Here is a 72089-nt window from a genome sequence, read left to right on the forward strand (position 1 = left end):
TGGCATCTCTGTGTTACGTGTGGATAATCAAGAACCCCTGCTTTATTCCACACTGTAGTACAGACACTGATGGCATCTCTGTGTTATGTGTGGATAACCAAGACCCCCTGCTGTATTCAACACTGTAGTACAGACACTGATGGCATCCCTGTGTTATGTGTGGATAACCAAGAACCCCTGCTGTATTCCACACTGTAGTACAGACACTGATGGCATCTCTGTGATACATGTGGATAACCAAGAACCCCTGCTGTATTCCACACTAGTACAGACACTGATGGCATCTCTGTGTTAGATGTGGATAACCAAGAACTCCTGCTGTATTCCACATTATAGTACAGAAACTGATGGCATCTCAGTGTTACATGTAGATAACCAAGAACCCCCACTGTATTCCACATTGTAGCACAGACACTCATAGCTGGCGTTAGGCACCCGCCAAACCCGCAGCCACGGGGAGCAACCAATTATCTCCCCACATACAAGGGCCCCCATATGAAGCAGCCGGGGGTTTCAAAATCGCGTCCACTCCTTGCTTGTCTCCTCATTCATTTGGCAGCGCTGTCGCGCGATTCTGCCTTTTTTTTTTTCCCTGAAAGAAATTGCTTCCTTGATGACTGCAGCCACTCAAGTCTCTTGCTTTACTTGTTAGCTGCTCTCAATCAGGTCCACTTCAGTGAAGCAAGGGACCTGATTAGCTGTAGCAATCAAGAAGCAAGTTCTAGCTTCCTGATAGGGTTTGCCTTAATATCTGGTCTGTTGGGTCAGTTCTTTTGATTGTCGATGTTAGGCACATATCTGAACTGTCCAGAATTTTGCTTCATATTTTTGGTTTGTTCTTCATAAAATTTGTGGTTTTCTTATACAGTAATGAGTATTGAAGTCACTAAAAAATATTAGACACATACATTTAAGATTTAGACTTTTTTATATCCTTCAGAAAAATGTTTGCTAAAGCAAAGTCTGAAAGCAAGTTTGTAAGTTTATATAAGCAATATTTAAAAAGTGACCCTATTTTTAAGCATTTGTACCCCTATTATTTTTGGCTTTGTCCAGATTTTTCATGCTAAGATATTGAGAGGTATGCTGTGAGGATGGATGGAGGATGCAGGTTTTGCTGGAATGACATTGGGACCAGCAAAGCAGCTCTATTTTAACTGCCCTTGTAAGGGCGATTTCTAAAAGATCTGAAAAACTGTCCTTTTGAGGGCAATTTAAAAGGGCTGAACAGGTCTGGTCTGTGTGTATTAGAAGCAAGCAGAGGATTAGTAGCAGCCTTCTATCAACTGCAGAAAAGGTAAGTTGCTGGGTTTATTTTTAACTTTATTTTTTGCTGGGGTGGGGGGGGGGCGAGGAAACTTGGGGAGAGGATTGTATAACTTTTTTTCTGCAGAGTTGTTACACTAAGATGATTTATGTGCATGTATGGGGGAGTGAGGGGCTGTGGTTCTAACAGTTTTATTTTATCTTTGTCCAGAATTCTTCTACTAAGAGGCTGAGGAAGGAAGGCATGTTTGTAATTAATGTCCAGATGTGATGTAGTTTTTTTATCTAGTCTTGCATAAGAATATTCAATATTGCATTTTTGTTTTGTGTACAATTGTGCTGAAATATTGGTAGTGGGGGGATAGTGGCTGTGAGAATGCTGCAGAATATACAGATGTTTTAATGTATAACAATGAAATCCGTGTTCTGCTAGTATGTTTTGTGTATACCGGCAATATTTACAACTATGCCTGATGCTACACCTTTGTTCTATGATAATTTTTTGCTCTGTCCAGAATTATTGTGCTGAGAGGCTGGGAGGGGAGTTAGTGGCTGTGAGAATGTTGCAGAATGTACAGCTGCTGTTTTAATGTATACTAATGCAAGCCCTGTTATACTAGCATTGTGTACACCAGCAGCGTTTAGAACTATCCCTGATGGTACGCCTTTGTTCTATGATCATTTTTTGCTTTGTCTAGAGATATTGTGCTGACAGGTTGGTAGGGGGGGGGGTTACAGTCTGTGAGAATGTTGTGCAATATTCAGATGTCTGCCTGGTATTTATCTATTTTCATTAAAACATGTGGGGTACGCAATGCATTTTACTTCATAATCTGTTATTCCAGCATCTATATTTGCTGTCAAGCACATTGTTTTTTATGTTATGCCTTTGTGTTTTTATTTTACTTTCACGTCACCCAGATTTATTGTGCTGAGATACTGGGGGGTAGGGGCTGTGACAATTCTGCAGAAGGTACTGATGTCTTAATGCGTGCCAGTGCACCCCCCTGTTCTGCTATCGAAGTTGATCATAGCAAAGTTTCAAACTATCCCTGATCTTATGACTTTGTTCTGCATTTTCTTTTTTTTTCTTTTTTCTTTTTTTGGGCTTTGTCTGGAATTGTTAAGCTGTGAGGTTAGACGAGAGGGGTAGGGGCTGTGTGAATGTTGCACAATGTTTAGATGTTTGACCTGTATTTTTGGTCTGTTAGTCATCAAAAATGTGAATTCACACAATGCATGCTACTGGAAAAATCTGTTATTCTACCATCCTACCATCTTTATTAGTTCAAAAGCGCAATGTTTTAAACCTCCTAATGTTACATCCTTGTCTTGTTTTGTTTTTGTTTGTTTGTTTGTACCTCCTCTAGAATTGTGCTAAGACTTTTGGGGAACTATGAGAGTTCTCCAGAATGTACTGATTATTGTAATGAATGCTAATGCAATCCCTGTTATTCTAATATTTTTCTAAGTTTATCATAGCAATGTTTATAACTATCCTTGATATTACACCTTTGTTTTGCAGTTATTTTCAGCTTTGGAATTATGCTGAGAGGTTAGGAGGTTGGTAGGGGTTGTGAGAATGTTGCACAATGTCCAGATGTTTGTTAGTTTTGGTCTGTTCTTCAAAAATGTGGGGTCACACAAGGCATGCTACTGCAAAATCTCATTCTAGCATCATTATTAGTTCATAAGCCCAGTATTTTAAATTCTTAATATTCAGGCTTACTGTAGTGCTGTCCATCATGTGTGGGTGTCTATGTCCTGTCTGCGAGTCTGTGTAACTGTCTGCCTTGTGTCTCTGTCCTGTGTGAGGGAGTCTGTGTGGGTGTCTTTGTGTACTTCTGTGGGACTGGCTACCTTGATGCTGTACAGAGGCTTGCCATAATGTAACAACACTACTACTAAATACCAGTCAGTGTGTGTGTGTGTGTGTGTGTGTGTGTGTGTGTGTGTGTGTAATGCCCCAGTTGCTACATGGTGGTGGGTAGAGAATAAAGTTTGAACCCTGTACCTTGGGCCCATGTGACAAGAGCCTGAATTCCCTACCCACCACCATTTGTAAAACATTTGTAGATTTTTGCCTCATATTTGTTCTGTTCTGTTCCTCATAAAATCTGTGGTTTCTGTATTTTTGTTACTTAACACAGCCAGTAGTGCAGTGGTGCAGTAGTGCAGTGGTAACATTGTTGCCTGACAGCTACAGGTTGTCTGGTTTCATTCTTGGCTGGGGTGCCTTCTGTGTGGGGTCTGCATGTCCTCCCTGTGTTTGTGTGGGTTTGCTCTGGTGTCCTCAATGGATATTTGTCCCTATTTTTTGGACTGTATTCCCCCATTATTGGCTTGCTCCAGGTTTTTTATGTCAAGGTTAAGAGCTATGGTGATAACTGAACTCGCTGAATATGTTTGGGGGCTGTATTCCCCCATTATTGGCTTTGTTCAGGTGTTTTGTGCTAAGATGTTGACAGCTATTGTGAGAACTGAATTCACTAAATGATAGCCATTTAAGTTTCAGTCTTCCTTTCTTTCATAAAAATCAGTGATTTGGCATAGTGGTATGTTGTTTTGACTGTTTTGCACAGGGTCCTGGGTTCAATACTTGGCAGTAAAATGTATGGTGGTAACACAGCATTTTATTCTAGCAACTTTCCAACATTATACAAACAATGTTTAAAATGTGTCTTTGTTTTTTTGGGGGCATTTGCCTCCCCCAAATAAATTTTGGCTTTTTCCAGATTCCTTGTGCTGCAAAGTTCAGAGATACAGCTGAGTGTCGAGCAGATTTTACAAGGAGCTGAGAGCTGCAGGGGAACAAAAGTTTACTGCTGCTTATGCTGAATCTGCTTACATTGTTAATAACACAACAGGTAGTGTACTTGCTTTTGATGCAGAAGGCTGTGGCTTCTACTCCCACAGTAGGTAGATGCATTGCTGATACTGTACTCTGTTGTAAAGGGGATGGATGCTGCAGTCCTCTTTAGAGAAGATACCTATTAACTATGAACCTGTTATCAGTTTGTCATACATTCCCTATTGCAATATTACTAGCTTATCATTTTTTTAATGCAACATAAGAAATTTATTCCTCAAGGGCAACAGGCACTATATTTGTAGATGAAACAATGACATATAAAGTTGTTTGCTAGCAGTAACCTCTTCATTAGTTAACAGATTTCTTTAATGTGGAATTATTTAGATGACTTTTACTTCTTCAGAGATCGAGCTTGTTTACTGATACTGGTGGACTGTAGAAGTCTGAGTAGACTTTTATGATGGAAATGTTCTGAATTGGGCAGTTTTTGTCATTATTGGTGCATGCATTATGTTTTATTGTTTACTGGAAAAATGTTCAAAACAAATTTAAAATGCCCTCTAACAACTGTACTGTATTGTACAAGGAATATAATTTAATATAGTCAGGAAGGTGTATCAAAGAGCATGTGTATGTTTCGTATTTAAGGGGCCTATGATTTGAAAACAGCCCAAAATTAATCTTTATCTGCCACTGGCAAAATGTATTTTCTTTGAATGTGGGTTTCAATGCTGTTTCAATGAATGTGAGTTTCAAGGGCAGAGACGTTTTAATGCTAAGTCTATTTTCATTGTGAGACTGCATTGCTTTGTTTATCAGATATCTATTAGGGTTTATGCTGTAAAATGTAAAATAAAACTTTCAAATGAAATCCATATCATTGCAGAAGTAAAGCAGTATGCACATTACAGTGTTTATGGCAAATGGGGCGAAATAACCAAGGAATGGGACATTGGAATGGCTGCAGGGGGGACGCTCCATTCAACCATGATTTTGTGAGGGGGGGGGCAGCAAACTCAGACAGTCCGGCTGAACTATACCTCTCAACTGTCCAGAATTTTGCAGAATGAATAGATTTTTGCTTCTTATTTTTGGTTTGTTCCTCATAAAATTTGTGGTTTTCTGACAAATCATTTAGGAATGAAGTTACTAAATAATGACAGACATTGAGTTTCAGACATCATAACCTTCAGAAAAATGCATGCTAAAGCAAGACCTGTTATTCTATCAACTGTCTTAAGTTTATACAAGAGCAATTTTTAGTACTATTTGTATGTTCCCCCAATATATTTGGCCTTGTCCTGATTTCCTGCATTAAGAGGTTGAGAGGTAAGTGCGAATAAATCACTTTATAGAATTAGGAACATCCAAACCTCTCAACTGTCGTCAATTTTGGCTTAAAATATTGCTCTCCCCCTAATAATCCCTCTGCAAAATGACAATTTTGGAAGAAAACGTGGAGGGCTTACAATTATAAATAACTGTAATGATCAGAGTTATAGATTACTTTTATTTCAGAAATGCATGTAGATGTTCTTATTTTGTTAGCTGCTCAAGTTAACAGTACTAATTTCAAAAAGGTGTCCCTTCTTTGACAGGTTCCCAGCTGTATTGTGTGGCAATTTAATATTTTTGCATAACATGTTTGGTCTGTTTTTCATAAAATTGTGGTTTTCTGGCAAATTAGTAGCAAATCATTAAAGACTGAAGTTAGAAAATAATGGCAGACATTTGAGTTTCAGATTTCATACCCTTCAAAAATTCATACTAATGCAAGACCTACTACTATTCTATTATCTTTCTAAGTTTATAAGAACAATATTTAAAAATTGTCTTTATTTTTGGGCCAGTGTCCCACTTCTATGTATGGCTTTGTCCAGATTTCTTGCTCTGAGGTTGAGAGGTATGAGTGTCAGAGCCATCACCATCAGCCAGAGACATTTCAAACTGTGACCTACTTGTTGCACCCCACTCCCCATTGTAGTGGCTCTGGATGTGTCCAAGCAAGGCAAGGAGCAGTTATGCAGTATAAATGTGCAGAGTATTCCCCCATCCAAGGTAGACCACAAGTACGACTGTGGCTTTTCATCTGTCCTTGATTTTGCAGAATGTTCTGGTTTTCTGTCATATTTTTATACTGTTGATTTATTATTCAGAAAATGCATGCTGTTGCAGTGCCCTGTTGCTCTGTATTTAAGTAACAATGCTTTAATGACCATCAAGTAAGCTTGTCGGAGATTGTAAGATGCAAGTAAGACTTAATAAGCATACTGTTAAAGAATTACCTACATTGAAAGCCTTTTCATTGTTGCCATGCAGAGAATATTTACATAACTAGATAACATATAAGCCTTGGGTATGGAAATACATATGACAGTATTTGTAATAAAGGACAGGATTACAGTATTTTCAGAAGCTCATTACATTTGTTGGAGACTTGCAGTTATCTTTGCAGGCTTTACCCGTAAACTAAACAGAATGCCTATCTATCATGTGTGGTCCATAACTTGTGCAGTAATCTTTTAAGCAATTTATCTTGAGCTTGTTTCTTGTTCGCTGTTCATTTTTTACTTTGATCATGTGTTCCCCATGAAACAAGTAGATAGTTGTTGTCAGGCAGCCGGTCATTTTTGGATAATAAACATTTTTACAAGTGGGGGTATCACAGAGATTGCTACTTTCAGCATGTTACTTGGTAATTTTATAAAGCTGAATATAAATTATAATTAGAACTGCAGTGCAAGGAGAAGTGGTTTGAGCTGAGTGCTGCTTGTTTTTTTTTATACTTGAGTTTGACTGGCATTCCAGTAATGTATTTAAAAAGCAATTTCTTTTTTCATGCTTCACAACCTTTGTGTTTCCATTAGATACTAAGTAAGTTGTCATGTAGCCAATGCATTGAAATATTTTTTCTTCTACACTTCATTTTGTCTTGATTGGACTCTCGTAATGATGGTTTGACACCCAGGGTAGCGTATTTAATTAAAGTTCCAGTTGTTGTGGTTTTGAGCATAGCCCCACCCCTTTCTGGTTGGCCACACCCCTTCCCATTGGACCCACCCATTCAGCTGTCTCCTGCAGCCACCCTTTAATTTGAAGTCACCAGCCACCACTGACAGACACTGATGGAATCTCTGTGGATTTATAGTTTATGAAATAAGGGCTGAACGAAACTGGAATACTGAACTCATTCATGTAAAAATTGTAAAGTTTCTGGGTAACTGTAATTTTTACAAACAAAAACTGAGTGTATTATATTGTTGTAAGGTTAAGCCTACAACTCCTATGGCCAATATCTGTTTCTGCATATACAGTTTATGGAACCTCTGTCTTCTCCACAAACACAGCAGCACCTTTCTCTGTACCTAGTTAACGATTTAATAAAGCTACGATCCAATCCTTGATGTTCACCCCTAGCAGTAGAGCTGGATCATGGTCAAATGGGGCCCTAGGCAGAGTAATAGATCAGGGCCTCACAGAGCAGCGCCTCCTGCAGCATCTCCCAACCCCCCAAAGCAGCCCGCTCCCCAGCCATTCCAGTGTTCCATTTCTTGGCTATTTCTCCCTAGTTACCATAAAAACTGTTTAAACTTGTCAGTGTGCATACTGCTTTCTTATTTACTTCTACAATGATTATAGATATTGAAATAAAATAGCACAAACACTGATAGCCATTTGCTAAACAAATAATACAGTCTCAGAATGAAAACAGTATTAGCATGAGCAACAAACTTCTGTACCCTTGAAACTCACATTCATTGAAACATTAAAACTCATATTCAAAGAAAATGCATCTAGCCAGTGGAGGATTAAGTTTACATTTGGGCTATTTTCAAACCATAGACTCCTTGCACACATTTTTAGAGCCATGCATACATGTATGTGTTCTTTGATTCATCTTCCGTATTGTATTAAATTATATTCCTTGTATATACGGTGCCACTTGTTAGAATGTGTTTTAAATTTGTAGTTTTGAGCATTCTTTCAGTAAGCATGGAACAAAATGTGTGAGCCAATAATGACAAAACTACCCATTTCAAAAACTTTTAACCATAAAGGCCACTTAGACATCTGTCATTACAATCTACCAATATCTGTCAATATGCACAATCTCTGCAGAACTAAAATACATCTGAATAATTCCACATTAAAGAGATATGTAACTAATGAAGAGGTTGCTACTGGCAAACAACTTTACAATTCAGTGTTTCCTCTACAAATTCAGTGCCTACTGCCCTTGAAGAATTAAATTGCCAATGTTACATTAAAAAAATTGGTAAGCTGGTAATATTGCAATAGAGAATGACTGGCCAACAATTTCATAGTTACTAGGCATCTCATACAAAGGATGACACATTCAGAAGAACATAACCCCTATCCTCCCTTAAAATTCAGTAAATAATCAGCATTGAAAGGGCACTGCAATACCAGCATTCCATCTACATGGTGTGGGAGTAGAATCCACAGCCTTCTGCACTCAAGGCAATTATGCTACTAACACTGCTTTCAAATTCTACAGCACAAACACTGACTACCATTTGCTAAACAAAACAATTAGTTGCACATTGAAAACAGACTTAGCATGAGCAACAGTAAACTTCTCCTCCCTTGAAACTCACAATTCCATGAAAATGCACTGAAACTCATAATTCCCTGAAAATGTACCGAAACTCAAAGTCACAATTCTGTCAGCAGTCTGATAGTTGGTGTAGATGATTCAAGTTCTTGTCTACACTGAAGCTTACAATTCCTTCAATGGTCTGGTAGTTAGAGTAGAAGATTCAGGGTCTTGTCTCCAGTGAAGCTCACAATTCCTTCTATGGTCTGGTAGTTGGTGTACAGGACTCAGGTTCTTGTGTCCTGTAATCACATTTCAGGGTCAAGCCTGATAAAGTTAATTGACTAACCTGCCTCCTCCCATAACTAGGACATTACATACCATAACAACATACCTCACAACTTCTTAGCATAACAGATCTGGACAAAGCCTAAAATAATGGTGGGACAAAGGCCCAGAAATAGGAACAGATAAGTATTGCTCTTACAGACTAAGAAAGTTTCTAGAATAATAGGATTTGTGTTAGCATGCATTTTCTGGTGGATATAAAGTCTGAAACTCATATATATGTCATTTAGTTACTTCAATCCTCTGTGAATTGCAAGAAAACTACAAATTGTATGAGGAATAGGCCAAAAATATGAGGCAAAAATCTGGACAGTTGAGAGGTATGCATACCTGTCAATCTCTTAGTGCAAGGAATCTGTGCAAAGCCTAAAATAATGGGGATAAAATGGCCCGAAAATAGGGATAGATTTTAAATATTGCTCATTTTAACTTAGTTGCTAGAATAACAAGATTTGTGTTAGCATGCATTTTTTGAAGGATATGAAGTCAAACTCATATATATTTCATTATTTAGTGACTTCAATCCTTCGTGAATTGCCAGAAAACCACAAATCTTTTGATAAATAGACCAAATCTGTGAGGCTAAATCTTGACAGTTGAGAGCTATTATAAAAACTTACATACCCACACACACACCTACCTTCTCTCTCTCACACACACACACATACACACACACACACACACACACACACACACACACACACACACACACACACACACACACACACACACACACACACACACACACACACACACACACACACACACACACACACTGGCATATAACACCTCAGGCAAAACTTCACTACTCTGTGATTTTTATCATACTTTTCTACTAACGTAACTCATGAACCTCATTCACCACACGTTCACTGATTCACCTTTGTGCTTTTGGTCCCTTTCACCTGTTCAGGAAAGAAACCCATGTTTCAGACAACTGTTAAATTACTTGGCTCAAGAGTACAATTGGAGAAGGCTGAAGATAAATTAATGGTGCGTTGTGTGTGTGTGTGTGTGTGTGTGTGTTTGTGTGTGCATGTGTGTGTGTGCATGCGTGTGCGTGTGTGTGTGTGTGTGTGTGTGTGTGTGTGTGTGTGTGTGTGTGGGCGTGAGTGGGTGGGTGGGCACTTCTAAATAATCCAGTTAAACATATACTGCTCTCACAGTCAAAGTAAGCTTACTTGCTTCTCCCCTTGGCTTTCATTGCTTTTTGGTCTAGGGGCTTGTGTTGCCCAGTACAACCCATGAAGTAAAGTTTTGCAGAGTTAAAATGTCATTCTTCCAAAATGTCTGGAATGTGCAGTATCCAGAGTGTAATTTTTAGCTTTACAAGCATTTATTTAAATACAAAAAGAAAAGTTGATTATCTCTCTGAGAAGGTTTCCGGCTAGTATGCCTTTGAGCTTGTCTGTCATTAGACTGATGTCATGTGAGCTGTGAGCTTGTAGAGAGCAAAACAGAGGAAAGAGAGTGAGTGCATAGTGAGGAATACCCAGAAAAGGGAGGCAGTGGGAGGAAGAGTTATGTTTAACCTGACAGTATTTAGCAAAACGTCTGAGTTTATTTCAACATCCCTGCATGTGCTCTAGGGTGAGATAAACTACCTTAAAACAAACTCAGATACCAGATATCATCTTACAAGTACTGAGGTGCTGTCTCACACACACACACACACACACACACACACACACACACACACACACACACACACACACACACACACACACACCACACACACACTTACATTATCTTCTTACAGGAACAGCTATTTTAAATTCTGTGTGCAAGTGTGGAATTACTTTACATTCGTGGTGCTGTGCATGTGTGAGTTGGATATACTACACCACCAGAGTGTCATTTGCTGAATATATAATAAAGAGAATTTCTCATTCACTTTGATATATGTATAATGATTATTTCCTAACTATAACTATTCAGTGTTTCAGAGGTCTGTCCTTTAATAAAGGTTTAATAGAGACTCTTTCATTTAAGCCCTTGCCTCTATCCGATTGCATCCTGATTATCCATTGTGTTTCCTGTCGCTCTGTGTAATTCTTTATATTCCCTAGTCTTTTGCTTTTATTAAACAACTCTATTACCATGAACTTAAATTTATGACTCAAGTCATGGTCTAATGTGTGTCTAGCTAAGGCATTGGTCTCATCTTCCCTATTGATGGCATAGATGTGTTCTCTTACCCTTTCTCTTAAGGTTTGATTAGTCTTGCCTATGTAATAACTAGTACATTTGACACAACTGGCTAAATATATTAAATCTCTGGATTTACAGTCCACATAGTGCCTAAAGGTATATATCCTATCATTATCTTGATGTCTAAAGTTATTCGAACCTAACATATATGAACATTGGTTACAGTTTCTACAAGGAAAAGTTCATTGTCTATCTGATGTTATTTTATTTCCTTTAGTCTCTTTATAGCATAATAGCCTTTTTAGAGATTTGCTATTGCTGTAGCCATATCTCGGTCGTTGGCCCTCAATGGTACATATTTCTTCATTAGTAGTCAAAATGGCCAGTTTTTATTAATAACCTTATTCACATCTATGTTGTTATTAGAATATGGTATATTCAATCTTAATTGTGTGTCTGTCACTTGCCTGTTTGTCTGAATTGATATTGTAGTATGCATATTTTTATTTCCATAGTATGGTCTTCCTTTCCCTCTCCTGTCTACCATTTTTGGATCCTTCAATACCTCTCTTTCATGCATGGAATATCCCCTTGGAACAAATTCATTTCTCAGTTGTAAAGTTTGTTCACATATGACATCATCACCAGGTAAGTGACAGACACACAAATAAGACTGAATATACCATATTCTAATAACAACATAGATGTGAATAAGGTTATTAATAAAAATTGGGCCATTTTGACTACTAATGAAGAAATATGTACCATTGTGGGCCAATGACCAAGATATGGCTACAGCTATAGCAATTCTCTAAAAAAGCTATTATGCTATAAAGAGACTAAAGGAAATAAAATAACATCAGATAGACAATGAACTTTTCCTTGTAGAAACTGTAACCAGTGTTCATATATGTTAGGTTCAAATAACTTTATACATCCAGATAATGATAGGATATATACCTTTAGGCACTATGCGAACTGTAAATCCAGAGATTTAATGTATTTAGCCAGTTGTGTCAAATGTACTAGTTATTACATAGGCAAGGCTAATCGAACCTTAAGAGAAAGGGTAAGAGAACACATCTATGCCATCAATAGGGAAGATGAGACTAATGCCTTAGCTAGACACACATTAGACCATGACTTGAGTCATAAATTTAAGTTCATGGTAATAGAGTTGGTTAATAAAAGCAAAAGACTAGGGAATATAAAGAATTACACAGAGCGACAGGAAACAAAATGGATAATCAGGATGCAATCAGATAGAGGCAAGGGCTTAAATGAAAGAGTCTTTATTAAACCTTTTTTAAAGGACAGACCTCTGAAACACTGAATAGATATAATTAGGAAATAATCATTATACATATATCAAAGTGAATGAGAAATTCTCTTTATTATATATATATATATATATATATATATATATATATATATATATATATATATATATATATATGTTTTTGATTAAATACTGTATTGTAATTAATGTTTTTAACAATACTTTTTAAAAAAAAATTTTTAGCATATCTAATAATATTTATACTTTGATTATATGAAGTTGGTTTTTGAAATATATACAATTTTAAAATTAAATTAAATTAATATATAATTTTTTATATTATATTTTATTGGATACAATATCTCTTACATCATGTTTTTTAATTCACGTATATATACAATAAAATTAAGCTACTGGAATAATAAATAAGCAGATACCACCATCTAGTGGTAAAACATGATATGGTTAAAGAATTGTGAAAAGATTTTTTTGGCGCCTTTTTTGCTATTTAAACTGTTAAGCAATGTTATTGGATATGTCTGAAGAAGGGTTTAGAAGTAACCCGAAAGCACTTACTGTTTTAACCTCTCTGTTGAATAAAAGACTACAAACTGAAGAGCTGTGGTGGTACCTGACATATTTTTTTTAGAATTGTTGCATTTGTGCTTACGTTGTTGGTACCTTTGCTCTCAAACTGCTTTTGGATTTTGTGATTATCTTGTGTTTTGGCAGCGGAAAGGAACATGGCTGAAGACAATGTTCAGGTAACTGATCAAGTTTCCAACTTGACACAAGAAGGAAACAAAGGTAACAAGACTTTTAATGTAACTGAAGCCTTTAAACATTTGCTGAAAGCAGAAACTAATGCATTATTACAATTTCAAAGGACTGAACTTCTTAATGCTAATGATAATGCAAAAAATAGCATGCATACAATAAATGTACTTCAATTAACACATAAGATTGAGAATTTGACAACTAAACTAAAGAATATACAATGGCAGCATAAACACATGGAAGCATGTCTTTGCTTCCATGTAATTCCTAGAGGGTTAAGAATTTTGAAAATGCCCACCTATGGGACTATTTATCCTGAACTTTTGGCCAAATGGCAAAAACTCAACATTGAAACTAGTTTTTCCTATATAAAACTTCTCATTGAACAATACATGCAAAATGAAAATGAAATTAGTCATGAAATCACGATCCTACAAACGGAGCTGACAACACTTATGAATGAAAAGGATTTCATTGTGTTTCATGAAGACATATTGTCACAGGTATCTATGTTGGAACATAGATTGTTACTCGATAAAAAGAAGAAACTTGAACGGGACTTAAGGGATTTTAGTGTTGGCAATGTATTTTTTTGGCTGAGAGAACCCAGGATAAGAAGAGAACCAATAACATCAGCACATTTGGGCAAATCTTCATATACAAATCAATCTAGGAAACTGCAACAGACTAATGTCACCATCCAGCCCTCGGGCGCATTGAGAGATGAGAACAGAACAGGCAAAGATGTTTCAAAAGTAACAAATAGCAGTGAGACTTTGGTCTCACTCACTAACCAATCATCCAGCTCTACTGGCCATCGGGCGAATGGTATAGAAATAACAAAAAAAGCAACAGTAAGCAATGAAGTGAAAGACATGGTTAATAAGGAGCGAAGACAAGCATACACATCTAACAGCTGAATTTCTCTATCCACAGTGGATGTTAGAAGAAAACAACCAGCAGTTAATGCAGGTCAGTTGGAACTGAATTTGTTTTTTTACCAGTTTCCACTGCCAATTCGAGAGCAGAAGAAATGGACTCCAACGAAAACCAACAGGAAACGAAAAATATCAGAGGACATGGCAATGCCACAAAACAAAACACAGAGAGAAGTGAGTCAGAATTAATTATCAATTTATCTAACTATGAATTGAACAGCTCTGAGAAATCCCTTTTAAATAAAGGGTTGTTGTTTATACCTGCCAAAGGAACTGATGCCGTAGACTTTATTTTAGACGTCAAGATATTTGTTAGGAATGTTGCTCTAAAAATGTTATATAAAAATGAACATGGAACTGGACAAAACATTTAAAAAAAAACAAGTGCCTTTACACCTGTTTTACACCCACTTTTAGAGGCATTTGAAGAAGCATGTGAGAAAGATTTTATACAAATGCTGAACAGTGAGAAACATAATAACAAACAGAATTTTTACAATTTAAGTAGAGAAGAATATGTAGCACTTGATAATTTAAGCAAAAATGATCAGATTGTTATTAGACCAGCTGACAAAGGTGGAGCCATTGTTATTTTGGATAAACAATATTATGATAATGAAATACAAGCAATGTTAAATGATGGAACTTATAAGTTGATTGAAAGTACACAACTGAACAAAATCATTAATAATACGTTTAGTAATTTATATGATCTATTAATGTGTGAAGTTAATGATCCTGATCTATATAAGTATTTCAATAGAGTTGCCTATTATTCCCACTTTTAGAGGTCTCCCTAAAATTCATAAGAATGCTCCCAACCCCAAGATGAGGCCTATTATTTCAAGTAGATGGTGGTTATCATAACCACTCTCAATATACGTGGAGAAACAACTTAAGGATATTATATTTAATAGTAACATGATAATTAGAGACACCGAGGAAGTCCTTAAAACACTCTCAGAATGTGCACATAATATTAATGATTTATCTGGAATCTGGCTTGTAACGCTAGATGTCAAATCTTTGTTTACAATGATACCCAATGAAGAAGGTCTTGAATATTTAAGGCAATTATTATGTACAAGGGATGTCACAAGTATAACTAAGATGAGATGTTTATTACTGCTAGAATTGATTTTAGAGAATAATGTTTTATGTATAATGATAAATATTATTTACAGACAAAAGGGGTTGCAATGGGAACACCTTGCACGAATTCCTACGCCAATCTGGTCATGGCCCAGTGGGAGAAGACACATATCATGGACACAGATTATGCTAATAACATCAGATATTACAAAAGATTTGTGGATGATGTCTTCTTCCTCTGGGAGGGTAATGAAGTAGATTTATGTATATTTATTGAATACATCAACCAAACAACTAACTTTCTAAAATCCGAAGGGAAATGGTCCAAATCAGGGATCGGATTTTTAGATGTATTTATAAGTAAAGAGAATGGAAAATTTACAGCTATGTTATATAGAAAGAACTGTAGGAAAAGCAGTCTTCTTCATCGTACATGTATGCACCCCAGACACGTACAACAGAACATAGTTAAAAATCAAGGAATGAGGATATCTAACTTGACTAGTGATGATGTCATATGTGAACAAACTTTACAACAACTGAGAAATTAATTTGTTACAAGTGGATATTCCATGCATGAAACAGAGGTACTGAAGGATCCAAAAATGGTAGACAGGAGAGGGAAAGGAAGACCATACTATGGAAATAAAGATATGCATACTACAATATCAATTCAGACAGACAGGCAAGTGACAGACATACAAATAAGATTGACTATACCATATTCTAATAACAACATAGATGTGAATAAGGTTATTAATAAAAATTGGGCCATTTTGATTACTAATGAAGAAATATGTACCATTGTGGGCTAACGACCAAGATATGGCTACAGCAATAGCAAATCTCTAAAAAAGCTATTATGCTATAAAGAGACTAAAGGAAATAAAATAACATCAGATAGACAATGAACTTTTCCTTGTAGAAACTGTAACCAGTGTTCATATATGTTAGGTTCAAATAACTTTATACATCCAGATAATGATAGGATATATACCTTTAGGCACTATGCGGACTGTAAATCCAGAGATTTAATATATTTAGCCAGTTGTGTCAAATGTACTAGTTATTACATAGGCAAGACTAATCAAACCTTAAGAGAAAGGGTAAGAGAACACATCTATGCCATCAATAGGGAAGAAGAGACTAATGCCTTAGCTAGACACACATTAGACCATGACTTGAGTCATAAATTTAAGTTCATGGTAATAGAGTTGATTAATAAAAGCAAAAGACTAGGGAATATAAAGAATTACACAGAGTGACAGGAAACAAAATGGATAATCAGGATGCAATCGGATAGAGGCAAGGGCTTAAATGAAAGAGTCTTTATTAAACCTTTTTTAAAGGACAGACCTCTGAAAGACTGAATAGATATAGTTAGGAAATAATCATTATACATATATCAAAGTGAATGAGAAATTAGCTTTATTTTATATATATATATATATATATATATATATATATATATATATATATATATATATATATATATATGTGTGTGTGTGTGTGTGTGTGTGTGTGTTTTTGATTATATACTGTATTGTAATTAATAACAATACTTTTAAAAAAAATGTTTTTGCATATCTAATAACAATATTTATACTTTGATTATATGAAATTGTTTTTTGAAATATATACAATTTTAAAATTAAATTAAATTAATATATGATTTTTATATTATATTTTATTGGATACAATATCTCTTACACCATGTTTTTTAATTCACGTATATATACAATAGAATTAAGCTACTGGAATAATAAATAACCAGATACCACCATCTAGTGGTAAAACATGATATGGTTAAAGAATTGTGAAGATTTTTTTGGCGCCTTTTTTGCTATTTAAACTGTTAAGCAATGTTATTGGATATGTCTGAAGAAGGGTTTAGAAGTAACCCGAAAGTGCTAACTGTTTTAACCTCTTTGTTGAATAAAAGACTACAAACTGAAGAGCTGTGGTGGTACCTGACTTATTTTTTAGAAATGTTTGTTGTGCTATAATTCAAGTTATGTGTGGCATTATGCAATCTTATCTTTTTTAATTTTGTCATTATTCAAAGACTAAAACCAGAGAACATGCCAGTTATGGAACATATCCGCACTGAGCTCAGTTTGTACATTATTTGGTAAATGTGATATGATCTTCTGTGTATTTATATAAGTACATTTAATAGTAACCACAACAGTACAATTATAAAATCCAAACTGTATAATTATAAGGACAGTATATTATTCAGAGTGTAAATTTAGCTTACCATTTTTTATCTGTAAAATAAACCAAAACTTTGCAAAATGCTCAGGAAAAAAGGAAGAGGCAAAAAGGGAATTAAAACCAAAATGGGCTAAGGTCTACCATGCATCAGTATCAGGAGGAGCAAACTCAGTGCTAGATGAAGATGAAAGGAGGTGGTAAAGACCATGGAAAAGAATGGATAGGAAGATAGTGGTTGGTAGGAAGCATGGAAAAAATCACATGCAGACTAGTAAAAAGCAAGGGCTAGGTAAGGCTAACAGTGTGGCAGGGTTAAGCAGTGAATATGTGACACAGTCATAGCTGAAGCCAAAAAGTGCATTGGGTGTAGATTTTAAAGAAAAATGATAATAGTGCAGAGAGGAGCAGGCTAGAAATGTATGAGAGGAACAGCAGAGGCAGTCAGGAATTATTGTTTGTAGAAATCTGGTTGGGAGGCTAAGAGGAATGGAGGAGAAAAGGAAGTGCATGGTAGTATTGAAGTGGAAGAAAGAAAAAGGAAGGTGCACAGGTTGTAGGGAGGGAGGAATAGATTACCTGAGAAGGGACAGAACATGCATAGGAAACTTGCAGGTTAAAACAATGTAGGAACAATAGGAAGGGCTATCAGATCCTATCTGAGGAAGAGGTAATAATGGTGATCCAAACAGGGGAAAGAGTCAGCACGGGTAGCTTGGCAGGAAAAACGAAGAGGAGAACGAACTAAGGCCAAGCTGGTGGAGTGTTGGTAGCTGGTGTCTGTAAGACTAGAGGTACAGTGTGTGGCAACAGGATGTGAACAGGTATTTATTGAAGGTATCAGCAGAGTTGATACTAGATAGGACAGGCCCAGCCATGACCAAGATGGCCACAGGAGTCAAGGAGTGTCATTGCGTAATGGTCCATGCGAGCACAAATTTTCTGTTTGGGGGATGATCAGAGACATGGTCATGAGGCTAAAGTAGTAAGCTGAAAGGAGTGGGGAAAGGAAGGAGTTTGATTATTTTTCTGAACTTCTACTACTACTGCTCAAGGACAGTTACTAGAATACATAGACATAATGGAGACAGATCTAATCAGAAGAGATGGAGAGGAGGACTAAGCTACAGAGCAAGTGGATTGGCAATCAGGGTGAACCAGTGAGAACTGGAGGAGAGACACATTATTTAGTAAACCTTAAATACATCATTAAATGATGACAACTGACAGAAGGAAAAATTAAGGACATGGAAGAATAAGAAAATGGTTATGCTAATGGGAGATCTTTATCTCAAATAGTGGAGTGCAGCATGCCAATATCAAGGGATGACCTGGTGGATATTATGGGCCAGCACAGAGTCATAGAGCTGGTATAGGAATCAACTAATATGAAAAAATAAAAAAGAGACAGTGTTGTGCAAAAACGCTAGAATACAAAGGGGTAGAGATGAAGGTGCCACTAAGCATTAGTTACCATGTATTAGTATGGTACACTTCTGTTGATAAGTAAGAGGTACAAAGTAGAGGTAAACTATTGGACTGTAGATTATCTCATTACAGTATGTATGGGAAGTAGCAGTAAAGGCCATGGGTGCCTGGACTTCAGTGAAAAAGGGTAGATGGTTTCTTGGAATCTAAGAAGGCAAATGAGAGGCCATGGAAAGGTGATGGAAAGGAGAAGAAAGTCTGGTGTAGGAGAAGACTGATATGGCTTTGGAATGAAGGGTGCCCAGAATATGAGGAAGACAACTGTATGCTTAATCAAAATGAAATTAAGTGGTGTTGGACTATTTCTGTGAAATTATCAAAGTACCTTGAAGTTGTGTTATGTCAATTTAGGTTATATTTGAGTAAAGATGTACATGGAGTGAATCTCCCTGCATAGACCTCATATTTCCCAGGGCTTTCTTTTTCTGTCTTGCTTTTATTTTTATTTTTTTTCCCAGAAATGAAGTGACTTAATCTTGTCTCAATTAAATGTGAAGAAGCTTTGAAGGTATCTGTAAAGGAAGAGAAAAAAGTACAAAGCCAAGTAAGGAATGGAAGTCAGTAGACATGATAAAGAAGACAAACATATATTTTGCAGATAATACAAATAGAGGAAATGAGTGTAAAAAATAAGTGTGGGAGTAAGAACAGGCAACAGTCATAAATTATTTCTTTATGTCTGTTTTCACAAGGGAAAAGTTACTTTCTTGTATGGGAAAGAAAGAGGACAGAGGATAATGGCCGGCTAAATGAATGAACTAGGAAAATACAGATAACGATTAAATGTCCTTAGAGAAGGTACGGTGTAGGGTCTAGATATCATACCCTCTCCAAGTATCCTTAAACAGTGCCTGGTATAATACCTGGTCTTTTGACAGAACTGTGTACTTCATCACAAACAAAAGTACAAGATAATTATACAATAATAGCACTCTGATTGGATACCACACGAACCTCCCACCGTTTGGCATAGCCCAACCAGAGTGCCTGTTGTAATTTGAGCTTATACCAGTAGAAAAAAAAAGTCTGACCACTGAAGTACCATTAGGCAGCCAAACTTTCCATTGGTATATGCTTAGAGGACAAAGCAAAAGACTAGGAAAAACCAGGTACATTCTGGACTCAGAAACATATCTGATTTTCCTTTTATTTCTGCATTGTCCCTCATAAAATCTCAACATTAAACCCCATACTCATCAGCAGTACATCAGCAAACAAAGAAGAACACAGAGGAACACTATAGCACCCTTATACAAATACATTATTTAAGAAAGGTAAGCAATTTCTTTCTTAAATAATGTAATTGTGTAATAGCAGTAATCTACTTCTGTTTATGGGTATATCAGGATTTACCCATGGTTGGCTTTGTTTAATCACTGTGGCTTCACCCTTGTGATCAAATCACACCAACCATGGGTAAATCCTGATGTACTGATTGCAGAGTAATGTATTATTGCTTAAATAAACAGCAACATGGCTAAAAATGACCAAAAATTAGTTTATTATAGAGGTCTATCACTTTACCAAATTCATGCTTTCAAAGACTGATATAATATATCCAACAAATCAGTATGAATAACTGAAGTTATTACAATGCAAGATAATTAAAAGCAACGTTGAACTATTTAAGCTAGCAATCATACCTGTCAAACTCTTAGTGCAAGAAATCTAGAGAAAGACTAAAATAGTGGGGGGATGAAGGTCCAAAAATAGGGACAGATTTAAAATATTGTTCTTATAAACTTAGAAAGTTGGAGAAATAACAGGTTTTGTGTTATTATGCATTTTCTGAAGGATAAAAAGCCTGAAATTGAAATGTGCATAATTATTTAATGACTTCAGTCCTCAGTGATTTGCAAGAAAACCACAACTTTTATGAGGAACAGACCAAAAATGTGAGGCATAAATTTGGATGTTCAGCGAAAATCTGGAGAGCTGAGAGCTATGCTAATAATAGCTTCTGATTTCTTCCAGTTTAGTTCATTGTTCAGTCATAAGACCTCTGAATCAAAAATTTAAGAATAAACTCAGTGTATTTCATATTTAGAATACTGCCCATTGATCTTTATCCCTTATAACCCTGAATGACATGTTCTAAAACACAAATCTTTAAAGCACAAACATGCTCACCATGTTCTGTAACTACATGTACAGCTACAGGGTTGCAATGTATGTTATATCAACATCATCAATGGGTTCCTATTTTTTCCAAATACATATTAATCCACACAAGCATGTATTAATGTATATCATACCAGAAGTATTTCAAGTATATCCACTGTATGTAAATTTTATACCATTAATAGGTGGTACACTGTTAATAATATATTTACGTATGTTGATATTACAGCAGGGAAACTTCCCTGTGAATAGAGTACTTTTCACCAATCCAGGATAACATTTAAAATAACTATAGAACATTATGTCTCCAATAAATTTACCTGCATTTTACAAAGCCAATAATTTCATGATATCTTTATAAAAATAGCATCATTCTTCAAAATAGTCCCGCATTTTCTAACAAATGCAATAATTATATTAGTAAATGTGGTACACTCTGTAACTAACTAAATTTTCTCTCTGATATTACTGACTGCAGCCTTACTATATATGGATAGCCTATACAAATATTAACCATATCTATCTCAGACCTCAAAACTACAACCATCATTCAGAACTAACCAGTAGTGTATTGCATTACTTTGTAAATAATCAGAGGGATTCAATAAAGCCTACACAAGGGCAGACAGTTTTAGATTCAGTAAGCATGGTGTAGAGCCGTGCACCTCTGCGCAGACAAGGTAAACACCATGGCATGCTAATTGCAACATAAGCAGCTGAGCTGCATGCTAATTAACTCAACTAACATGGTGGAGCTATTCAACAAACTATAAAGCATCCATGTAGACTCTGTTCTAATTTCTCCTGCAAATTCTGCTGCGAATTCCAAAACATTTGGAATACAACCATGGAAAAGAGTCTACATGGATAGAATATTACTGACTGTGTACTGCTTGCATCCGACAAAGTCAGCCCTGAACTAAAACTGTGGCAACTGCTGCATTTACAAGGTAAGTCAGAACCTGAAGTGTATTGCTTAATAATATGAATGTGTGGCATACCCTTGTACTTCATTAGTTGGTACAGTAAGCAAGTAAAAGGTGGGTGATTTGTACAGAAAAAACATTATTATGTGGCAGCAGAGACTTATATGTGCCCATTACTAAGTAGTAGGCTTCAGGCATCGAAGATTCACACAGTCAAGCCTCACAAGAGTACTGATAATGACTGCATGCCCTCAGCTTAATATCATGCATTTGTAATGGAAAATCATTAAAGAGAGAAGTTAGAAAGTAATGATACACATTACAGTTTCTGACTTCACAACCCTCACAAGATTGTCCACTATAAAGGTGGGAAATTTTTATGGTATCAACTGTCTAATATATGTCAAAGGTACAATTAACAGTTCAATACCACAAATGCAGATATACTAAGCACTAACTTAGCCATGCACCCTGAGTATCAAATACAAAGCGTATGTATCCCTAAATACAAAAGATAGAAAACAGAGGTATGGCACAGTTATTGGAGCTGGAGCTTTTCTCCTTGGGTCTCCACTGAAAATGGGCCACAAGCCCAGTTGGACAAACCCGGTTAACAAATGTCAATAAATAAATAAATAAATAAATTATTGTCACTTGCATGGGGTGTTGTTTGTGGAGGTAGGAAGCCTAGGCTGACACAAAAGGTCAGTGAGTGTGTGTGAGCAAAAAAAGAGAAGCAGACAGAGAGTTGTATACGCCAACAAATAGTCAGTGAGACAAAATGAGTAACTGTTGTGTGTGTGTGTGTGTCTGTAGGGATACTCTAGGTGAAATTGTTGTGTGAGTGTCTGCATGAACACAACCAAGCTTTGCGCTGGCACTATGTCTTGGTATGTTGGACAGGTGTGAGCCTTGCATGGCAGAAGTGTCAGTTTATTGTTGTCACCCCCAAACATGAGAACTGTCTCTGCCAGGAGTTGCACTGGCATGCCCATGCTCATGGTCAGATGCAGTGCTGCTACCTGAATGTGACTGCTGTCTACTGGATGAGCTCCCTTCACAGGGATGTCCAGGAGTTCAATCCCATGGCCTGCCATATCTTGGTGTGGACAGCACACTTACTGATGGAGCCGTGGAAGTACTGCCACTATCGGAGCATGATTGGGCATGGCCAGGTTAGCTGACAGCAAATGATATGGCTGACCTATGCCTATGTGGATACTGTTCCACTCCCAGCAGACATTTCATCACAAACCCCACTTGTTCCAATGTGTCATTCATCTGATCCAGTGAATTGGCAACATTGTGGAGGCAGTCATGCATGTCAGACTGTGTCACATCTACAACCCTGAGCATTTGTCTGGAGCACCTATGGGAATGTACCTGTGCCTCCATGATGGCCATAAACATACTTTGAGTGGCACAGGAAAAGACACCTGTATCAGGTGGAGGAAGGGACAGCAGGCCCCCCTCCAAGTACCCCTATCAAACATCCTGTGTGGCAGCTCACCCACACTTATGCTATGGCCAGACTCAACAGGCATTGAAACCACAGTAGCCACACTTCCCTGATCAATGGTCTTGCCCTCCACCTGTCCAATATCTGTGGCCTTACTGGAATGGGTAGGTGTAGGACTATTGGTTGTCTAATGGAATTGCATGGGATGGCTTTATGTCAAACTCTGTGTCAGATTCAACCTCTGCACCCCCCAAATATGCCTCAGTTTGGCCACCATCATCATCAACATCTGCTTATACACTGACATCAGGTGGCAGGGGGCCCAAACTCCCACTGCCATGATCACTTGTAATAAAAATCAACAAACACAGGAATAAATTAATACCCACACTACTATACTGCAATATATGCTAACAATGTAACAGTGCTGCCACTATTGCAGACAGTAAAGCAATGCACACAACAAGGTTGACATCAACAGCACACAGTAAAATATGTCTTTAAATTGTTCAGCAGTACTTACATGAAAATGTTTGACTTACCATCTGCAGAAGAGATTCCCCAAGTTAAGCTGAAGGTAAGAGCAATATCATCACAATTAACAGTAACACACGGGGTAATACTTTTACTCCTTTATATGTCCATTAACTGTACTTTTAACAAGAACATAGCTGACAGATCTAACCTAGGTTAATAACTGTTGCACTCTTCAACCCCCCCCCCAACAAAAAGAGATGTGACACAGAAGTAAATTCTTGATTTCAATTGTTTTACTATATAACAACATTCAACTATTCAGATACCAAAGCCTTCCAGAAAGCTGCTCCTGGGTCCTACTTGCTGTCTCTGAAACTGTTGCTCCAGCATCCAGCACATGCTGTATTGCTCTATCCTGAGAGCTGTCTGAATCCCTGATATTGGCCAGAATCTCTTCATTGGGTGTTAATGGTGGTTCCCTAGCAGGCCCTCCCCCAGTAACTATCTGGTCATGGCCCATTGCTGCTGCTGTCCTCCATGTAGATGTGATCATATCAGTGGTCCTGTGGCACACCTGCTCATACATCTTGCCATGACCAGCCATGGCATTCATGTCAGCTACTATCTGGTACCATATTTGCAGCTTACATGCCATATCTCCCTGTCCCTTTTCCAGCAGAAAAGCACCATGTTGCCTAATGGCATCCACAATCACCTGGTTCTCAGCACTGGTGAAAGAGGGTCTCCAAGGATTGACACTCCTGGGTGGCATAATCCTAGGTGTCCTAAAATACAGCTGAAAGATAATACACATAAGTATCACATAACTGCAAAACAACTGTTTACAGAACAAACAGAAAAGGTAGCCACTCAGTATTACCCACTGGATAAACATAAAATAGCATAGAGATGTGAAATAGGAACAACAGGGAGATTGCAAAACAAGGAAAGTAACAAGAGCAACATGTCCTTGCTTGTGCTGTAACATTAACTCACCTTTGCTCCCCCTCCCAAAAGAACAGGAAAATGACACATTTTGCTAACAAGCCATCTTTAAAATGTTAAAAGTGCTATCAAAGGAACTCTCCCTGAAACATTTGCTCATATTAATCACATATTTCATTTTCATGTATTGGCAATCATGTATACCTCTGAAATGGCTTGGAAAACATGCCCATGCCATCAGTACACTTCTAACTAATGCATACAGAAAAAAGTGTAAAATCCTTTGCTTCATATTTTTCTTAAATACATTCTAGCATGTGCAGTATGTAGCTAACCAAATGCAAGCATACCTTCTGAAGTTTGGTACTCCTCTGTACAGATATATCCTGAAGAACTAGCATTATCTGCAGTCTTCCAAAAATAAACAAGTCTCCTCACCATCAGTTTGCCTAACTACATGACTGCCTTTTTATATGGTGTATATTCAGGGCTGTTACCATGGTGAAGATGCAAATGAGGTGTGAACTCATTAACATTGCTGAATCCCCAAAAAAATGGATCCATGTAGATGTAAACATAGTGCAGGCACTCCCTCAGTGTTTGTTTTTAATGAATTACAACTGTGAATGATTAGTGGTTGGGAGAAGGAAAACACAACATCACTGTAGGCTTCCTTACTTCCATTGGGTATGTCAGGTTAGATCTACAAAGAGTTAGATGTAAGGCTGGAAATGTAAGTCAGCAGCACACAAGTCACAGGTTGAGTTCCTTAACATCCAATCTGCCTTTCATTTGTTGGTAACTGCATATGATATTATTTCCACTTAATATCCTCACATATTTAAGGTTAATGATATAGATTGGCTTACACACAGCATGTCTCAGATTACTGCTCAGATAAATGAAGAATGGCCAAGAAACAAAGAAATATAAAACAGAGCTGTATATTTCCAAGCAATAATCATGACAGGTTGTGTGATGACTAGGTGCACTACATCCAAAACTAATAAATGGACAAAAACACTTGTATGATTTGATATTACTGTAGATGCTGTTGAAGTTGATTGTGCAGATTGAGTTCAGTTCTTTGCTGCAAATCTTTTTGTGTGGCAAAGAGAGATAAGGCACTCATCCTGTGTTCTGAAGGTGCATTGGATCGAGAGTTCAAATCTAGACCTATGTAGACATATCTCATGTGTACTAACATTTTACCTCTCCCTTTTTTTCTCTTTTTTTTTTTGGGGGGGGGAGCCACTGTTTGCACAATGCTCAGCTTAGCATAAACACAGGAACTGTAGATAAATGAATGTCAGGTTTGGCTGTGCTTATCTCATTTGCATGAAGTGTGTCACTGTGCAAACTGAACAGCTGGCCAGACAGCAAACAATAGAAAATGGATGCATTCAATTAATGCTATTGGGTATTGTGCAAACCCATTAAGTGACATTGTGCAGCATGGCATGGCCTTCACATTTGCCAAACGCACATGCACAACTGCCTGTACATCAAATAACTTTGAAATTGCAACTGAAATGATGTAATGCCTCACTGCTTGCCACTGTTGCAATCTGCTTACCATTGTGCAAATATGTTGCTTGGAAGTGCACATTCCCTAGCACTGTGTTGCACGATGGTAAGAGGAGCAGATTTTCAAACAGTGTGTGCACTCCCAGTAAATGCGATGAATGGAATTGTTGGGAAGGCATCATTCTCCATTGCTCTAGATATGCGGCAGACATGGCAGACTTTTATGGGGAAAGTGTCAGGTTTAGGGCATAGAGATGGGGTGTCCAGGAGTCCAAGATTTTTATTGGACTCCTAGTTAAGAACCACAGTGCCCAACTTCTGTAGAAGGACTATTCTGGCTTCCAGTATAAGTTGTAAACTTGGGATAGTTTAGCCCGTGCTGTAACCAGTGTCACCAGTAGCCTGTGCACTGGTCACCAATGCAGGCATCACTACAATGACCTACTGAGGAAGAGGAAGATGGATACCCTCAATCAAGATCAGGGAATTTAGGACTGCAGACATCCCACACTTGTGTAAGTATCAGTTACACAGAGTACTTGTAAGAGTTAAAAGCTGTATATAGACAAGACTGCTATTCATAATGGTATTCTGTTCTTTTCTCTTTTTTTCACAGCTGACCGTGATCGTGAAGTAAATGTCAGAACCCATGGGGCTGTATTGGAGAGTATGAGAGAAGCATGTGGTATGTATGCAGCAGAAGTTAAAGATAGCTTTTTTAGATATTATATAAAGTTGTATCAAGTTGAGCATGCATATTTCAACTGTAAAAGCAAGTATGCATGCATTAGTCTATAGTACAAACCAAGAGTCCAATATTAGACTTTTGTCAGAGGTTGTGGGTTCAAATACCACACTTACCAACTATAAAATACTGTTAATTCTTCAATTATATTTAAATTAAATTCAAACCTCTATGCCAGTGGCACAAATGCCCTCCTGTAAACTGTTATCTGTATAATTGGAGCACACATATGTGTAACATATGCACATGTCAAGGAGCACTTGCTACATCTGTTAGGAGCTTTTAGTCTTAGACATAAAAGTTATCTGTTAGGAGTTGGTAGTCATAAAAGTAAAAGTTAAGATAATAGAGTCAAATAATTGTATCAATGCATTGTATGTCACATATGAAGGTACTAATCTTATCTCTTTTTACTCTCATCCCAACCCTTATCTTTCTTTTCTTTTTTATTTTATTTTATTTTTGTATTCTTTTAATTTTATTCTGTCATCAAAATGTGTCCATGTCATCCATATGTACCACTCATGCTGAATTACCAGGGATGGTGTATAGGGTTGTGCACTGCACTGCACTACACTGCTGGTGCATGCCTACGCTGGCTGGAGAGGCTACTCACCCTCATTTTGTAATGTACCAGGAGGAGGAGAAGGAGACGACAAGCACTCCAGCCAGCAGTCAAGTGAGGTGACAGTTATGACAGTCCAGTGGGGAAGGACTTGATTCTCACTGTCACATATCTTGATGACTATGAGTTTGAGATGTCCCCACTCTCACCCCAATCATAGTGTCCCCAAACATTTTGTGTCCATCACCATTCCTGTATCTTGTATTGTTTGTCTTTTCTGTCTGCAATTGCTTCCTCACCTACCCAACTTACCTCAGTCAGACATTCCTACACCCATTCCCTAACATTCCTCTCTCTACAAAAAAAAAAAAAAAAAAAAGAAATCACTCCATACATAGCTCTCAATTTCACACATATGTTTTCATGACACACTTAATTCGGTCCAGTTGGCTATACAACATGATTGTGTTGTGGTTACCCCTCTCTCTGGAGGTGACAGTCCAAATTCAGTTAACATTTTCCACATATGTTCACTTTACACTGTTAAAGTAATGGATAGCTATGGTTCTGTCCCTTTTCCCTTATGCACATTCCTGCCCTGATTGCCCTTTGTTTTCCCCCTGCTTGCTTCCCATTTCACCACTGTCCTATCTACCAATTTCACCTCTTTAAGGCATTTTTGTGTGAAGGTGCATATGTGTACCGAGTGGGAACGGTGGCAATGTATTTACCTGTATTTAAGAGTATTGCATATACCTGTATTCAAACACAGTACCATCTGACCCCAACAAGGAATGTATAAATGCATTTGCATGTGCTGCCACAGAGTCAGTTAAGCAGCAAGTATATTTCATAGACTCAATATTAACTGTCAGACTTTAGCAATGTGGCTTGTGTTTGTGAACAGCTTACTTACATATAAACAAGTGTATCTTGCATGCTTATACATTTTGCTAACCATCACACAAACCTGCTGGTCACTATACTATAGAAAAGTACATATTATTCAGTACTACTGCTGTTTACTGTCCATTCTCTGTGTATGACATGAAATTACATGTGTAAACATTACAAGCTGAGGGCCTTATCTAACAATATAAAATTCCAAAACAAACGTAAACAAAACCCAAAATTCCAACCAGCACACAGTCAGCTCAAAGGATCCACAGCTTGTCCAGGGATAAAAACAATTTATTGAATAACCAACGAGACAATGAATAAGTCCAAAAACATAGGGTTAACGCTTTCATCTGATAGTACAGACTTCCTCAGAACCCCAAACAGTGGTAGCTACTTTATTTAAAAACCTCTTTTGGTGCCAAAAATACAAAATACACTTAAAGGAACATACCCTCATAGCTCCATTATGGGAAATACTGTTTATAACAGTCATAATAAAGACAGTGTCCTACTTGACCCACAACATCAACAACCTCCTATGATTCAAGAAAATTATAAAATATGAAATATGAATATAAATATGAATATAAATATAAAATAAAAAATGAAATATTATATAATAAAATATTATGTAATATTTTAGGACTTTGTGAACAAAATTACTAAATAAATACTTGAGAATTAATACTTAATAATATACTCCAATAAAAATATACTCCAGTAAAAAATATATATGTATTTGTCTATCTTTCAGGCCAAAATTAAGAAAGGCTTTATGCTAATAAAATCATCAATTCCAGGAAATCATGTAGCATCCATTAATATTTGCCATTTAGCTTCTTTCATAGCAAGCAAGGCTTTCCAATTACCCCCAAAAGGAGAAACAACCACAGTATCAATAATCGAAAATTTAAACCTGTGAGTATCACCATAAGAAAAGATGTGTCTATAGAGTGCATTCTTAGAATCTTTCTTTTTAATCTTATAGAGGTGTTTGCAAACTACTTCCCTGAAGTGCAGGCAATAGTACATGGCCTGTGGCTTACCATGTTTGCTGGTGACTGGTAACTGGAAGCACTAATACAGTATAGAGTCCGCCAGTGAGGGTAACATATTACAAAAGGGGCTGCCGCACACAAATGATTGGTGCCAAACTCACAGACTGAACCTTAAAGCATGCAATGGTTCATTTTCCAATTTAGCTAATTATGATAAGATAGCACCTCTCTAAGCTCAAACACAGTGTTATGAGACTTGGGAACACATTTTGATCGCACTCTACACATTCATCATTATGTATACATAGGTGACACACACATACATATGGACATCACATCCAAGACCAGGGTGGTCACAGCTCTGCTGTTCTCTACCCTTATCTAACCACTAATTGAGTACAATGCTCCCTTCTGTCTGTACCTCACCAGACACCAGCAGCAATTGGAGAAAACACAGGGTTGTGCCTGGAAGACTCTAGGGCATCCAAATATGACATACATAGAAAGACTGAAAGATTTGTCAGTGTACTCAGTATAATGCAGGCTGTTGAGAGGTGACCTATGCCTGCCCTACAGAGCAGTCTCAGACCTTGCCCTATTGGAAATGTTGGACATTTGCAAATCAAATGGGACAAGAATAACTTTACTCAGGATTCTTAACCTAGCCTGTGGCATAACCAGAACATGCTGGAGAGACAAATATATTCCCCAGCGACTCACACTCCTCTGTAATAGGCTCTCACTACATGTGAATCAGTTCTTCTCAATGACCATGTTCAAAAGCAACCTTGACTACTGGTTGAGTGATTGTAAAGTCACCTCTGGGGTGGCCATTTGGTGCTGTTCACAAAATCGCTCTGTTAACAACAACCATCCAACTATGCTCAATAAGGGTACTTGTGTTTTTACATGGCTAGGCTTCTGAACACCGTAGGGCCATTAGGCTAGCAGCCTGTTATGAGTATATGAAGATATGAGCCTATGTAGGTCTCCCATCACTTTTGCCTCCCACATAGCCTGCTGATATCATCTACTATAAGTTCACCTGCAGTCTTGTAAAAGTCAGACTTGTACTATGGTGCTTGCGTAATGTACTGTGTTCTTTAGTCTGTGTACTTAGATAGGTAGGGGTTCTGTTCTCAAGCTAGTCAACTGTGGGTGTATGTGTGAGCTTTTGCTTGGCATTACAGAAAGCATTTTACGCCAACATGTGAGACGCTGTTATATTCACATCAACAGACATTTCTGATGTCATCAGCTATAAAGTGTTGTCTGACACACTCTAACTCTGACTTGTGATGTGGCACTTGAGTAAAATGCTGTGTTCTGTAGTCTATGTACTTTGATAAGGTTCTATTCTCACTGTGGTTGGTGTGTGTTTGTGTGTGTGTGTGTGTGTGTGTGTGTGTGTGTGTGTGTGTGTGTGTGTGTGTGTGTGTGTGTGTGTGTGAGCTGTTACTTGACATTACAGAGACCATTTTACACCAGCATGTGGGACACTGTTATATTCTCCTTAACAGATACTGCTAATGTCATCAGCTATATCAGATTTTTTTGATATGCAGTACTCCCACCAGTGCAGGGTCAGAGACTGGCATGGAGGCCATGCAGAAGTCACCTCATCCTATACAATAAAGATTACAGTAACATGGCTTTTAATCTATCCACATATATCATGGCATGGTTTGTAGGCCCTGTGTTATGTTGCTGAGAAAGCCCAGTGTTCTCTCCAGCTGCTACATGTGTCTGTTGAGGTACATAAAGAAGAGAGCATTATACTCTATTAGTGTTGTGATGAGGTTTGATTATAGTGCTGTCATACAATCCTAAGATCTCAATATGATGAGACTTATTATGTGCACAATATAGGCTTTCAATTCTAGTGTGGACATTTGGTGATCAAAGTTTAGATTGCTATCTACATGTGTTCCTAGTGCTTGCATGACTGGGTTTCTGCATAGCAGAGCTGTTGTCAATGCTGAGATTAACACGGAATTCCACTTTTCAGATGGACAACATTACAAACACATATTTCTGCATTTATTTGTAAATTGTGTGCTTTGTCACCATTCAGCTGTGTGTTACCTCCTCATCTGTTCATCTATGTGTATGTTATCAACATTGGTGAACTCAATGATTGCACACAATATGCAAGAATCAGCAAACTTGGTAAGCCAAAATACTTATACTGTAGCCTGGACTGTTGAAAAATAGAGTTCAAACAGTGAAGAGCCAAGCACAGATCCCTGGGCTTTGCCAATGGTGACAGCTCTACTGGTACAGGTTGATTCACATCTTTCACATGATGTGTTCTGTAAATGAGCCAATTAGTTATCCATTAACTGATGTAAGGGTTAATCCTCAGCTTGAAGGTTTTCTCAATGATACCTGTGTGGGAGATTGTGCACAAACCCTAGGCCAAATTACAATACACAGTATGCACTGTCTTTCCTTCATCCATGCCTATCAAAAGGAATCATTGAGCTATGCATGTTACGGCCCTCTGCTCAGCACTGCTTAAACATTTCATAGAAGCTAAATACAAATGTATAGCTAAACCTCTTAATGGTGCAATAGTGTAATAGTTAGAGTCCCGGCTTTGCATGCAACAGTTCATGGTTCAAATACCAAGACAAGCTCTTTATTTTTACATGGGAAAACATTGTTAAAATTATTTTTTTATGGTAAATTATCTAGTAATTGATATTTGTTAACCAGGGTAGTGTAGCTGGTTCAAAATGGAAGTGTGAGTGCATACAACATGTGAAATCACCCATGTATACACAAGTGTCCCATACAATATAGTCACACCCCACGGTAATGTAATGAAAGCACATAGGGGGACATCATGTAAAGTAAATCATATACACTTAATAATATGTCAGTAATGATTAATTAATTTACAATTCTGATTTTTTTAAAAATGAAAACTGAGCAATGCTTAGCAGTGCTCAGCTCTGCTTAGCCAATTTAAGCATTGCTTAGACTTAAATTCTAAGCAGCAGTCAGCTCAGCTAAGTGGATTTGCCCACTGTTAAACAGTGCTCAGCACTTACTCTTTAAGCACTACTCAACTCAACTTAGCAGATTTCTGCACTGCTTACCTGAGCTTAGCATTTTCAAAATGGTCCAATGATGGCAAAGGGTGGGAATATGGCCTTATTTAAACTGCACAGGTGGAAATACAGTCAGAACGTGTAGTTTTCTCTGTGCAGGAGCCATGTCTGGCATTGGAGAGGGAACATGCTTTTGGGTGTAGCCCTGGGTCATTCTGGAGTCCAGGGTCATGGCTAGACTCATGGGTTCATAGGTTCATAGGTTGACACTAGGCTATCAGCCCTAGGGCCTATACAAGCCTAGCCATAACAATTCCCTGGCTATTTTTTCCCACACTATTTACTTCCCTGGACCCCTGTCTCCTCATAGAACACCATGATGACAGACTGCTGCAGGGCCAGTACCAGGGCTCTCAGTACAAAGCAGAGGCCTGCCACCATCTGGGATGTGACCTCACCAGTGCCACTGGAATCCCCCGAACTGGTGAGCAGGTATGGCATTATTAGGCCGACCTAAAACATAGGAAAGGGATGCTCTTGGCCCAGTGGATCCAAGATGCATGGGCATGGAATGCTCCAGTAGTTTGTAAGTATCTCATCCATAGCTGTACCAAATCCTAGCATGAGTATATGATAGACAGGTATGCATAGTGTTTGTTTTCCTTCCTACAGCTGCAGTGGAGAGGGCTAGTAATGTTGAGGCCATGCCAACAGACTGACAAGGCAGCACTAACAGGCTGTTGAGTACAGATCTACCCTACAGTATATATTATTTATTTATTTATTTCATTTTACATTTGTTGACCGGGATAGTCTGACTTGATACATGCCCATTTTCAGTGGAGGCCCAGGGAGAAAAACTCCAAACTTACAAACAGATAAAGACAAGTATGTTACAGTATATGTGGAAACATATTGTATCAACATACAAGTTACAGTCTCACATTTCAAGCCTATGAAGAATACAGTTTATAATCAGAAATATATACATATATGTTACAGTTTCTCTTATCAAACTTATATGTGCTGCTTATATACAGAGTATCTGCACACGTTACAATTTCTATTTCAAACCTTTTAGTATAGTAGGTTAGTCGCTGTGAATAAAAATTGCAGGGATATGGTAGTAGATGAGGCTTTAGTCAGGGTTAGAGCAAGGACACAGCCAGTGTGCTCTAAAATACTGGGTTAGATTTTTTTAAATGGCTGAGGGGATCAGAGTAAGGTTAGATGGGAGTGAATTCCAGGTTTTGCCTACTGTATTTGCAAACAAAGATTCTCCAGATAGGTTGTTAGCTTTAACAGACTGAACCAAAAGTTTTGAGTGGAACAAAGTGGCCTGGCATTTTTGTAGGGATAGATAATGTTTTTGAGGGAGGGCATTTTTTTTGGATGGTTAATAACCTTGAATGCTACAATGAGTTGATTATATTCAGTTAGCCTGGGGAGTTCTAGCCAGCCTAAGATGTTTAGGTTTTGACAGTGGTGTGTCCTGAAGGGAGTTCCTGTGGCAAACCTGGCAATTTGATTCTATCAGCTAGAGAGATTGCTGAATTCAGTTTTATTCAAGTTAGTGAGTACTGGCGAGGCATAGAGTAGAGTTGAAAGCAGATGAGTATGGGCGATTGCAGTCATAGCTAGAGGGGCGAGGAAAGGTTTATTTTTGAATAGGGAGCCGAGCTATTTATTAATGGTTTTAATAATTTGGTTAACGTGCATGTCATATTTAAGGTTGTTGTCAATTAAACCACCCAGGAGTTTGCTATACATATCTGGTGAAATTATGGTCCCATTGTTAGATGTTATAGTAAACAAAGGTTGAGAGGATTTGTGAGTAGGAGAGAAGAGCAATAGCTTTGTTTTGCTGGGGTTTAATATCAGTTGTTGATTAGAGAGCCAATTTTCCACTGTGTTAAAGGATTTCTGGGTTAAAGTAAGGAGAGCTGTAGGGGTAGAGGCAGAGCAAATCAGGGTGGAGTCATTGGCATATTGTATACAGGTTGCATCTGGGATTACAGTCTGGAGGTCATTGATAAAGAGGGAGAAAAGAAAGGGACCTAATATGGAGCCTTGGGGGACACCAAGGTTAAGGAGGAGAAGGGTGGAGAATTTGTCCTGCCATAGGACAGCCTGCTGTCTTCCACTACAGTAAGATTGAAACCATTGTATAGCATTGTATAGCATATATTGAAATAAATAAGGAGTAAATTATTTACTGCCAGTAGGTGTAGTGTGTTTTGTGTCTAACAAATAAATAAAATTTTGCCAGACAAATATTGATCTACAGGATATGCTGTAGTAAAGCACTGTTTCATATAAGTACAGTGAGGACTTATACCACAAACTGTTGTGCTTACTCTGGTATGTAGTTGTAGAAATAAAATGTGTACAGCTTCTTCACAGCAAATATGGCTTTCACAGCACACATTAACTGAGGTTATTCTGAGAACCAGCTGTTAAGCAAAACTGTAGATTGTGTAGTTTTAAAACAAAATATGAATGACTGTACTAAGATCTGAACCCTGAATAGTAATGTGTAATGTATTATAGTGTGTTCCCTGCAGCATTGCCTTGTGTTAACGTTTGCTTTCCAGATTGTATTATTTCAAACGATTACTAAACAGTATACTAACTATCTGTTACGCATGAATCACAGGATTACAAGATCAGAGTGGCTAACAAACAGGGTATTAGGCAGAAATCAGACAAACAAGAGACAGTTCTCCAGTAGCTCAGTGTGATGAGAAACAGCTTTGTTGTTCAGTTTTGCACACACAGACATGGTTTGAATCCAGGGAGTGGTACTGAGATGTGTGCAGATAGGCACTCAAGAAATCTTGAATATTTGTAGAAACAGTCAGGTAGTCTTAACAGATATTTTCTTCACAGGCCCTACAGGTAAAGAAATGCATTGTAGTAGTTGTATGAAAGGCATACTAATACACCATGTACAACTGTTCCACTGTCCAACCCCATGCCTGGAGATTATAGCAGGATAGGTACATACACCATGCACTCTTCCCGATACATATCTCTCAAGTGTCATGCTGTCATGGCTAGTGGTCACTGCTGCCAATAACCTTGGACACAGATGGGAATCCAGGTGAAGTATACCAGTAGCACACTCACACAACAGTAGTGCAGGGTACCCCTTCCTTGTCAGATATTTAACCCTGACATTTTCAAGTCTCCAATAGTCATGTACCCAGGGTTGTCACAGTTTACCCCATACCATTCCAGGTTGACAGTTTAACAGGTATGTATATGCTACAGAAGCTATGAACCATAGGTAGATGTAAAGTGAGGGCAAACCTGTAGAGTATTGAGTAGTACTACTGTGAAAAATAGAAGCCTATACAGTTGTTAATAGACCTTTTTCTCTCCCTCCACCCCTCATTGGCATCAATAATCATTATTCATATACTATTGTTGGGACATGAGTTCTATTATTGTTCATATATTTAATTGGTTGCATATTAACATACCTTGGTCAAATATCATTATTGGTGGCCTGTTGCCATCAATGTAACTTTCATGCTGTTAAAATGCTTGCTGTTGTTCCATTTATGCATGTGTTCTGTTTGCTATGCAACTGTTTCATATCTGTTGTTTTGGCTTAATTGGAACACCCGTGCATGCTGTTATAACTAATTTTTTAATGTTTTGTTCATGACTAACCAATATATTTTGGAAAACCTCAACACCATAGCATGTTCAGGAAGACAGATCCCAGCAGATCCACATGCCCTGCCTCATTTGGTTATGGCACCAAGCCCCAGCACTTCTGGGACCCAACCTGGAACTTCCTCCTCCACCAGTCATGCACCACCTTTGGGTAGAACCACCTCAGGGGGTGGGGCCTGCCCCCCCACCCGGGTGTGGGTGTGAAGAAGAGCCCTTCACCTGCCACAAGTTCTGGGGTATGGTGCACAGCATCATCGACTCCAAGGTGGATGGACGGCTGCAACAGATGGAAGGATACCTGGCACACCTTCAGGGCAGGCTGCCCCTGTTGTCCAGCTCCCAGCACAGCCACCTTCAGGGCAGTGAAGGTGCAGTGATGACTACCCATGGGTGGGGACCTCAGTCCCACTGTATCCATTTGGGGGCTCATGGCCCTCTCATTCCCAACCACCATCCCCGTCCCAGGTATTTACCCCCTCATGTGCCATATACCACCCCTGTCTGCTGTCTTGTGTGTCTTGTCTGTCTGTGAATGCAACTTATCCTACCCAACCTACCTCTCCAAATATGCCTACAGCCCTTCCACCAAACAATAGTGACATATTTGAAATATGGCTGTTATAAGCTTCGAAGTTTGCTAGAGTATCGCAGTTTGTTTTAACACATATTTTCCGATAGATTTCAGGTCTGAAACACAACTGATTGTCATCATTTAGTGATATCAATGCTCACATCATCCCAGTGATTTGTCAGAAATCCACAACTGTTATGGGGAACAGACCAAAAATATGAGCTACACCTCTGGACAGTGTATAGAAATCTGGAAAGTGGAGAGGTATGACTGCAGTCATGTAACAGAAGGGAAAAACTACTGAGAGCTGCCAACCATTTCACCCAGCACCTTCTGAACTACAGACAGACCAACAAAACACTACCCCAAATCAGCTTTGGGGAATTACTCATGCATTTGAAAATATATCATGTGCTTCAGGGATGTAACTGTAGGGAAAAAACAGACATCAGTGAGAGTTGTCTACCCACAACCATTTGCACCACAGTCACAGCAACATACCAGTAGCCCAACTGAACTTTAGAGTATAATGACTGTTTGTACAAACATGTACTGATTGCCAGTCACACACTACACCTACATATACTGTCTCAAGTCACAGTATACTGGAAATCCTGAGGAGTTACGGGACATTTATCAATCTGCCCCCACAAACATATACAGCTGATAGACCACCAGTGGCTGTAGCAGCATGCACAGTCAGATAGAAAAAGATCTATGATACTCACATCTTCCTCCTCCCTACTCAGCCCAATAAACATTTACACACTACACTGCTATACAGTCTTGACAGTCTGTTAACAATGGTCAGACATACATAACTCTCTACTGTACAGATTTCCACAGAATGTCCAGGGTGTGGGACCATATTTATGGCCACTGCCTCATAACATTTCTGAGATTCTGCTAAATCACCGGGATGATATCAGGAGTGAAGTCACTAAATAATGATATACCATACCTCTGAACCTCTTACTGCAAGACATCTGGACAAAGCCTGACATACTTGGGGGACAGGGGGACAGAAATAGGGACATATCTTAAATAATGGTGTTACAAACTGAAAAAGTTGCTGGTGTTACAGGGTGTGTTGTAACATAGCTTTTCTGAAGGATATGAAGTCTGAAACACAAATGGATGTCATCATTTAATGACTTCAGTCCTCACATTATCCTACTGATTTGTCAAAAACAGAAATTGTCTGAGGATTAGACCAAACATAAGAAGCAAACCTCTGGACATTATACAGAAATCTGGACAGTTGGGAGGTATGTCATATACATATCATTGTCAGACTTTAAATCATGCAGAAAATGCATGTCCAGACAAACCCTGTTAATCTAGCAATTTTCTAAGTGTATAACAACAATACTTACAATCTGTCCCTAATTCTGGAACTTTGCCCTCCCCCCATTTTTTTGGGGTTACTCCACATTTCTTGTTCTAAGATGTATTTCCACCTACCTTTGGTGAAGCTGTAGCTCCCACACCTCCATAATGTCCTCCTCACAGGCAAGGAAAAGGGGCAAGCCCACATGAAGGATATAATTATAGCAATGTGTTGCTATGGCATTGGCTAATGGAAAGACAACACAGCTGTTCTAGATGCAATTAACAAGTGGGAGACACCAATTGGGGCACAGGCCATCACCTGCCAATGAGCATTACTACAAAAGGTAAGCTGCTGCCTATGCAAAACAGGTCTGAACCTTTCTACACAAAGACAGACTGTGACTACACAAACCTAAACATTTGCATTATTCTGAGAAAACTCTTCAGCACTATAACAGGTATGCCAATCAATTAAGCATATAATGGAATGAGAAGGGGGATGCAATAATGTGAAATTGAAAGTAAAACAATAGGTCTCAACAAGACTTGCTGGACTCACATTTTGCTGTCCAGTAACTATGGCCATTCCTTCTGGCTCTGTCTGCAGTGACATAGATCACAGCTCTGACTCCTGAGTCACCCCAGCAAAGGTCTGCTCACATATGACTACCACTGGAGTGTCTGTTGTCCAATACCCACTGTGACACTGCCAGGCCAGCTACCTGGGATGTTGTAAATATTCATATGTCACCTGTGAATGCTACTATGATACATATGCTTGTTTTAAAAATGTAAGAGACCTATATAGGGTATGTGCATAGTAAACAACTGGTGCAGAAGTGTGTCTTGAACTGTATGTTATATACTGAGCTCATAGTTTTCAACTGTCCCGAGTTGTGCAGACTGACCACACATTTGCCTCATATTTGTAGTCAATGCCTCATACAGTTGTGTTTTGTCTTGCAAATCGCTGGCAAATCAGTAAAGACTGAAGCCATAACATAATACCATACATTTGAATGTCAGATGTCATATCTGTCAGAATATTCCTGTGAATGCAAAAGCTACTTTGCTAGCAACCAAGTGTGTTTCAGCTAGATTTATAAAGTGTCACTATTTTTTGGCCTTTGCTCCCCATTGATGTGTGCCTTTGTCGAGACGTCTTGCTCTAACAGGCTGAGAGGTATGACTGAGCTGCAAGAGTGTAAACACAGTGTGCCATACTGACAAAGAACAAAAATGTATATCAGGTATTACCTGTGCACATGTATGTATTAATAGTAGAAGCTGGAAGCCTCAAACATACAGACATGAGTTGCAAAACGTCAAGTAAACAGGCTGTACTTGTTTTACACATGTGATATCTTAGTTCCAGTGCACCAAACATACATAAATGTCTTCACCTACAGGTTGTTGTATTGCCTACAAACATAAATAATTACTAGGTTGATTATAATTACTAAGTTGAAAATGGAAAAGTGTTTAACTGTGTTATGACTTCCACTGCTACATACACATCAGACAGATATGTACAACTGATGCAGAAAAGTATGTTATTTGCTGTTAGACTGTGCTGTTAGCCTGTGAAATGAAGGCAGGTGTTAAACACTGATGTAATATGACATAATGCAGCATTAATGTGGATTATTACTTTCAGACCTGTCACACACAAACAGCTTTGCATGTTGTATAGGAACTAGGCAAATCTGACATAGTTTACATATATATGGCAATATGGTATATCTGTCTGATATTTGTGTGGTCTGAATTGCTCTGAGTATCAGTCATCTCTGCATTTAATGTTGATTTGAAGCTCTTTAGTTAAGCTTTGGTCACATATATTTTGTATCTTATTGCAGTATTGCATTTGTTTGGTTACAAGTTTTCTGTTCTGTTGTAGTTGTAAAGGTTCCCCCTTGTTGTGTTCCAATATTTGTTGGCATGTGACTTGTCCGTCCCTACTACAAATCTCATTTTGAACACACCTCCCAGTTGTATCTCATCAGCTTATCCTACTGAGTAGACAGATATCATTAGGGAAGGCTTTTTTGCTTCATTTGCTCTTGTTTGCTATTGTCATATTTAAGTGTGCATCTCTTCACCCGTGTTACACTGACCTAAAAAGATTTTAAATACCTTTAGCATAGTCTGGTTATAGGCTTTGTTGTAGTCACATCTGTTTGTGTGATTCTTGTGTTTCATGCTTTGCCATCTAGTGTTGTCCAGGGCCTGCCTGCACTGACTGAGAGTAGGTGAACTGGTTGGCACTGGTCTGCCATAGGATGTTGATCTAAGAGCTCAGGGACAAGGGTTGATTGGTCACTCCAAGTGTTCCTATTTTACCATCGTTGTTGTGGTATTTAAACCCAGCATGTGCATGACATTGTGCCTTTGTGCAGGTTTAACACTTTGAGAGGTATCTCAGTTGCATGTCTTCCCCTTACCTGCACTCCTGTGTGAGTGAGGACCTCACCTGCAGGTACTGTCTTGATGTTATCCAGCCATACTCACACCTATAGGTGCTATCCTCAGATAGTAACCACTCTACTATCCTGACCTCTCTTCCACAGATGCTGATAACCATGGGTGGACAATATCCTGTGCTTTCCTGTGCTTTCTCATGCTAGTCCCGTTGATATGGGCATCCTGACACAGTGTAGCCAGTGCCTTATGTGCACAGGCAACTTTGTGCTACTACCGCCTAGGAATACAATATGTGAGAGATGCAATCACATTAAGAGCCTAGAATCCTTGCTGTCACAGTCATATGAGAGTACATGATTGACAGACCACAATACTTTGCCAGAAATGGTCTTCAGTCACCTCCCCTGGGCTTTAGGCTTCTGGCAAAGGCACTTACCTTCCCCATAGTGCCTTTTTGTAGGCAAAGTCATGACCAGAACATTACCAGCATAAAAGTCTATTATAAATGAAATGTAAAGGTCTTAGCATGAAACTAAAGTCACTGCAAACATTCCTTGTCCTGGAAGATGCTGACATTTCTGCAGTCACTGAAACCTGGTTTGAAGCTGTGGAGAGCACACTGACCTTGCCAGGTTACTTGTCCTGCCATACTTTCAAACCCCAAATGGAGGGCTGCAAAGCCAAAAGAGATGGAGTTTTAAACTTTATCATACACATACACATCTCCAAGCTGTTCAAACAGTATGATGCAATGGAGACATCCCAAGTGCAGTTAACTGTTGACAAAACACCTATTCAAATCATAGCTAGATATGACCTCCAACAATGACTCAGGACACCCACTACACCTATCTGGACTTACTTAAATCTGTCAAGATTCAGCCCTCTAACCTGTTCCTGGGTGATTTAACTACCCACCCATACTGTGCATCTCCTATTGTACCTGAACATGAATGCACAGAGGTTCCTCAGCTTTGTCAATGCCAATGCATTGGATCAGCTGGTCAAGACCCCTATGATAGGTGGAAATATTCAGTACTTGGTCCTAACCAACATGAAAAATCATCCTCCTTGGTAAGATCTGACCATAAAGCTATCACGTTTGAGGTCACCATCTCCCCTGCCCCCCCTTTCTGGGCCAAACAAAACACAATTTTCCAAAACTGACTATAAATCTCCTCAGAGCAGGTATAGGTAGCTTTACAATCACCATCCCACCAGATGGAACTAGCACTAATGTCCAAGCCTACACCAAAATACTATTTGAGCACTTACATAGCTGTATAGACTCAACAATACCTAACAGAACAAAATCATCTCCTTCAAGGTAGAGTAAACCTCTGTGGTGGACAGCAGCAATACACAAACCCCATAACAGGTGGAAATATTTGCTGTACAGGGCCAAAAAGGAGCAGGTGCCAAATTGGAAGCAATGTCACCTTTGTCTGAACAAGCAAATGAGATCACAGGTAAATTACCCTAAGGCTAATTTTGATTGCAAATTGGACACATCCACCAAGGCCAATCACAAGGCCTTCCTCACATATGTCCAGATCATCCAGATGATTCCACTATTATTTGCTCAGCAAATAACCCTGCCGAGCTACAATCTCTTACACAAAATGCATTTAACACAGTGGAACAATGGTTTTTAAACCGTTGCCTTTTACTTAACCCAAAAAAAAACAAACTCCTACTTTTTACTCCTACTCGTAGGACTGCCCCTCTTCACTTTACTCTTACATCCAACAATGGGGCTCTCATATCTCCTGATGTAACCACCAAACTTCTTGGAATTACTATAGACAATAATCTAAACTTTGACACTCATACTAACATCACTATAAAAACAGTAAATAATAAACTGGGATCCCTTTACAGACTCAAACCCTTCCTCACTCCTTCAACCAAAATCGCTATAGCTAGAACTCATTTAATCACTACCTTACTCTATGCCTCACCCATATACACCAATCTCTCAAAACATAATCTAAACAAACTTGCTACTGCCTATCACTCCATTGCTAGATTTGCCACAGGTTCTCCTTTTCGTACTCATCATTGCAACAACCTAAAACAACTAGGATGGCTTGAATTTCAAAACCAGATACTATCTCAACAACTCACTATTATACATAAGAGCTTGTACTACCCCACCTATACACCTATACTGACTACCCACATCACCCCTTATAACAATCTCAAGAACCTACGCTCCTCAAATAAGCCACTTATTACTATTAACAAATCCAAGAACTCAGCTGGAGATTCTCTGTTCTCTAACTCCATAGGCAAACACTGGAACAAACTTCCCTCTGAACTCCTAGCTCTAACCTCCACAAGACTCTTTAAACTAAGAATAAAACAATTTCTCAGTTCTCACTGGCTTTGCCCTTGTACTAACCCTGACTAAATATCTTCTCTGCTCCTAGCAAGAATATATTCCACCACTTTACATACTCTTGCTGCCTCTTAGATACCTTTATCTCACTATATCATATGATACATTTCTATAATTTATTAACAGTATATACTTTCTCTTATCCTGCTTCCAAATGAAAACTACTAATTTGTTTCTATTCCTATTGCATTACATATCACCTCAGCACAACCTTGGTATCCTTGTAATGTCAACTGAACCTAATCAGCATGTCTGTATTCTGCTTGACCCTTTTTAATTATTATTATAGTTCTTTTAATTTTAAACAATTTATTACAGTCATATATTGTGTATGTAAATGGCTGTAACTGTTTAGAGTTATTTTACTACTGTTATTCTGCTTTGAACTTATTATTTTTTACTGTAAAAAGTTTGCTGTGCTGAAGCTTTTCTCCCCGGGCCTCTACTGAAAATGGATTTTATTCCAGTTAGACTAGCCCGGTCAACAAATGTAAAATAAATAAATAAAAATAAATAAATGTCTGCAATCTCAGAGACAACACACAAATCTGCTCTGTAGTGGTGGTCAATAACACCACATATGCATACGGCATAGATATAGCCAACCTTCTGCAGACAGGTTAAGTGAAAACCTTACCCTCCTGTCCCCCCTTCAGTAGACAAGGACATGCACAGCACCTGCCCCTCTCCCCTCATCATCAAGGAGCAGGTCCATAATGCCCTCTCAAAGGCAACAAACTGAAGTCTCCATGGGGCCTTATACCATCCCTTGGCTGCATCCTACATGAACTCAGGTGTGAACTCTCAGCTCCATTACACACTGTAGTCAACCAAAGCCTGAGCACCAGTGTCATCCCATCTGCAAAGATGACAGCCACTGTCATCCCTTTACTCAAAGGTGGAGCAATCCACTGACCCAGCCAATCATATGCACATCAGCCTAACTAGCCTGATCTGCAAGGGCATGGAAGGCATTATAAGGACAGGGACATCGGTAACCTCAAAATTCTTGAGCCCACATGGTGTAGTATTGTCAAAGGGAGATCAGGCCTGTTAAACCTGGTCAACTTCTTTGAAGCGGTCAACAAACACAAGGATGAGGAGAAGATGGTGCACACTGCCTACCTTCACCTAGCCAAAGCCTCTGACAATAATCCCCAGTCAGCCATGATACATAAGCCTACACAGCTAGGCATCAACCGGTATGTTACCAGATGAGTAGCTAGCTGGCTCAATGATAGTACCCACTCGGTCAAAGTAGTGGAAGCCACCTCTAGTAGCAGATCCTTAATGAGTGGTGTACCCCAAAGATCAGTTTGGGGAGCTCTACTGTTTGAGATATACGTATCTGAGGTTCAAGACAAAACCAAAGGTCTGGTGGCTGACCAGGTTTACAAATGACTGCAAGCTGGCCCACTATCGTACATTCCTCTACTGATATGAGCATCCTCTAAGAGGCCCTTACCCAAATTAATGACTGGTGCCAGAAGCATTGCCTCAAACCAAATGCCCGGAAATGCATCATTATCCCTGTTGTGGTAGATGTCATCCCCACTAATTATGACAGTAATAACAATGTATTGAGCATGCAATCAGATGTAAGGCGACTTGTGCACCAAGGTTGATAACAAGCTGACAGTTTCCCACTACGTTGGCTCCATTGTAAGGAAGGCTGTCTACATGGCCCACCTCACAAATAAGGGTATGTCATCCAGGAACCAGGAGGCCATAATATCCCTGTACTCCACCCTTATCAGACCCATTACCGAGTACAATCGCTACTTTGGCATGTACCTTGCCAAGCAAATGCAGCAGTTGCAGAGACCACAGAGGTTCCTGACCAGGAAAATCCAGGGTCTGCAACACCTATCCTATACAGATAGGCTGAAAGCCCTGTCCCTCTACTCAGTCTCATACAGACTGATCATAGACAACCTGTATTTACATAGAAGGCCATTTCCAAACCAGCCTTGATGGCATTTCTGCATATCCGTAAGACAAACCCCACTCACGCAACCCACACACAAGGCCCTCACCTGCTCTGTGACATGAACAGTACTTGCTGGTGGGACAGATTTCTGTCCCAAACAATACACTGTCTGCAAAATACATTCCCTCCCCATGTCTAGCAGAGTACCTCTATAGCCCTCTTGAAGAAGAAGCTGGATGACTGCATGGGAAACAGAAAAGACACCCCTGGGGTCCCGCGTGTGTCCTAGCTGGACAGGGGAAACAGGTGCTGACTTTGAACCTTGTCATTGTGTCTGGTCTGTGTAGCAGTAAGTCAGCTCTTACAGTACTTGCATATGCACTTGGTGACACTGTATAGCTCACTCCAATAGCCTTGGTCTTGGTCACACTTGCCATTTTGCTAATAGGTCCATCACAGAGTAGGATTTATCACCCTTTGTTGAGACCCTTACAGTAGCTATTAAAGAGATGGATTTTGGCAGTCAGAACTACCTTAAAGTATGGGCTGAAGGGCCCATAGGTAGCAAACCTGTGCCAGACTTTACCAGGAGTGTGTGTGTGTGTGTGTGTGTGTGTGTGTGTGTGTGTGTGTGTGTGTGTGTGTGTGTGTGTGTGTGTGTGTGTGTGTGTGTGTGTGCAAACATTATACTGGAGGGTATTAATTTACATATGTTGTCTTCCCCTCACAGGTGAACATGGGGGTTGGTGTCTCTCTCCCCCTCACAACCTGAAGTCAGTGTCTCTGCAGACTCTGATGATGATGGTGGTCATAGCGAGGCACAGGTGGGGTTGTTGGGGGCTGAATCTGTGCCATTGGTTAGTATCCCACTTTCACCCACAATGTCCACATACAGTCAGTATGCCCACACATACCCGGTCCCCATCAGCCACAGATAATGGACAGTTGGAGAGTGGTGGCATGGAACAGACTAGTGTGGTGACTATGGCAAGTGTGATTGTAGACATTAGCCATAGCCAAAAAGCAGGTGAGGTTCCACACAGGCAGATGGACAGGGGGTGCTCAAAGGAGGACTGCTGCCCATCAAGCCCCTGTCGCAAGTGTCACAGAATGTGTCACCAGATGCATGTTTTTGTCCATCATGGAGGAACAGGCATGTACTGACTGCAACAGCAGACATTCAGATATTCAGGGTCATGAATACAGTGCTTCCTACCATGCATGATGACCTCCACAGCATTGGTGATGCCATTTTGCCGATGTCATGGATAGAAGGTGGGGTGAGACATTGTCACTGCTCGACCATCTGTGCTTAAGCATGTGGTGGGAGTAAGGAGTCAGCCACGTGGACGTAGGTCAGCAAAAAGATCAGCTGAGATCCCACGTGGCTGTGCACATTCACACTCCCGTAGTGGCAGTACCACCAGCACTACCAAAGGGAGGGTGCTGTCCACACCACACCGGAGCAGGCCATGGGCACATGGTCCAGGCCAGTCCTATCAGGGATGCAGATCCAGCCAGAATGCAGTCACCATCGGGGAGTAGTACTGCATCTGGCCTTGGGCCTGGTTGTGCCAGTGAAACTCCTGGCAGAAGCAGTTCCCATGTCCCTGGTGGAAGATGGTGAATTGTACATCCTGCCATGTATGGTCCACAGCTGTCCAACATACCCCTGTGTAGGACATCCACATGGCTTACTTAGGTGCATACAAACACTTACACATCTCTATCACAAGCAGGTCATCACCAAACACACACAGTTCCTCTGCACATCCCAGTTGAACACCAACCCTTCACAGACACACACACACACACACACACACACACACACACACACACACACACACACACACACACACACACACACACACACACACACACACGCACACACGCACACACGCACACACGCACACACACACACACACACACACACACACACACACACACACACACACACACGTAATGCCAACCATATGGCCCAGCCTAGGCCTCTGGCAAACCCACACCACACCCTGTACATGTGATGATACCTGTGCCACATCCCTGTTATCCATACCATCGATGCAGGGACATGCTAATATGCATCTGATGCACAGGGTGACTATAGTACAGTGTAATAATGTAATGCTGTGTAAGGTGCTGTCTGCTGGCAATAGCTATGGGTACACATTGAAGTGTATGTACCTTTATAGCCAGGATGCATTATTGCTGTTAGTACTGCTGACTGACTGTAGTCTCACATACTGTATTCTGTCTGTATATCTGCAGGCAGTGGGCCTGCTGACAGTAGCAATGATGAGTATGGCAGAGTGGAAAAACAGTGACCCTTTCATAGTCAAGGTACATCTGTATATCTACATGTTGACCAGGTGTGTATACATGCAACAGTGTGTGAGGGACAATTGAGGCAGACAATGTGACCTTGCATACATAACCCTTGACAAAGCCAACTAGCCTTCATACATGTCACCTGGGTGTTCTGCCATACCACAGGCTCATACATACAGAGGAGGTTACTTGAGTACTGGCACTAGGTCACAAGGTTAGACATTAATTTTAACCACAACAGATTCACCTGTCAGCACCTGTCATACCTGCTATTTCTTTTCCACCCACTCAACCCTGATGCAGTTGATGAGGGTATGCGTGGTACTATGCATGACAAGTTTGGGGTATGTATTCCTGTCACAGGTCAGACTGTGTTAGTCTAACCTGACAATCACCAGCATGTGTGTCTGCTATCTCATATGCAAGTCTGGCCTCTCATGCTGGTAGTGCACACAGAGTCAAAGTCCTGTACATGGGGCAGCTGTTGAAGGGCTGAGCACAGCCCGTACCTGCCCAGTCTTGCAAACGATAGTGCTAGATACATAACACAAATACCACAGAGGTAACGTATTGTTGCAGTGTCTGTCACTACTATTCAAGTGGGTGACAATTGCAGGGGTTGTTAGGATTACTAGTGGTAGGTTTAGAGGCCCTTAACATGGCAGAGCCATTTGACATGCATGCACACACACTGCTACATGGGGACATGCATTGAAACACATATGCACATAGAGTTGACACTTCTTAGATTAGATGACCTACCCATCTATTTATGTACAATACACAGTGATACGACCATTGCATGCACCACAGTGGCTTCATGTTAGAAACTGTGTTTCTGTGCGTGTACGGTGGATGACATCTGTATGGGCTGAAACTAGGTTGGCAATGGGGGAGTTCACAGGGTGGAAGAGGCACACAAAATGGTATAGCCATTGCATACACACAGTAAAGACAGCCACAGGGGATGTGCATACAGAAACACAAACACAGTTGACAATAGGCAGATTAGTAACCCTATGTATCCACTTGTATGTTCTATAGTGCTACGTACACATTACATGCTCCACATAGATTATATGCCTGGGACATAACTCACGTGCTCTTACTATACATAATCTTGGAAATGCCTTCATGGATGGTGGGATAAACCACCAAAAATAGTGACTGGTCTCATCTATTGCTTCTACAAACCTGGACAAGTGATAGAGTAAAAGACTTTGTATCAGCATGATATTTCAGTCAGATACAATGTCTACTGCTGACATGTCTGTCACTATGATAACAGTGACATATTTGGCAATGATATCACATAAATGCCCATTGTTAGGGGACACAGACCACGTATAGGTTGCAAACATCTGGATATTCCATGTACATCTGTACAGATGACTAGTATGGGCTGTATAGTTTAACATGGTGCTTGTGAGGCAGATGCCATTAACAGGCTCTTTAAAGTAATGTCATGGGGAGGGGGTCAACAGGCCTTACAATGGTATAACCTACACACATAACAGCCATGGGGATATGCTTCACACACACACTACTAGAATTGTTAGTATTGAGATTAGAACCCCTACCTATCTAATTATTTGTACTATAGTATTACGCAGTTATGGCACATGTCACAGAGCTTAGAGGGCTGACAAGTGTATACAGGTACTTTTAAGGTGAATGGCATCAGCAGGCCTTGTAAGCTAGGGCAATGGAAAGTGTACTGGGTGGTACACACCGCAAAATGGTATAACCCACTCCCCAGATGATATGATTCTCACTCAAACACACAGAGAAGATAGGATTTTCACACACACACACACACACACACACACACACACACACACACACACACACACACACACAGACACACACACACACACACACGCTCACACATGATGTGATATTACAACCCCTATCTCAGTACTATTACACAATGGAGCTCACCTTCATGCTGGCACATGTGAATGGTTACAAGCAGTATGCCACTGTCTACAGCAGGGCATCAATCTATGCTATTTAGGGTATCCTTGTGCATGACTCACTCTCTGTATGTGTCTTCCTGTGTCTCTCTCTCTCTCTATGACTGTCTGCCTCTCTCTTCCCCATGTCTATGAGTGTGTATGCTTGACTTATTGTAATCTGTTGCCCGTATATATGTCTGTATATTACATGCAATAGATGCAAATATGCCACATATGGGCCATCTACAGCTAGCTGAGGGTAATTATGTCTGATGGGTGTGTGTAGAGACAGTTAATGTGTACATAGCTGTCTGTATGTAAAGATATATATGCACAATACAGTTATATAGTCAGATGTGGTTTCTGACATGGGCTATAATTCTCTAAGTGTAGGAGCATGCCCACTGTGACCTTCTATAGTAAGAGTGAGACTCCATTCCAGAGATAGTTGTACTCCTGTCTGGGGTTTTGTGTGCTACAGCTATACCTCTCATAAATAAACAGGAAGTTGCAAGAGTTACAGGGTTTGTTTTAAAATAAATTTTTTGACATATCTGATGTCTGACACTGAATTGTGTTGTGTCATTACTTATTGACAGAAATCCTCAGATCATCACAGTGATTTACCAGAGATGTATGATGCACAGACCAATATTATGAACCAAACTATAGATATTCTTGCCCAATACAGCCAGTTGTGAGGTGTGGCTACAGCCGATTGACTGATGAAGCTGTGTAAACAGGCCAGCACCTTGGTGATATACTGGCTGGGGATCTCCTACATGTGTTATATTCTTCTTACCTGACAAGTCATATCTGGTGTGGCCATATATCTCAACTGTACAGTTTTTTTTGCAGATTACATACATACATACATACATACATACATACGTTTCAAGCACGGGCATTAAAGCCCTTCTAGCTTGCCAATATGCCAAAACACTTGTTCCCATGATAAATATCCAGGCTGTTCTTAAAAATATCTAAACTAGTACTTGCTTTAATGTAATTAGGTAGTCTGTTCAAGCATCAGCTACTCTGTCAGAGAACCAATTAGTACACTTCTCATTCCTATAGAATCTTGTACATAGGTTATCTGATGATTCTCTAGTACTTTTTGATAACCCAAAACATTCCCAGAGGTAGTTGTCCCTAAATGCCCTATATACCTGAATAAGATCTCCTCTTCAATATCTATAAGAGATACTGTACAAGTTCAGATATTTTAGTCTTTCATAATAACTTAGACTTTCACATCCATGGATGCTCTTAGTATATTTCCGCTGTACTCTTTCCAGTTTATTCATGCTTGTTTTCCTATAAGGTTTCCATATTGTTATTCCATACTCAAGTTTGGGTCTAATGTAACTAACAAACAATGACTTCATTATGTTTGATTTCCTAGACCTTATAAATCTTTTTATACAACCTATAGTTCTAGAACTATCATTAGCCAGTTGGTTGATATGATTAGAAAAACTCATAGCTGAATCTACCCATATACCCAGGTCCTTAAATGAGTCTACAGTTTCAATCACTGTGTGCTGTATTAAATATTCACCTTTCAGTTTATGTCTCCCAAATCTCATATGCTTAGTTTTTGATGTATTTATCAACATACTATTCTCCTGTTCCCAAATGGTAAATTTAGTTAAAATTATTTTGCAGACATGCCTTATCTGTAACACTTGTAATCAGTTTACCCAATTTCAGGATGTCAGCATATAGACTGTAGAACACCTCAGATGAAAAAGTAAGGTCTGAAAGATACAATCTAAACAAGTAAAGTCCCAGCACAGGGCACTGTTGGACACCTTGACTGTAACCAAGTATTTCACTTGTCCATTTGGTGTGTGATACTTGCCATGTCCTATTTGCAAGCCATGCAGCTATCCATCTTATCAACAGTACATAAATACCTAGTTGTACTAATTTATTGATCAGTGCTTTGTGCATGACCCTGTCAAATGCCGAAGTTAAATCTATATAAATCACATCACAGCACAATTTTTAATTCATAACTGTTATTATATTGTTATAGAACATCATGTTACAGGTGGTAATAGATCTATTTTCAACATATGCATGCTGATATATGGTTTCAAGTCCCAACCTATCCAGTTCTGATAATAACTTATCCAGTACTACCTTCTCCATTATTTTGTAAGTAGACTTAAGGGTCTATATGATTCTGGGTTTGTTCTACTCCCCTTTCCCTTAAAGACAGGTTTAATAAGTGCATGCCTCCAATCTTGAGGAATCTCCCCATATTTATATGACCTAGTGAATGATAGATGTAATGGCAGTGTAAGTTCTTGCTTAAGTGTTCTCAGGTCATTGTTACTTATTCCGTCTTCTCCCTGCACTTTGTTTGGATCCAGTTTGCACAGCTCTTTTTTAATATAATCTAATTTAATTCCAGTATCTGGGGTTACCTGGATGTCACTAGAACAACTTGCCACCCCTTTTGTGGAGCCAAACTGTTTTGCATAAGATTTTGTAAATATATCTATAATCTGTTGTGTCTGAGAATAAATTTTAGAATCTGCACACAGTTTATCAATTTGTGTATTTTTACTCCTTCCACATCTTATGTATCTATAAAAAGGTTTCCTATTATGCTCAATATCTTTATATAAATTTTCTTCAAATTTTTCTTGACCTTGTCTAACACTATGCTTAATCTGTTTGCCCAGCTCGTTTATTTCAGTTTTCAAAGTTGTAGTTTGACCGCTCTTCCATTTCTTATATTTTTTGTCTCTCACCTTAATCAGGTATCTTGTTCTTATGGAAATATACCCCCTGATGTTGCCTGCATAGATCCTGATGTTAAGCATTTTTTTTTTTACTTTTTGCACTCAAACAATTTCTCTTTCAAAACTTTCCACATTCCGTCTGCAGTTTTTCCACTGAACATCTCACTCCAGTTAGTTTTATATAGTAACTGTTTTGCTTCCCTATAATCTGTAATTAACCTTCTGTGCATTGGCTTAGATTACAGTTTGGCAGAATTATCTAGCAACAAATTAACCTTTATGACCCCATGATCATTGCACATCAATGGTGGTAAAACGTGACTTGAAGTTACAGTAATTTCTTTGGGAACACAAACAATATCTAGTATATTCTGTCCCCTGGTAGTTTTTTTTTACAGTCTGAAGCATTTGTTATTCCTGAATATACTCTGTGAATAATTTCTTTACTAACGTTGTTGAATCAATATTATTCCAGTCTGTTTCTGGTAAATTTAAGTCCCCAGCTAATGTTATTCTTCCCTCCTGTGTTTCATGTAAGAAATGCATGAATTCCTCTAGGTCATCTGCACTTGACTTTGGTGGTCTGTACACTCCAACAATTGTTATATGTTCCAGGGTTGTCATTATTGTCACAGTTGCACAGTCTATAGTATTGGTGTTATCATTGAACATGTAATAGTCACATGTCCCATAGCTATATTTAATCCCTATCATAACACCTCCACCTGATTTTTTGTTAGAATGCCTGTTACAGTAAAAACATTTATACCCTGACATAACTGGTTTCCAGTCATTGTTCTTTAACCATGTTTCACAAACTATAACAACATCAATCTTGTGGGAGCGTAGCAAATTTTCTAATAAAAAAAACATTATTATTAATGCTCCTAGCATTAACAACCATCAGAGATGCATCAAATGTTGCTATCTCTGAACTGTTACATTTTTGTCCTGGCAAAAATCCTAGCTAGTGTTTGTCAAATATTGCAAAATATCTGCTGCAAAAATTCTCTTCCCTGATCTAGACAAATGCACACCATCCTGTCTGAACACATGTGTGCCCAAAAGAAGGCTTGGATGCTCTACACATTTCCATTTTTTTAAAACAGAAATTTTTTTCCATGTAGGTGTTTATCCAAAAATCTATTCATTCACAGTGACCTGACTATCCTTTCTATAGGTGATTTGTGAAAAATATGTCCTAACACCAGTACAAGCTATAAAGATTGTACAGATATTGTCTAATTTTTGTCCATTGTACATAAACTTGTGTTTTTCTGGAAGTTAGTGGCAAATTAAAGACTGAAGTTAGAAAATAATGACAGACATTTGTGTTTCAGACTTCATAACCTTCAGACAATTCCTGCTAATCCAAAACCCGTTATTCTACCAGCTTTCTCAGATTGTAAGAGCAATATTTACAACACGTGCCTACCATTGGGCCTTTGTCCCACTTTTATTTATGACCTTGTCCAGATGTCTAGCTGTAAGAATTTGAGAGGTATGGGTGTGGGTACAGAGTACATTCTACTGAGCAGAGATGTCCATTATATGTGTGATATATTCCACAAAGCACTGTGATTTACAGATATGTCAGTGGCAGACCAGTACAGAGTAATGTGGTGAACCACTGACAGTTGTGTATAGGTTAATAGGTTAATATTAAGTTAGTAGGCTGTTGGCCCTGAAGCCCTTATAACCCCAACAGACGAGAGTGTAGCTCATGTTAAGACATGTCCGCATCGTGAGCCCCTGTCCAGCAGGGACACAGGTGGAATCGCAGGAGTGTATTTTCTGTTTCCCATGCACTTACACAGGGAGCAGTTCATTAGGGGTATTGAGGCACTTGGTTTGATGTGGACAGGGGGTATATTCCACAGATGGGGAGTGTGTGGGATATGTATCTGTCACACCAACAAGCCGTATTGATATCACAGACCAGGTTGATGCTGTGCCTACAGGTTGATCAAGTGGGCCTTGACTTCCAGATGTGCAACAGTCCCATCAAGACAGGGTCTGGATTGATTTGTATGCCAGACAGGGGTCACCTCTGTGGAGTCTGTATGGAACTGAGTAGAGAGACAGTGCTGTTAGCCTATCTGTGTAGTGTAGGTGTTTGTGGTCCTACATTCTCCCGGTGAGGAATCTCTGTGATGTCTCCAGCTGCTGCATGTGCTTTGTGAGGTACATTCCGAAGGGGGCATTAAGCAAAATAATTGGCCTCATAAGGTTAGCATACATGGATCTTATGACCCCTTTGTCCTGGATGGGATACCCTTACATTTGAGTTGTCCCATCTGTGAAGCTTTCTGTACAATGGGAGCAACATGGTGCTCAGACTTCAGGTTTCTATCAACCTGAGTGGCCAAATGCCGCACTACTGATTGTGTATGTAGGACATTGTTGTTAACGTGATACTATGTGGGAACATCAGTCTCCCAGAAGGAGATGATGATGCATCTGCAGGCATTCATCTTGAGGCCATGTTTCTGGCATCAGGCATTTGTTTTGGTGAGACGCTGTTGTAGGATGTCCACATCACTTTGGGTATTAATGACTGTTCCCAGCTTGCAGTCATCTGCTGACTTGGTCAGCCATAGGCCAGTTTTTTTTGGTCTACACCTCAGAGAAGTATATCCTATATACCAGATGCCCCCAGACCAATCTCTGGGGTATGCCACTCATTATGGGTGTACTGTTTGAGTTGGCTACCCCTATTATGATTATGTGGGTTCTAGCGATGAACTAGTTTGATACCCATCTGGTAACACATAGATTTCTGCCTAGTTGACTGAGTTCATGTACTATGAGCAAGTGGGGAATAGTGTGTAAGGCTCTTGCCAGGTCAATGTGGCCAGAGTGCATCATCTTTCCCTCATCCATGCCTTTGTTGGCCACCTCAGGGAAGTCATCCAGAGTTCACTGACATACCTCTCCTGAGGATGGCAGACTGTGTAGGGTAATGTATTTGGATTTTGCCAATGTTCCTGTTAATGTGATCCATGATAATCCATTACCTGGCCTTGCAAATCAGGCTAGTTAGGTTGATGGGTCTTTCATTTCCTGGATCGGTGAACACCCCACCTTGGTGTAAAGGGATGACAGTGGCTGTCCGCCACTCAACTGTGACATAGACAGTACTCGGGCTTTGGGTGTGTAGGATGCATAATGATGCTGCCAGTTCAGGGCTGGCTTCATGTAGGTTGCAGTCTGTGATGTATTTAGGTCCCATGGATGTTGTCTTCTTGACTTTGAGAGGCAGTGATGCCCTGTTCCCTAGTGATAAGGGTTGGGTGTTCAGGTACTGGGGATGTCCTGCTTTCCTGATAGGGGGCAGAGGGGAGACATTTCCACTGAATCTATCAGCCAGTGGATTGGCTATTTCTACAGCATTTGTGTATGTGATGTCCTTAGCTGAGAGCTTTTTTTGGGAATGCAGACATATGTAAAGAAGGTCTTATGAGTGTCTGTCTGAGATATGGGCAATTTGGACTCAGAGCTGCCTTGAAAGGATTTCACTGGCACTCTTATTTGTGTGTTCAGACTAAGGGGTGATTACTTCCAATTGTGCACCTGCTCCTTCCCGGTCCTGTACAGCAATGTTATCTTTTTGTTATATAGTTCCTTTATTGCAGAAGTTTATGGACAGGTTTACTCTCCCTTGCAGATGGTGATGTTGTCCTGTCAGGTATTCCTGATTCCATGCATCTCTCTCTATATGCTGGCATACTAGTTTTCTGTATATTTGGAAGTTGGTGCCTGTTCCTCTAATGGGGTAGGTGGCTGATCAGCTGTTTATACCATCAGTCTGGTGGTTGTGATCAGCTTGTGGGACATTTTCCTTTTACCAAGGCTAGAAGGGGGTCTGGAGAGATGGTGATATGACATGTGACCGCATTTCTGTCGGATCTCGCCAGGGAGGATGATACCGTAGGGGTGCTGTAGTTGTAGATCATATTGGTTACTGCCAAGTCCAACATAGGTATCAAATCTTGGGGGGTATCAAGTGGCTGTCCTAAGGATGTAGCATTGATAAGATGGGGAAATCTCTGTGCATTTCTATTCTGGCATGGTTGGATTTCCAATCAATGTTTGGGTAATATTAGTCAGCCAGGATCAGGGTGATGGGTGGAATCTTGATATATGTGTAGAGAGCCACATATGTGGGGTGGGTGTCCTGAGTCAGATATGTTGGCCTGTAACTACATACAATTTGCATAGGGGTCTTGTCAACAGATGACTGCACTTGGAGTGTCTCCTGTGTGTTAGACTGTTTGACCAGCTTGGAGGTGTGTGTCTGGAGGTGTGTGTCTGTCTAATATATATTTATACTCCACCTCCTTTGGCTTCACTGCCCACATTTCGGGGACTGGCTGTGAGATAGGATGAGTGATCAGGTAAGGATGGGTTTCTCTCTGTGGCTGTGGGCCAGGTTTCTGTTAGTGCACAAATGTCACCATATTCCAGGGTTACGACGGCTTGCAATGAGTGCATTTTCCTGTTTAGACTCCTAGTGTTTAGCAGCATTGCCTTTAATTTGCATTTTGTTGAGTGTTTTATATTGGTAGTATGGATCCCATGACTTTCTATACAAAGGCACTATGGCAGAGGCAAGGGCCTATGCCAGAGGCCTGAAGGCCAAGTGAGACAGATGCAGCCATCTCTAGCAAGGCAGCGTGGTCTGTCGATCTTATGTTCTCAGGCTGCCTGGCAGTGGATCTGCCTGGGATGACACCAGTAAGAGAGCCAAGTGTTACTGACAATCATTTTCTGTTTGTAGTGAGCCTTCATTCTGGGTGGCTGCAGAATGCTGCTTAAAGCTAGGGACATACCTGCATGGAACACATATTCAGCAAGCTGAAGCATGTCTGTCTTCCTATAGTCCAGGGAGGTACAGCAGACATCGTTCACACCACCATGGACCAGGCTGGAGTGATATCTGTACCTGCTGTGGGGTGACTTGAGTGCATGTGTGATATGGCAGATTATGGCACTTGACATACAAGTGACCATGACTTTCTCCTTATCCTGTCTGGTGAGTGGCATATCTGTGTGTCTCACAGTGGAGCCTTCTATGAGTAATATGTTGGGTGATTGGTAAGGCCTTAGTGTTTGCAAGACCCTGGTGTGTGGACTATGAATGTCTGTGGTGTGTAGGTTTGTGAAGTTCTCATGTGTTTTTGCCTCTGAAGTGTCCTTTTGTTTGGGTTTTTGTTTTGCTGCAGACCTCCACTTACGTGGGTGTGAGATGTGTATTTGGAGGTGATGTTTACTGACTCCATACACTGCATGGCCCCTATGTTACTGCACAATTTTCTCTGGTGTGCACATTCTCCATTTGTCTGGCCAGTGGTTTCCCTTCCTCTTATGTGTGTCTCTTTGTCCTCCTGTAGTCCAGTCACAAGCTTTGCTGACAGTGGCTGCTGTTATGTATTTGTAATTCTGGTGTGAGCGGGATAAATGCCATAACATCGCACACAAGGTTATGGACTTCACACCTCTGAGTGTACCTATTTAGCAGGTTGTCCATCATTGCACCACTACATCTGCTGTGGTCCTCAGATGGTTTGTGTTACTATGTTATTATAAGGCTACATGTTGGCCTAGCTGTCAAACCGTCACAGACTGAAATCTGCACAGGCCCATATATGACAGTCAGACAAAGGCCCACACATGGGGACAGGGTGTTAATACTGTTCTGCCAAACATAGACAGTTGGGAGACCAGTTTGGTATTTGCTTGCTTTCTCTTATGGGTGTGACGTCTGCTTCTCCACTGTCTGCCATGGACGTTTTGGCATGACCCTTTCTTGTTTTACAAATAGTTAGCAGGTGAATGCAATGTTAGGACAAGCAGAACAGATATACAAGGAATACTTGTGTTCCTTTTGTGACAACCTGTCATTCCAGGGGTATGGATGTTGGCCAGTGACATGATGCCGGTGCTGACACAGTAAATTGGCAGCCTTTTATAACCTGGCAGTGCACTGACCTTCAAGTACCTGCTGTCCTACTAGGCACCATACCTCTCAACTTCTTAGAGCCAGAAATCTGGACAAAACCATAAGTAATTGGGGGAAAATGCCTAAATATAGGGACCATTATTAACTATTGGCTTTACAATAACAGGTTTTGCATTAGCATGCATTTTCTAAAGGGTATGAAGTCTGACACTACAATCTGTCATTATTTTTTGACTTTAGTCTTTTGTGATTTGCCAGTAAACCACAATTTCATGATAAACAGACCAAAAATATGATGCAAACTTCTGGACATTTTGCAAAAATCTGTACAGTTGAGAGGTATGCTAGGCACTGTGTAGGTTACTCCGAGCTGTGTACTGTCCATATGTGTGGCCCCTGTCCCTGACCTCTCCAGCTTTCCTGCTGTTACAGATATTGACGTCTGGACAGTGTGTACAACTCCTACCGTAGGTGTAATTGGCATGCAAAATAGTTGGCACTGCAGTTCTTGGAACATGGACCCTGTCCACCACAGTACTGTGACTAGGCCACTAAGACACAACAGCCAAGAGTAAGTGCTGGCCACATCCTGACAGTATTAACCACACATATACATATCTCATTGACACCCTGCATATTGTGGCCATGCAACAAGTTATCAGGTTGATTGGGACAGGCCTGGGAATGTGTACTCTGCTGCTAATACCCTACAAACATTAATGTTACTGCATTTCTATGGGAACATGGGTGTGTTGAGGAGGCACACCTATCAATTGTACACATTTGTACAGACTATGCTGATGTTGGCTTTACATTTTGGTTCCATTTAGCATAGTATTGTGCCTGTCTTGGAGAATACAGGCATATCACTAAAGACCACAGGTTAGATTGGAATGGTAGACATTTGGGTTTTAGACTTCTTACCCTTCACAGCCTTAATGCAACTGCAAGACCTGCTGTGATATCACTGTGTAAGTCTGTAGGGGAATATTTCATCATTGTCCCCATTTGTGGGCCTTTGCCAGACATTTCTTTGTGGTTTTCTATGGCTGACTTGCTGGGTGAGGCCGAGGGGTGGGTATGGGACTCCCACATTGACTTCCATGCATGTGACATATGACGCCCCAGTTAGTTATCCCCCCACATATATTGCAGTGAGATTTGTCACCTGGGGGACTACTGCATACTCTGGGGAAGCCAGTATTGGGCGGACATTTCCTGTTGTCCCACATAGCTATTGGTTGCCTGCTGCTATCCGGGTAGGCCATCCCATTCCCTTGCATGCATGCAGTGATACCATAGCTATGCTACCACAATGTTCTACTCCATTCATTTATCGTTAAGAACACCTTGCGGCTGTGGCAGTTGAGAGGACGGTGCTTGAGGGCTAACTCTGTTGGATGCACATAGTACACAGCCTATACATGGTAAGGTACAGGTAGTGTGATGTGTGTGGCATCCATTTTACTGTGTGCGCAAGTCAGAGAGAGGTATCAGTCCCTGGGTCCCTACAGTGTCAGTGTGTGTGCTATGCATTGCCTCTTTGCCAAGGCCTGAGCATACTGGGCATGCCTCCATCTGCCTACAGGAGCAGGCTCAGGGGGTTCCTCCTCCAAGCCCCTCTGTGCCTGTGGGGACCTTGGCAATGGTGGGGGTTGTGTGGCCCTTCCCTCTGATGTTCCTGCTGCAACTGTTTCTGCAGGATCATATTTTGTAGCATGGAGCATATTATGAACACATGTGCGCATGTGGCTTGACAGTACTGCAGGGCTCCACCAGATATGTCAAGGCAGCGGAACCGTGAGTTGAGCGTCCCAAACACACACTCTACAATATTCCTGATTTGTGTGTGTGCCTCATTATGGCATTCTTCAGTGTGTATGCGCGTGTGTGTGTGTGTGTGTGTGTGTGTGTGTGTGTGTGTGTGTGTGTGTGTGTGTGCATTTCTGATGGATGTCATCATCCACGGCTCCAATGCACAGCCTGGATCCCCCACCAGATGGCCATATGGGATGTCCCCCATTTCAAATGCCTGGTACAGCTGTAAGGCATGCCAGATGTGGGAGTTGTGATAACTACCAGGGCTGCCACCACACACATTCATGATAAAGCCCTTTGCATTGCACATGACCTGGCAGTTGATGGAATGATACCCCTTGTGGTTTACGTAGACCCTACTCAGTTCACCAGGTGATGCTTTGATGTGGACATGAATGCAGTCTATGGCACTCAGTACCTCTGGGTAGTCTGCTACATGGTGGAAGAAACACATATTGCTGTTCTTCTCCTCAGGGGTGCTGGGGAAATATATGTGCTCACCAGCATGTGTTTGCATGACATCCAGGAACTGGTGGAGTACCCTGGATGCAGATACCTGTGAAACCCCTATGATGTCTCCATTCGGTCTTTGGGAGGTACCTGTAGCTAGTATTCTTAAGGCTTCACATACCTTGGTTTCAACTGGGATGGGTTCCCTTCTGTTGGCTCTGGGTCTGAGGTGGGGCCGGCACAGCTCGATGAGTTGCTGAAATATGTCTCTGTCCACCCTGTAGCACTCTAGTATCTCCAGATCATGTAGCCCTGTTAGGTTACCCTGGGTCTGAACACTCTTCTCTTTCTCCTCGGTCTGGGATGGTTGTCAGCATTATCCTCCACACCACCCTCAGTCTCTAGCACATACTGATGTATCAAAGCGACAGCAGTCCCTAACATTTTGTCAGTTAAAACTCCCAACTGTGTACACTAATGGTGCAGGGTATATGGGAAAAAACAGTCTGGAAAGCGTTTGCATACTTTATACTGTTGTGCTGCAAATACTACCTATGTGATTGGCTGACTATGATACATTCCACCTGCCAGCTGTATTACTGAGCAGTTTGAATGGGTCACTGTGACTAGGAGAGGCCATTTTAGTGATTTGTAGGTCATTTCCTTTATACTGCTATTTCATTTTTTTCCCGCTCTGTTTAAGCCCCGCGGCGTGCTGTCCAAACCATTTTAGCTAATGTAAACATTGCAGAGCAGAAAAGTCCCTCCTCTGGACATGAACACGCTCCTCAGTTCTTGGAAGAACTAAGCACAGCTAAGCAGCCTCAGACACACACCCTTGCTTAGTTCTGCTTAGCTGAGTGCAAATAGGAGCCGCAGAGCTCCAATGTGCTTACACCAAGCATGACACACACCCTTTTCATGTCAGCTGCTTCTCCTGCTTACACCACCACATTATAGCTCCTACACAGTTAGGTGCATGGAGACATGGTCTCCCATTTTGCTATTCAATAAATTTAGCTCATTTACATACCCCACTGCCCTAGTCCCTAGTTACACCACTAGACCATAGTCTATGTCCTTAGCAACCACTGTTACCTGTTATTGTTATGAGTCAACCTGCTGCCCCTTATAATGGCAAAATTCATCTTTCACATAAAATTGTCTTTTTTACTATTTTTTTATTTTCTGCAGAATCTCGTTTGCACGTCGCTGCGCTCCGCTTAAACGGCCAAAATCTGCCCAAAACAAAATTTGATTTTTATAATATTGAAAGAGTTTTGCATGCCAATGGCCATATTTTTAGCCATTGGCATGCCTAATACTCATAATATATGCTTTACTTTGACCTGTCATGCCCCCATTTTGATTTTTGCAGAAATGTACATGGTTATATATATATATATATATTTCTGCAGCGGACATGGCTGCAACAGGGATGCCTGTCTGCTTGCTGAATCACTAATTCATCTCATTTGCATGGTTTACACCTGCAAATGAGGTGATTAGCATTATTTCATGGTGGCTGTGTTTGAATAGTGCTGAGAGGCTTGTGCACACCCCTAGCCTTGTATACTGGATCACTCGGCAGCCATATTCCGTGTTCAGGCTGCTACACTATTCATACACGGAGAATCGCTCTGTGTAAGCTTTACTGAATACTGGGGCAGGTGTGTGCAACAAACCTGTGTGAGTTGTTTATGCTACATCAAGACTGTTAGATCTGATAGATGTCATCAAAGAGGTCACAGAGGGCATGCATGATGGCAACAGTATCATCGTGTGGAACGTGACCAGGTCAAGGTATTTGACACAAATCCACATTGAGGTATTCAATGAACACTGTCATATGTGGCCATAAATAGCTATATCACCAAATGAGTAGACCAGTGTATGGCATACATGGCATCTCAGTATGTTGAAATGTGTGACGTGACCTATATCACAAGTCCAGTGATCAGGCCAGTACATCAGGGGTGTCTGCTAGGCTCTTTCCAGGCCATTAGTTAAGTGATGGAGATCACAGATGTTATACACATGCTGTGTCCAAACAGCTGCCTGGAGTACTACAGATTGTGGGCAATCATTGACTCCAACTGTGATTTTAGTATAATACAGAAAGTATCAACACATACCAAAAACTGCTGCCGCAGACATGACAGCACCTGCATCAACAAGAAGCATGGAGGGATTTGTTGAATCAGGAAACAAACACACCACCGAAATATAATGTGAACATCACACCCTATAACCAGACCAATAGGTATGTGACCCATGTCCTGGGGTAGATGGTAAGTGGTACATCCACCAACATGTGGTCACAGTGCTGACTACCCCTTGAATGTAACACAAGTACTGGGTATTTGAAGGACATGCACATCAGAGGCCATAATACCTTCATGGTTCCCAGCCTTCATCACATCAATAACTGTGTACAATGCACCCTTCTTCATGTACCTCCCTACACATGTTCCAGTGATGTGTAACTGAAGTGTATCACATTTGTCACAGTACGCTGACACACAGCTTATTGTCCACACCTATGTATTCTTTCTGTGGAATATACACGACTGTCCGATGGTGCGGAACACCAATCGAGTTGTTACACCAAATGCTTGTGTGTTACCTGTTCTGCTTGTGCACACACTGCATACATAGGTGTTTGACAACATTAATGGGCATGTATATAATTTGTGAAAGTGTGAATTGTGCCATATATATATATATATATATATATATATATATATATATACCATGCACAGAAGGCAACTAGCCTGTATTGCCCATACTGTTGCATAAAGGTATAGCAGTGTCCCTCCTAGCACCTTCTGAAGATGTTACAGTGCCAGCACCATGTGTATGGTTACCCTCATAGAGTGAGAATGTATCATAATAGTTGTTCAAGGGTGTGTGTGCAGACTCACGTGTTATCACTCCACATCACTTATGTTATGTCAGAGGCATGGGACTAGTAGTGGTATTATTCTGATACTGTTCATGAATGTGGTTGGTTCTTATAATGTTTTCCATGATCCTTTACCTGTGGCCACCTTGCTGGGGACCTCTGCTGAGAGTACAATCATATTCAGGCATATCAGTTTGCACAGCTTCACAATTTGCACCCTACCCCAGTTGTATGTCATATCCTTGATAGATGTCCCCTGTATTCTTCATATAAGGATGCTTATCTCACACGGACATCTTCTCCATTGTTATGTCACTTTGTGTAACAGTTTTCATTTTTTTTTCTTATTGTGATTTGTACATTTGGTACCAGGATGATATGTTTATCTTATGGTCAGGCACAGCTGAAATAATTAAGCAATTTATGGAGTTTATTAACAACACCACACGTTTTTTAAAATTCACGTATGTGTTTGACCTTAAACAAATATCATATTTGAATGTGCTGGTCAAAAAGGATATTACTGAGCTGAGATTTACAACTAAGATCTTTTGTAAGTCTATTTATTTGAACTCTTTTTTGCATTTCCAAAGTAACCATCCACTTGTCCCAGAAACATGCAATAGTTAAAGGACAATTCATGAGGGCAGCCCATATGGTAACCAACTGGAATAACTTTTTAGATAAATGTCAACTATTAAAAAATATGTTTTTCAATAGAGGTTACCCTACGTGGTTAATTGAAGAACTTTTTTTGTAAGTTAAGGAAAAAAATCCATAGAGCATTTTAAACCCCTTTTGGGTGATTATTCTTCAGTTTGTATGCCCTTGATTCCTAGTAATGTGGACCGCACGTCTATAAATAACAGTAATGTTCAGCAAACACTGGCGTCAGTACCTGATCAGAATAGTGTATACAAGGAGTTTATTAATGCTTTAGTGACTACTTTTAGTCAGGATATCTATTCTATTAAAGAAGTGTTGGTTAAAAACTGGCAAGTATTAGTGAATGATAATAATGTGAGGGTTAGGGTTGGTGAGAAATCTGTGCTTGTTTTTAGAAAAGGTTGGAATTTTAAACAAATCCTTGAGCACACTAAATGTGGCAAGGTCATGTGTTCCATGAAGAAATGTGGTGCTTGTGCCTATTGTAAACATATTCTTGAGGTTAGCCAAATTAAAATCAATAAGCAGCCTATTCCAATTCATGGAAAACCAGGCTGTAATGCATTAGAGTAGTTTATTGTGCAGTTTGTACAGCTTGCCCATGTTTTTACGTGGGCAAGACTGAACGAAAGCTTAAGAGCAGAATTGGGGAACATTTGTCAGACATTTGGGCAGATAAATTTACTAATGTCCTTGCTAAGCATGTGAATTCTTTTTGTGACCATGGCTTTATATTTATTGTGCACCAAGCACTTGAAATGTCAGGGAGAAGGGGAGCGTGGTCGCTTCTGCTGGAGGAAGCTGAGCTTTCATGGCAGTTGGGGCTAGGAGCACAGTTTTGGCCCAGTTTAAATGAAGCAGAGTCCTTTTCATGTTTACTTAAACTAAAAGCAAATTTAAGATAGTGTTTAAATGGGGCACTGATTAAATGATTAAATGATTAAATATGCACGCGCGCGTGTGTGTGCGTGTGTGTGTGTGTGTGTGTGTGTGTGTGTGTGTGTGTGTGTGTGTGTGTGTGTGTGTATGTGTGTGTGTGCGTGTGTGTATGTGTATGTGTATTTGAGTGTGGGGTGAGTCCTCAAGCTGTCTTGTATAGTGGTAGTGTTATGCTTTTTTAAGGTGTGCTGCATGTTAAGGCAGTGTGAAGCTAAGCACGCATTACTAAGGTGGAGCAGGGGGCAACATTAGCGTGTTATAGCTAGCTCATCTGGTGCCCTGGGGTGCTTTCCAAACTAGCACTACCTTAACCTGAAGTTGAGGATCAGAAAAAAATTACCTTCTGTGGTTTTATAACAGTTGTAACAAGCACTTTGCTACTGTTACTACCACACAATGGGTTTCAGTGCAAGCATGAATGCAGCACTCATTTATGAAGGCCATATATCGTTGTGGCTTTATAACTGAATGCTGGTTCTGCAGTTCTGCCCTGTTAACACCTACTGATGTATGGCCTCTAAATAATAGCTTGATCTAGGGTATCTGATCTCTTCCCTCTACACTGTTATAGCTGTGATGCAGTAAATATCCCTTGTGCATTAATTTAATGCCATTGGAACTTACTTTTGAGTTTGATAATAAAATGTACAGAAATAGATTGTTTGTATCATCATTAATTGTGGAGAAGGCTTTTCCTTAGTTGATTCAGTTTATATGCATATATCCTGGCCTTTCAGTTGCTGGGTGTTCTTTCTCATATCTGTTCAGTTCCCTGATACTACTATAACAAACTCATATCCTCCCCCAAGCACATCTCATTCTCTGGGAGTTTAACATGCAGAGTTATGATTATGAGCTGATAATTGGCTTCATCTGGTAGCTCTGCATTTGATTGTCTCAGTTTGTTTACTGTATAACTCAGACCAAGACCCACACAATGGTCCTGGGCATCCACTGACAATGGTTTTTAATCCAGATGCACAACACAGTTAATAAAATGTATACATTAAAAAATTAAGCAGTCAAATGCAAGTGGTCTTTAGGTAACATATTTAAATGTTCCCACTATGTACAATAACAGCAAGCGATTACTGTATTTTAATGAACTGGATTAACTTCACTTGCTGATTAAATTGAAACCTGGTTCCAGAGCAGTGAGGAAAGCCTGCCTGGTCTCCAAATGTTTAGACAGGATATAGTATATGGGAGTAGGCGGACTGCCATTGCAGTGAAGTGCATCCTGAGCTGTACCTTATGAGAAGCAATGCCCATACATTGACACTTGAGTAAAGTTAAGAGTAAAGTTAAGACCCCAAAACTTTAGGTGTGCACCTCTCTACAACAAAGTAACATATCAGACTGCTTGGAGATGCCATTACAAAATCTGAAGTCATATTCCTATGGCCATTTAGTCTGGAGTGGGCAGAATTTACTGTTGTGCCCCCTCTGTCATTACTTTCTTCAACTCTTTGGCTAGGTCATCTTCTCCTAAACTGATAAGTTGTCAGGTAGTGTGTGCATTATTGACTATCTCTTAACTTCTTAGTCATCTAACATTTTTTCATATTACTTGATGGTTCATGTGACCACAGTGCCATATTTTCTCTATCCAGCTGAAAGTGCTTTCAAATTACTGGTACCTAATAGTTAAATGCATTCAAAAGATAGACTACATTATGGTTAAATTTGGACCAGGATATAGTAAATCAGCTTATTCTTGGAATCAGTGGAGGCTGCTGGGTAGTCTTACTTTCCTTGATAAAGCAGTGTATTACTTTGTGAACTCTCTTATTGCTATTTTGTATAGTCTTACCCTCTCAAATAATACACAATAAGGAATAGTCTATCAAATGGATGTCAATCAGTTCAAAGTCTCTTATAATCCTGAGTGGCAGGGCCTGAGCAATCTACGTGTCTGGTAGAACTGGTTGTCTCTTTATATTAATACAGACCACTCAGAAACATGCAGAAAGTCTATCAAGCATACCTCTCAACTTCTTACAGCAAGAAATCTGTACAAAGCCATTAATAAAAGTGGGACAAAGGCCCAAAAGTAGGGACAATTATTTCATATTGCACTTACAAACTTAGAAAGGTGATAGAATAACAGCTTTTACCTTAGCATGAATTTTCTGAAGGGTATGAACTCTGAAACTCAAATGGCTGTCATTATTTTCTAACTTCAGTCTTTAATGATTTGACACTAATTTGCCAGAAAACCACAATTTTATGAAAAATGGACCAATAATATGAGGCAAAAATGTACAGCCGCAGTGGTGCAGTGGTTAGCATTGTCACTTCACAGCAAGAGGTTCTCCCATTCATTTCTCGTCTGGAACACCTTCTGTGTGGAGTCTGCATGTCCTCCCCACGGTTGAGTGACATTAAAAACATGCAGGTAGGTGTGAGTGTGAATGGGTGTGCCTTCTTTGAAGGTTGGGCGTCGGGCTGGCAACTCGGCACCGTAAAAATCCACTGCCAATCATTAGTGGACCAGAGTTCTGCTGTGGTAACCCCTAACCGGGAAAAGCCAAAAGACATTCAATATGAGGCAAAAATCTGGACATTCTGCAAAAATCTGTACAGTTGAGAGGTATGCTATCAAGTATCAAAGGCACATTTTCTATTAAAATAAACAAAGCTGCTCATTTATTCACACATCAGCATCAGCGTTAACCACCCTTTTTCCATTTTAGACATGGGATCAGGGTATTGCATTGACACTGACCATCACCTAGAGTCAAGGTTCACACTGCCATATGGCTAGCCCTGCAATGGTTATTCCTCTATACCACACACTCACACACACACTCACATCTATGGCCAATTTAGAGTGCCCAAACCACCTATTGCATCTCTTTTGAATGTAGTAGGAAATTGGAACACCCATAGGAAAGCCATGCAAACACATGCAGACTCCACGCAGAAAGCACGCCAGCCAGGAATTGCCCCAGAGAACCTCTTGCTGTAAGGTGACAAAGCTATGTGCTGTACCACTGTGCCAGTAATCCTTTAATACAACTGAGTTAATTCATCTTATACCCCCCTCCCACTTTTTTATTCTTTTTTTCCTCTGTGTTTATTATTATTTTAATATTAATCCTGTTTTTCAGCCTTATTTCTTTTACTTGTTTAATTATTTCTGGTGCCTTGTTCCCATATACATTATTAAACATTATTGATAAAAGAAGGGTAGATCTGCGGTGGTGGTGCTGCGGTAGCATTGTCGCCTCACAGTAAGATGCTGTCCGGTTCGACTCTCAGTTAGAGCGTCTTCTGCGTGGAGACATGCTTGAATGGGCGTACCTTCGTTGAAGGTTGTGCGTCAGGACTGGCAACTCGGTATGTAAAAATCAACTGCCAATCATTGCAGACCGGAGTTCCGCTGTGGTGACCCCTAACCGGGAAAAGCCGAAAGTAACAACAACATTGATAAAAGAAGGGTAAGTTATTCATTTTCTGGCGCAATAATCCTACACGCTTAAATTTACAAAATGCAGACTTTTGTTAACAAATTGTCTTTCCAGATCTGTTGATGCAAGCCCCGCTTACTATTAGCTTATCATTACTAGAAGATAGCACTCACAACATCATAATTTTAATATTTAAACATGTCAAAACTGGGAAAGTTCACACACAACAAGATTATTAGTAGACAAGAGTAAAGTTGGAGAAAGTGAATGTTATTTAAAACATTAAGAAATACTGTAATGTGCTTTGATGAGAAGTAGCAAAACCCAACTATCCTAGCAGTTACTGACCTTGAGGTTTATAATATAAGGTAGGGGGAAGCTAGGGCAGAGGTCATAGGTTCTTAGGTAAGTACTAGGCAACTGGTCTACAGATCATTTCAAGGCTAGCCAAAAACCCTATTCAAAATTGCCCTTTACCCTCATGGATGGCAAGACAAGATAGATCAGAAGAGAATTTGAGGCTGCCTATCCAAGGTTTATCTTGAAGGTGGCAAGGGTGTACTCTGTTTGACGTGTAGTGAAAGTTTGTTCCAGAGGTGAGGGATACATTTGGATATGAATCAGTTATACCAACATGTCTTACTTATCAGCTGATGAAGGCTTAGTTCCTTTAACTAAGTATTGGTATACCATTAGTTCTGAAAAGGAATAGAAGATCAAATAGGGCTGGATCTTTCATGGCATGAAAGCCTAGACATAGATCTCCACAGAGGAAACTATAAGGGAATGAGTGCAGAGAAAGGACTGCCAGTCTCTCCTGATAACTAGGTCTTTTTGAGGCCATTAATCTTGTAGGTATGAATCTCTGAGGTCTCTTAATTTATTTGATATGTTTAGCTAAATAGGTGCCAAAAAGTGCACTATATTCAATAGTGGGTCTTATAAGATATGAATAAAGGGGAATTAAAAGACTTTTTTGGATTTAGTGGAGATGTCTTTAGAAATTAGATGAGTCAGATAAAAGGCTTTCCAAACTACTGTGGAGACATGGTCAAATGGTACGGCATTATCAACAGTAGTACTCAGATCCCTTACAGCAGCATCTGATTGGAGGGGTGCATCTCCTATATGGCAAGTCAAACTGATACACCTTTTTACATTTCATTTGTGACCATTGCTCTTGCACCAGTTGTTAACAAGTTCTGAGTTGTGCTGGAGCAATTGAAGGTCAGTTGAAGATCGAATAACAATGCCTAGTTTACAGTCATCTGCAAACTTAGTTAACCATAGGTCAGAAGAGCTGAGAAATATATGCCAAATAAGAGAAGGCCCAAAACTGAGCCCTGTGGTACTCCACTTGTAACTGTTTTGTTTTCAAAAGTGGCACTTGCTACTCTAAGTACATGGATTCTGTCAGACAGCCAGTTAGCTATCCATCATATAATTTAAGGATTTATATTAATATTTACAAGTCTATCAAGAATGCTTGCATGGGGAATAGTGTCAAAGGCCTTGGCTAGGTCTAGATATGCTGTATGCACTGCATAACTAATATCCACTGCTTCAGGTCCCTTTTTAAAATAAATGAATGAGGTTAAAGGTGTAGGATCTTTTATTGCTAAAGCAAATTGATGAGGGTCTAGGGTTGAAAGATTTGCAATATACAGATTAATGAAGTCTGAGATAATGCTCTCCATAATGGCTTTACATACGAGGCCCGTGACACTAATGGGTCAATAGGCTGTTTTCCAGGCTTCAGAAATGAAAACAGTAGAGAGGCTTAACTTAAATAGCCTAAGTAGGGGTTCAGAAAGGCCATATTTGGCACTGATAGTCACCCTAGTATGTTGTCAGGGGGCCATGTCTGAAGTACTCTTAGTTTTTGGAAAGGTTGAGGGAACTTGTTCCATAGTATTTAAAGGAGGCGGCTGGGATTGTGGAACCTGTAGGAGAGCTATAACTGTGGGTGGAGTAAAATTTATACGTAATTTGTTAGCTAGGATATTATCTATTTCGTCTGGGTCAGAAAGTGTAGTATTATTGTAGACTAACTCTGAAGACTGTTGTGAGTTCATTCTTAACTTCCTGACATAGTTAAAGAAACTTTTACAGTTATTGTTGGCTTTAGTGGCTATTTTAAGTTCACACTCAGCTTTGAGCTTCCTAATGATTCCCTTAACCTCTTTGTTATTTTCTTTCAGAGTGCTCTTGAGGTAGGTAGAATAAGACCTCTTATCAGCATTCAGCAGTTTCTTTCTCTTGCTATATAATTTATTGATTTATTTTGGGTATTCCACCTTAGAGAGCTGCTTTTAAACTTCTCATTATATTTGTTGTGTATATGGACTGCTGTATCAGTAAAACTATTTAAGTGGGAGTTGAAGTCAGAGACATAGGCAGCAGCTTTAGCAACAAGATATTTCAGAGGAGGATTACAGTAGAACTTATTTAATTCATCAAGTAACTGAAGAAGGTTTGCTTTTGAGAAGTTTACAGAGGAAGTACCATCAGATTTAAAGGAAGAGGTCACTAAATTATGGTCTGATGTAGCAAGACATAATGATACATATGGAGTTGCGCAAGAAGTGGCCATATTTGTGAGGACTAGATCCATGATATTGGAGCCCCTAGCAGGATGGTTAATATTTGTGAAAGAAAGTTAGCATTTATAATGTCAAGGAACTTCTGGGCATGCCAACCATTGGCAGTATAGGTGAGTGAGTTAACTGATGGATTGTTGACATCCCCAGTAGAAAGGTATTGGGTTTAATATGAATTTCAGCTAATGCTTTAAGATGGGTATCATGCTCAAAAGGGGGCATAAAGAGTGTTTTATATGAAATGTCATCATATTTCAAACAAATGTTCATATCTGTCTTGTTTAGGATGATTTAGATTTCTAGGAGTTCACATGTGGTGCCCAAGGAATCTGTCATGAGATGTTGCTATCCTTGACAAATGCTGATACTCCCCCACAATTTCCAGTGAGTCTGAAGAAGTGATAAACATTATACCCAGAAATAGAGGGAGTGATTTTATTGCTCTGAAACCATGTTTCTGTAACTAAACATGCATAAATGTGTTAATGTTGCAGGGAAGCCTTTATTTTGGGCATTTTCTTTTGTTAAGACTTCTGGCATTGAGTAGAGCCACATTAATATGTTCCAAGTTAGACTTTACTAAGTTGGAATGTCCATCAGATAGACTCTGCCTAAAAAAGGCATTATGAGGATAGCAAAAGCTTTAGCCAGAATGTGAAAGCCTTGGTAAAAGAGGTAAAGGTTATCCCTGGCAAAACAGGAGGACTTATCAGCCATCTTATGCCAAGTTGACATATAAAGGATCCCATTAGAATGACACCAACTTCACAGCCCACTATTAAAGCCAGTTATTTGGTCTTTGAATCTCAGCCTCATTCTGAGTGATGACAAAATACCACTCAAGGCCAGTGTCTTTTCTGTCTCAGACACATGCATTGCAAGATCAATCATGTCCTTCTGTATGTCCCTCTGGCAGAGTGTCTAAGGTTGTTCACCCCTATGTGGACCACTATTGGGTCATAATCATATTTGTTAGGATGGAGGAATCTAAGAGCCCTTGTTACATCCCAGATCATGGCTCCAGAAAGACAGCTGTCACCCTATTCTTATCCAGTCTGGTTGCAGGATGTCCATATGTCTTACAATAGAGTCACCCATTACTAAACATTATCATGGTTTGATGCAGTCTTAGTGGGCCATAAGGGCTTGGAGTCTGCACCCTTGCGACTCTTAGAGGTATACAGACGACACAGAGTTTATACAGTCCCATGATAAAAGTTGCCTTAAGACTTTTGCTTGCCTTGAACTAAAGATATTGCTGCGATTTTTAAATAATTTGTATTTATTAATTCTTCTTTTAGGCCCTTCAA

The sequence above is a fragment of the Protopterus annectens genome, chromosome 3.part1, assembly GCF_019279795.1.
Source record: "Protopterus annectens isolate FY-2018-M chromosome 3.part1, PAN1.0, whole genome shotgun sequence".
NCBI classification, from domain to species: Eukaryota; Metazoa; Chordata; order Ceratodontiformes; family Protopteridae; genus Protopterus; species Protopterus annectens.